This window comes from Neoarius graeffei, chromosome 18, assembly GCF_027579695.1.
Source record: "Neoarius graeffei isolate fNeoGra1 chromosome 18, fNeoGra1.pri, whole genome shotgun sequence".
Taxonomy (NCBI): domain Eukaryota; kingdom Metazoa; phylum Chordata; class Actinopteri; order Siluriformes; family Ariidae; genus Neoarius; species Neoarius graeffei.
Genome location: NC_083586.1, coordinates 20,566,887 through 20,638,975, shown reverse-complemented (window position 1 = coordinate 20,638,975; position 72,089 = coordinate 20,566,887). Strand labels below are relative to the sequence as shown.

The window sequence follows — 72,089 nt, the reverse complement described above, 5'->3', positions numbered from 1 at the left end:
AGTGTATCAGATCACGTGACACCGTTCCACAATTATCGACATCCAGATGATTATTTATTTTAAGAAAATCAATATGTGGTATTAAGTTAACAAAACATAGTTTTATTTCAAATTTGTTTTTCATAGACTTATATTTAGTACAAAATATAAATATATGGATGTCGGTGCTTACGTAAATGAGGAAGTAATTCTAATGTTTGTAAACAAATTAACTGAATTTTTTATTGAACTTATGATTATTTTGTTAATTATTCATTGTTTCTATTAATTTCTAGTTTTATAGTTTACCAATAAATGTCAACAGGCAATTGACATTGTAACCACAAGAAAATCCAGGTCAAAGGTTGCATGTCATTCCTCGAACCAAAAGTTTATATTTTTACATCTACAAATATAAAATGTCTACTATTATTGTAATATATGGTAGATATTTACAACAAACTGCAAAAAAAAAAAAATCTGAATGGAATACAAAAATGTGAATATTTCAAGCATGTAATTTTTTATATGCTAGGAATTTGATTCTGGTCTAATTCTATTTATTGCAATAGGATTCCAAATACTTTATAAGCATTCCATTCTGTTATGAATCAGAAAAAAATATATAAAATCACAGCACTTTAATTTTTTTAAAGTACTTTATCGACTTCAACAATGTTACACAAAAATCGATCCATAACAGTTGTAAATGTCACTTAATTCCACAGGGTGCTGATCATGGTGGACACCGGTGAAAGTGATGTTTCACTTTACTTTCATTTTCACTTTGATCACGTGGCTTCTCAAACTCGTGTTTTGATAGAAAATGGCGACTGTCAAATGAAAGAACAAGAAACAAAGTAGGGTTCGACAAGAATATGATGAAATATTGGTGAATTTGATAAGTAAAAACATGTCCATGATCTTTCCACCATGCTTACCTGCGATGATAATGTCTGGGTTTTCCTCAAATTGCTGATCGTGCAAAGACAAATTCCATCTCAGGTAATAAGTTGCGTTTTGTGCTGATGTACCCTGTTCACAAACGACTGTGTCGCTTCCCACAAGGAAAACATCATCCTGAAGTTCGCAGACGACACTGCAGTGATGGGATGCATCACTGGCGGAGACGATGCAGCCTACATGAAAGAGGTGGCTAGTCTGGTGTCATGGTGTGAAGACAACAACCTTACCTTGAACACAGACAAGATGAAGGAGATGATAGTGGACATGAGGAAGGAGAGGAGACCTCATCAGCCACTGTTCATCCAGGAGCTTGAGGTGGAGAGGGTGAGCAACTTCAAATATCTGGGTGTTCACATCAGGGAGGACCTCATGTGGACACCTAACAACACACAGCTGGTTAGGAAGGCTCAACAGTGGCTGTACTTTCTGAGGAGGCTGAGGAAGTTTGGTATATTGCCCAAGATCCTCAGAAACTTCTAAAGCTGCGCGATTAAGAGCATTCTGACCAACTGCATCACTGTGTGGTACGGCAGTGCTATGGCTATGGACAACAAATGCCTGCAAAGAGTGGTGAAGACTGCTGAGAAGATTACCAGAACTCCACTGCCCTCTCTGCAGAGCATCTACCACCACAGAGTCCACAAGAGGGCTGCCTCCATCCTTAAAGACCCCACCCACCCCCAGCATGGACTGTTCACACTTCTATCGTCAGGCCAGAGGTACAGAAGTGTGAAATGCAGGACTGTCAGATTAGAGAACTCTTTCTTTCCCACCACCATCAGACTCCTGAACAGCTGACAGGAGTCTATAACCATGGACTACCTCCTTGTAAACTGTCCTTGACTGTTTCCATCTGTTCACATTTGTTTGCACATGTTTGCACACTACTGCCCTTTATCACTGCTACGTTCTATCATTCCCTTATTTTTGTATAATACTGCCTATTTTGCACTATATTACCTTCATTTTGTACTATATTATTTTTATTTTGTATTATGCTCCCTTTATTTTGCACTATATTGCTTTTACTTTGAATTATTTTTTCCACCTATTTACAGTATTGTTGTAATTTGGCATTCATGGTGGATGGCAAACTAAGAATTTCATTGTGCAGGAGGACATGTTCCTTCCTGTGTGTATGACAATAAACACTTTGAAAGCTCTTTCCTGCAGATGACTCTTCCTGTGCCTTCATGACAATTTTTCCTTTGAATACGCTCATCACAGAGTTTATAAAGCAGGATTTCCCAGCTCCGACAGGTCCATGAAGCAGTATTCTAAAATGGCTGATTTCTGGATGATTCAACTGGAATTGACGTAACTCAGATTTCAAGTGTTCTTTTCTGCTGTTTAGGGCAAATCAGTTGACAGTTTAAAATGAAATACAAGCAAAATATAACTTTCAGAGAGCCTTTGAGGGGGGCGGCACGGTGGTGTAGTGGTTAGCGCTGTCGTCTCTCAGCAAGAAGGTCCTGGGTTCGAGCCCCGGGGCCGGCGAGGGCCTTTCTGTGTGGAGTTTGCATGTTCTCCCCGTGTCCGTGTGGGTTTCCTCTGGGTGCTCTGGTTTCCCCCACAGTCCAAAGACATGCAGGTTAGATTAACTGGTGACTCTAAATTGACCGTAGGTGTGATTGTGAGTGTGAATGGTTGTCTGTGTCTATGTGTTAGCCCTGTGATGACCTGGTGACTTGTCCAGGGTGTACCCCGCCTTTCGCCCGTAGTCAGCTGGGATAGGCTCCAGCTTGCCTGCAACCCTGTAGAAGGATAAAGTGGCTAGAGATAATGAGATGAGATATCTACAGTGGGGCAAAAAAGTATTTAGTCAGCCACCAATTGTGCAAGTTCTCCCACTTAAAAAGATGAGAGAGGCCTGTAATTTTCATCATAGGTACACTTCAACTATAAGAGACAGAATGGGGGGAAAGAATCCAGGAAATCACATTGTAGGATTTTTAATGAATTAATTGGTAAATTCCTCGGTAAAATAAGTATTTGGTCACCTACAAACAAGCAAGATTTCTGGCTCTCACAGACCTGTAACTTCTTCTTTAAGAGGCTCCTCTGTCCTCCACTTGTTACCTGTATTAATGGCACCTGTTTGAACTCATTATCAGTATAAAAGACACCTGTCCACAACCTCAAACAGTCACACTCCAAACTCCACTATGGCCAAGACCAAAGAGTTGTCAAAGGACACCAGAAACAAAATTGTAGACCTGCACCAGGCTGGGAAGACTGAATCTGCAATAGGTAAGAAGCTTGGTGTGAAGAAATCAACTGTGGGAGCAATTATTAGAAAATGGAAGACATACAAGACCACTGATAATCTCCCTCGATCTGGGGCTCCACGCAAGATCTCACCCCGTGGGGTCAAAATGATTACAAGAACGGTGAGCAAAAATCCCAGAACCACACGGGGGGACCTAGTGAATGACCTGCAGAGAGCTGGGACCAAAGTAACAAAGGCTACCATCAGTAACACACTACGCCGCCAGGGACTCAAATCCTGCAGTGTCAGACGTGTCCCCCTGCTTAAGCCAGTACATGTCCAGGCCCATCTAAAGTTTGCTAGAGAGCATTTGGATGATCCAGAAGAGGACTGGGAGAATGTCATATGGTCAGATGAAACCAAAATAGAACTTTTTGGTAAAAACTCAACTTGTTGTGTTTGGAGGAGAAAGAATGCTGAGTTGCATCCAAAGAACACCATACCTACTGTGAAGCATGGGGGTGGAAACATCATGCTTTGGGGCTGTTTTTCTGCAAAGGGACCAGGACGACTGATCCGTGTAAAGGAAAGAATGAATGGGGCCATGTATTGTGAGATTTTGAGTGAAAACCTCCTTCCATCAGCAAGCCCATTGAAGATGAAACGTGGCTGGATCTTTCAGCATGACAATGATCCCAAACACACCGCCCGGGCAACAAAGGAGTGGCTTCGTAAGAAGCATTTCAAGGTCCTGGAGTGGCCTAGCCAGTCTCCAGATCTCAACCCCATAGAAAATCTTTGGAGGGAGTTGAAAGTCCGTGTTGCCCAGTGACAGCCCCAAAACATCACTGCTCTAGAGGAGATCTGCATGGAGGAATGGGCCAAAATACCAGCATCAGTGTGTGTAAACCTTGTGAAGACTTACAGAAAACGTTTGACCTTTGTCATTGCCAACAAAGGGTATATAACAAAGTATTGAGATGAACTTTTGTTCTTGACCAAATACTTATTTTCCACCATAATTTGCAAATAAATTCTTTAAAAATCAGACAATGTGATTTTCTGGATTTTTTTTCTCATTTTGTCTCTCATAGTTGAGGTATGCCTATGATGAAAATTACAGGCCTCTCTCATCTTTTTAAGTGGGAGAACTTGCACAATTGGTGACTGACTAAATACTTTTTTGCCCCACTGTAGCTTTTCAGCCTCGCACACACACATGCATTCTGGTCAGGAGCCTCTGCTCTCCCCCTCCTTTTATGCTCCATCCCTGTAACAAACACACACAAACACATTAATTAACAGCAGGTGGAATGACTTAGCCACTTACCTTCCCCGACCCTGCCCTCCATTCACAGACTGCTGCTTGGCCACGTCACCGCTGCCACATACGCCCACTGCCCAACTCAGGCCGGGGAGCTGTCCAGCCTGAAGCTGACTCCCCCCCCAATGGGACAGGAAGTCCACCACCACCATCTGTGCCCCCAGCCTGTGGATCACCTCGAAATTAAATGGCTAGAGGACGAGATACTAACGGGTGATTCGCACATTGGCATCCTTCATGCGGTGGAGCCACTGGCGGGGCGTGTGGTCCAAACAAAGAGTTAAAGGGCGCCCCAGCAGGTAGTACCGGAGGGCAAGGACTGCCCACTTGATGGCAAGACACTCCTTCTCTATCATGCTGTATTCGCTCCTAGCCCTCCACCTTCTGGGACAAAATGTTCCCCAGCCCTCTGTCCGATGCATCAGTCTGCAAAATAAAGGGGAGAGAAAAGTCAGGGGAGTGTAAAAGTGGACCCCACACAGTGCAGCTTTTACCTCAGAGAAAGCCTGTTGGCACTGCTCCATCCACTGGACCGGATCTGGAGGCCCCTTTTTAGAGAGATCGGTTAGCAGGCTGGTGACGTCCGAATAATTAGGTATAAACCTACGATAATAGCTTGCCAGCCCCAGGAACTGTCTCACCTCCTTTTTGGTCTTGGGCCTCAGGCAGGCCGCAATCACTGCAGTCTTGTTAATTTGGGGGTGCACCTGCCCATGACCCAAGTGGAACCCAAGATACCGTACTTCCACACACCCAATTGCACACTTTTTCAGGTTAGTTGTGAGGCCCGCACACCTCAGCGACTTTAGAACGGGCCCTCAGGTGTTCCAAGTGCCACGGCCAATCATGGCTGTAGATTATTATACAGTACCATCCAGATATGTGGCCACATAGGCAGCGTGAGGGTGGAAGACCCTGTCCATAAGCCGCTGGAATGTAGCGGGCGCCCCAAATAACCCAAAAGGGAGCGTGAACAAATTGGTGTAATCCAAATGGTGTGGAAAAGGCCATTTTCTCTCGGGATAGAGGAGTCAAGGGGATCTGCCAATATCCCTTTGTTAGATCCAGTGTCGAGTAAAAGCAAGCAGCACCTAACTGATCATGCAACACATCAATGCGAGGCACTGGGTATGCGTCGAATTTAAACACCGCATTGACCTTTCTATAGTCCACACAGAACCGGACTGACCCGTCAGTCTTGGGAACCAGGACCTGTGAGGGAAATTTAATGGACGAACATTATTATTCTCTGTGTTTCTGTATGTTGAGTTAAAGTAGCTTAGCGTACTGAGAAAGATGTTTTTCCCATGTTGTAATCACCTTTCTGTGGCCTTGGCTGGTGATAAGCAGGGTGCCTGAGTTCTCCATAACTATGCATCTGCCTGCACATACCAGAGCACCCCAGGTGCACGCTTTAACAAAGCTTCATAGAAAATCTTGAGCCAATCATGTGAAGATGCAAGCAGTAAGCAAATGCCTTTAGAGTATAATAGATAACAGCCACTAAAACACAACTCAGAGTGCGCGTACTCTCGGCATCGTCAGAAGTGGTGTCTTCTTCTATTCTTCTCTTTCCTTTCCTATTTTATATATCTGTTATATGATCTACTATAATAAATAACTGAAAAGACGACTGTTAAGCATTTTGAAGTGTTTATAAGAAGTTTCCATTACAATTTGGCATCCCCTGGGTGGGCCCGATGCATCTGATCCTCGGACGATGGAACACTCCCAAGGCTACGGTGCAGAGCTGAGAACTTGGATGAGAGACCAGACCATCAGGGCTCACTGAACCAGTAAGTGATAACTTTGCATTCTTGTGTAAAGAAATTAGTGGAAACAGTATTTAAAGAATGATACAAGAAATGGACAGAGATTTGTCCTAGTATTTAAAGAATGATATAAGAGACGGACAGAGATTTGTCCTAGTCAATGAAGATTGACATAAGAGATGGACAGAGATTGTCCCAGTCAAGGAAGACTGATATAAGAGATGGACAGAAGTTTGTCCGAGCTCAGGAGGACTGCTAAGCTGTGGTACCATCAATATGTTTGCCGAAACGGATAAAACACAATTTTGAGACAATAAACCGCGAGTAGTTTATTGGGTTGTGTAAGAGAATTATCCGCCTAAGTGACGACTGGGTAATTGCTCACCTACTTGAGGAGGGGAAGTACGGGTGCGTGTTTTGACGGATTCACGTTCAGCGATTCGTAGGAATTGAATCTTGCTCCCTTTGTTCTGTATGAACAACTGTCCCGTCGGAGGAACGGGATAGAGAGGTTCGATCACGAAAACGCAAAGACACACTGGTGTGCACGCAAAATATTGATGAATTAACAGAGTACTGTCCTCTTCCAAATTCTGAAACAGAGAAATAGATTTTGTACACATGCGTGAGTTGTCTTTGAGGTTGTTGTGCTAAATGATACCTACTTTTAGCTTAAGGTAAATCTCATCTCATCATCTCTAGCCGCTTTATCCTGTTCTACAGGGTCGCAGGCAAGCTGGAGCCTATCCCAGCTGACTACGGGCGAAAGGCGGGGTACACCCTGGACAAGTCGCCAGGTCATCACAGGGCTGACACATAGACACAGACAACCATTCACACTCACATTCACACCTACGCTCAATTTAGAGTCACCAGTTAACCTAACCTGCATGTCTTTGGACTGTGGGGGAAACCGGAGCACCCGGAGGAAACCCACGCAGACCATGCAAACTCCACACAGAAAAGCCCTCGTTGGCCATGGGGCTTGAACCCAGGACCTTCTTGCTGTGAGGCGACAGCACTAACCACTACACCACCATGCCGCCCAGCTTAAGGTAAATGCCAGATAAATTATTTACTAATAAAAACATACCTAAAGGATTATTGTTGCATTTTTGGACATAATCCAACTTGTTCTTCTTGTGATCCAAATAAAAAACTCAGCCATTGTTGTCATAACCTATTGATATAACAGTGTACAATGAGGAACAGAAACAGTAAGTTAGGGAAAGAAAAGAAAAAGCAAGTAAGCCTGAGGCTACATGTGCTATAATAAGAATTGGATATTCCTATGACAGCCCAAACATCCAATTTATGAAAACCTCGTTTGGCATATGGGTAAAGCACAGTTTGGCATATGGGTAAAGGACTTCGGATTCCCTGAGAAGGACAGTTTTAGTCCCAGGCAGATAGAATGGTTAGAAGAAAAGTTGAAACAGAAGGGAAAAGAAGAGTCTGCAGATAATGTTAAGTTTTTAGGGGACTGGAGGGCGTTTTCTGCATGGAAAGAAGAAACACTTAAGAGAGAGTACAAAAGAGAGAAACAACAGGCAGGGCTCTCACCCTCTTCTCAGTGTTTGAAATTTCAGATGGACCCTGACTTGGAGTCTGCCCCACCACCTCAACACACACTGCCTCCTCAGCAAGGCGGAGCATCACTCCCACAAGCGCTTCACCCACAGAAAGGGGGAGAAGTCGAGACAAAAAAAAAACTGAGCCTCTGGAATCTCTCCCAGCCTACCAGCCGCCTCCAGCGTCAGCGCCTCCCCTCGCTTCTCCATCACACACGAGAACCGGTCTTGCATATGGCGATGGAAGAGACACCCTTCTGGACCTGACCACGTGCTCACCAGTGGATCCACAAGGCTGTAACCTAGAGTCTGAAGTCCTTCATCTTCCAATGATGGAAGTGGCTGGAGCTGATGGCGTACTTTTAGTCCACAGACCCTGGATGACAGCTGACATGAAGGAAAGCATGGCTTCTCTTCCCAATGTGAGAGAGATAGAAGGAAAAAAATTTGGTAATGAGCTGTTGATATTTTGCAGAGAATTCCGACCAACCACCCATGAACTTCGCCGCCTACTCATGACCAAGATGGGTATAGATTGGAACAAAGTTTCCAAAGAGTGGCTGAAAGCTGACAAACGAGCAACTACACCAGACTGGAGCGTGGCTGGCAATGGTGAGTATAGAGATACCATCACTGCTCTCTGTGCTCATCTGGACAGTGCTTTTCCCTTGAACATAGACATGACTAAGATCAGTATGTGTAAGCAAGAAGATGGAGAAGGTGTGTCAGCGTTTCTCACCCGTCTCACCGCCGTGCATGAGAAACACAGTGGCCTGACCAGACCTGCGACCCTGGCTGGAGTGGAAGGCACTCCTGAGGTCTGGGAAGCGCACCTGCGGAACAGTTTCATGAACAGTATGAATCCAGCAGTGGCCAAGTTAGTAAAGCAGCTCTGTCTCCTGTGGGAAACCACCAGTCTCACCAAGATCGAGTAGTGGGAATATGTGACGGTATGTCACAGTTCTACTCTCTGTCTAGTTCTACTCTCTGTCTCTGCGGAGCATTCTGTCACTCCACAGGGGAGCGCAGGGGAGAGGACGCTGGCGTTGTCTGTTCGCCGCTTCTCCGCCTGAGATTTTTTTTTTTGGAATAGCCTGCTCGCACAGTTTTTAAAAAAACAAAAAAAACCAAAACGCTTTGATGACAATCCAGCGATCTATCTGTGCTGTTTTTAAGCTTGAGCTATTTTTGACGTTTATGCTTTCTACGAGCCTAAAGCACCAATTTTTCGGGACCCTGAAGCATACGTTTTCACCCTCTCTTTGACCAGTGGGGAAGCCAGGTGGCTAAGCACCTACCTGTTTCAGACGACTTCCAGCTGTCAACTTGTTCCGATTGGAAAAGGGTTCCTTTTGACTCGTAGGATCCAGCTATCCTTCTGCTATCCAGCTATCCAGCGTAGGATCCAGCTATCCTTTTGCTGACGGCGGGCGGCTGCCAAGCTGTTTCTGGGTTCGTAGATCCAACAACCAAACAACCAAACGCCATAACGCCTTGGCGGACGACTTTCTACCTGCCGCCACCGATCCAGCACACGACGCCAACGTCGGCAGGCTAGCGCCTCTCCTGGGTCAGCATGGCGCTTAGCTATTCCAGCTCACAACTTCTGCAACTTCGGCCCAAAGTTACGCCTGGACTTAACATCCCCATCATCAACGAGCTTGGACTCCTTCGTCGCCCTCGCTACACCCATAGGGGCTCCAGTCGAAAGTTTGTTTTCCACAAACAGTCAAGCAGCTCTGCAACAAACATTCCAGCTCTCTGGTCTTCTGGCGCACGTCTAACGCGTCATCAGAGCACTGTTGCCTCAGCTGTAAATAACAATGGGAATATCGCGAGATCTCTGCATTCCAGCTTGGGATATTCCAGATCTCGTGGAGTGGATTTTAGTGTCCTGCGACCTGTTCAGAGAGTCATTCCACAGTCTCTGGTTAAAATCGAACTTTTTAACAGTCAATCCATAAAGAATAAATCCTCATTGATTGAAGAACATGTCAGGGAGAGATGACTTGACTTCATGTGCCTAACAGAAACCTGGCACCAGCCAGAGGACTACTCTGCCCTCAATGAAGCCTGTCCCCCGGGCTACAGTTATCTGGAGGCAGCTCGCAGCACCGGCCGTGGTGGTGGCCTTGTTGTCATTTTCCGACAGGGCTTGGAATTGACCCCCATCACACTGCCTGTAACATCCTCTTGTGAGTGTCTTGCATTTAAATGTAAGCCACCATTTCCCATGACTGTTCTCCTTATTTACCGGCCCCCAAAACCAAACTCTGCCTTCATTCCAGAAATGTCTGATCTCCTTACAACATTCTGCACTACGTCTGCAAATATGATAATTCTGGGAGATATAAACATACATGTTGATGTTCCTTCTCGTCAACCTGCAGCCGATTTCCTTCAGCTGCTTGACTCATTGAACTTACATCAGCATGTTGATGTCCCCACACACTCCAGAGGGCACACACTTGATTTGGTTATCTCAAACTCTGCTCCTATCAGTAACCTACAGGTTTATGATCTTGGTGTATCAGATCATATGGTTATATCAATGGAGCTGTCTTTCCCCTCTCCTCACACCAAATCAAAGCGGCAGATGCAGTTCAGAAAACTGAAAGGCATTAACCAGGATGCCCTGGCCTTGGATCTTCAACGTGTCTCTTCTAGCTTCACTGTCTCCACCTCTGTTGTTGACTCTGTGGATTTTTACAACCAGTCCTTGAGCAGCCTCCTGGACCTCCATTCACCTCTAACATCCAGGTCAGTCTCCTTCACGCGCTCAGCCCCTTGGTACAATGGTGAGTTGCGAAAAATGAAGACGGCTGGGCGTGCTCTTGAGCGACAGCTCAAAGCCTCTGGACTGACTGTCCACAAACAGGCATACAGGGAACACAGGAGGGCATACACAGAAGCTTTGAGGGATGCACGGTCCAAGTTCTACTCCTCCATCATCAATAACAGCCCTGGTAATTCCAAACAACTTTTCTCAACAATAAATTACCTTCTCAAGCCCCCCTCATTCTCCCATTCTGAGACCACTGAGGAGAGGTGCAACATGCACATGAACTTCTTCAGGCAAAAAGTTCACAACATTCGGTTACACCTCTCTGCCACTGTTGTCCTACCCCTGCAAACTGATGACTTCTTGCCGACAACTGTCCAGCCCCTCTGCTCATTCTCAGAAGCCACACAGGAAGAAGTGGAGCGCATCATCACAAAAATGAAGCCATCCACCTGTGCTCTGGACCCCTTCCCCTCAGCTCTGCTGAAGGCCAACATCTTTGCCGTGTCCCCTCTCATCACTAACATCATAAACCACTCCCTCCTGGATGGCCATGTCCCTCCTGCACTAAAAACTGCTGTCATCAGACCCCTGTTGAAAAAAACCACCCTCGATCCAGATGTCCTTTCCCACTACCGGCCGATCTCCAATCTTCCATTCCTGTCAAAAGTGCTGGAAAAAACAGTTGCAGCTCAACTTCATAATCACCTCAAACACAATAACCTGTTCGAGAAGTTTCAGTCTGGCTTCCGCCCTGGCCATAGCACAGAGACAGCTCTGGTCAGGGTCACAAATGACCTTTTGATGACGGCAGACGCTGGCTTCACTTCCCTACTCATCCTCCTGGACCTGACAGCTGCTTTTGACACTGTCGACCACAACATTCTCCTTCACCGCCTGCAACACATCATTGGACTCTCGGACACTGTACTCACCTGGTTTACCTCTTATCTGACAGACAGAACTGAACACGTAGCACTGGGCAGGGCAAAATCACAATCGCACACAGTCACTTGTGGTGTCCCCCAGGGTTCGGTGTTGGGCCCCACACTCTTCACCATCTACATGCTCCCCCTTGGACATATCATCACCAGACATGGTATCTCCTTCCATTGCTACGCCAACGATACCCAGCTCTACCTCAGGACAACCCCCACCTCATCTGTTCCCCAGCCAACATCCAATCTGGCCACCTGTCTGGAGGAGATTGAGGCGTGGATGAGACACAACTTTCTACAACTAAACAGCTCCAAAACAGAAGCAATACTGGTTGGCACTCCTCATCAGCTTCGCTCTTCCACTATCACCAGCATCTCCTTCTCTGGCCAAAACATTCCCCTATCCACAGCTGTCACTAACCTGGGTGTTAAAATGGACTCACACCTCACCTTTGACACCCACATCAAACATCTCTGTAAGACAGCCTTCTATCATCTCAGAAACATAGCCAAACTCCATCCTTTACTCAGCCTGGGAGATGCAGAGAAGCTCGTCCACGCCTTTGTCTCCTCCAGACTAGACTACTGTAATGCACTCCTCATCGGGATACCTGGCAAGAACATCCAGAGGCTTCAATACATCCAGAACTCTGCTGCCAGGATCCTGATGAGGGTGCGCAAACATGAACACATTACCCCCATTCTAAAAAACCTTCACTGGCTCCCGGTCCATTTCAGAATCCAGTACAAGGTCTCACTTCTCACCCACCAGTGCATAAATGGAAATGCCCCTCACTACCTACAAGAACTCCTCACCCCCCAGGTCAACATACGCTCCCTCCGGTCCACAAACACAAATACCCTCCACGTACCCAGAACCAAACTACACAGCATGGGTGACAGGGCCTTTTCCTGTGCTGCTCCAAGGCTGTGGAACGCCCTCACTGACCATCTGAGGGCCCCACAGCCTACAGAAACTTTTAAAAGACACTTAAAAACACATCTTTTTAAATTGGCCTACTGTTAATCCTGTTCTTTCTTTTCATTTTTATTTTATTTGCTTCTGCTTCTTTTCATTTTTTATTTTATTGCCTCTGCTTTTTTAGTGCAACACTTTTTTATTGCAACTCCTTTTTTAACTTCCTTTTTTATCTATTTTTTTGTAGCACTTTGAGATTTTAACAATAGAAAGTGCATTATAAATAAAATTTATTATTATTATTATTATTAGTACGCTGTGCATGCAGAAAAGCTGCTGAAAGAGAAGGAGAAGACAAAGTCGGCACAAAGAGACCAAGACCTACACGCTGCCACTCTCACTCTTTTCCAGACTGTTCAGCCTGGACAAGGAGGAAGAGGTCGAGGTAGGGGCCGAGGCAGGATGACCTGGGGTGACCCGTCCTGGATAAAAGGCGCAACCTGCTACAACTGCAATCGGAAGGGACACATGGCTCGAGATTGTCTCCACAGTAACAGGCAGAAGCCCCATGAGGAGTACAGCAAAGCAGACTGACAGGCGGACTCCAGGAACGGGTCCCACACAGAGAACAGGGGAGGTAACACACATACACACCCCTGATGATACACATACACATAGACAGGAGCATTCACATAACGTTGAACACATTAGTAGTAGCACCTGCATGCAACAGCAAGACTACACAGAAACACCCGATACACCAGTCCACACCTGAAGTTGCATTAAGTTTGTTAAAATACACAACTACTCCCTTCTCCATACTCCCTTGTATGTCCCTCACTGTGTGTGGGCATGTGTTAACCTTTTTAGTAGATTCTGGAGCAGGACACTCAGTGATACAACATGGGGTACTTCCAGTAGACCCACCGCTCAGTTCAAATTCTATTCAGACGATGGGCATCTCAGGATGACCTGTAACCGAAACTTTCTCAGTCAACCTCCCGTGTAAAAGCGAGGGAGGAATAGTTACATCCCACTCATTTCTCATCTCACATACATGTCCAGTAAATATGTTAGCATGTGATTTAATGTGCAAATTAGGAGTAAATTTCACGTCCACTCCAGATGGACTAACTATTGAAGTAAGTGAAATGTGCAGTGTGCAGTATGGGTTTGGAAGCCCCCTGTATGTGTATGTCTGGTGGCTCTGCTCAGATCAACTCACACCTTGTACACCTTGTACAGCTCGCACACTTGAACACCTCATCAGTTGACACAGATTATATGAAAGAGGAAGATTTACATTGCACAGCACATGTTCACCAAGGTCAAGATGGAGAGTTTGAAAAGACTTGGTTTGCAGACCCCCATGCACGTGAAAGATTGACCCTCAAACTATGTATTGGTCTAAACATTATTGCACTGTGCAGGTCCACTTTACTCGTTGTCCAAACAGCTGCATCATTGTTCATCGCAGTGTTCTCAAAACATGTTATACACGGCCTCGTGTCAGAGGACTCTGAGGTCGGCTGCTGCCAACATGATTTCTTTGACATCATTAATTCTATATCCCATGTTTCATTAGCAAGGCCACGAGCTGCCCATTGGAAAGACGTGGGGAAATGGGTCAAGAAGTGTGCAGTCAATGGCAATGAATGGTCCCAAACAGAGGACCCTGGTGTGTTGTTTTGTCAAAGCTTGGAGTCTACAAACAAAGTCATGCTATGTGTGTGTATGTTAAGCGCAGCGTAATATTAGCCACCGATGACCGGGATCCTGGGGATCCCGGCCATAGTGGCCTGTTTGTCTCTGTTTCCACAGGCATAACTCCAGCAGAGCTGCACCCCAAATTGGCGGGAGTTCCAAATTCCGTTTGAGCAAAGAGTAAACATGATGTAGGCCTAATAAAGAATGCTGAACCAGTGGTGATCACTCCCAAATCAGATTTCAGGCTTAGACAGACCCAGTACCCACTCAAACCAGAAGCAATCGCAGGTATAAGACCAGTCTTTGATTCGTTGCTGAAGGCAGATGTAATTGTCCCTTGCCAGGACTCTCCAGTGTGCACTCCTATTTTTTCCAGTTAAGAAGGCAAGAAAACCGTCCCAGCCCAATGAGTGGAGTTTTGTCCAAGATCTGCAAAGCAGTCAATGCTGCAGCTGTCCGGCACGTGCCTGACGTCCCTAAAGAGCGCTCTGCAGACCACACCCACGCTGGGACTGCCTGACCCCAATAAACCATTTGTTCAAACTGTAGATGAAAAGAAGGGTTTATGACCTCTGTTCTTTTGCAGAACATGGGGATAGATTGAGACCTGTAGCCTACTTCTCCAGCAGGCTGGATCCAGTGGCGGCTGGACTTCCTGTTTGCCTGTGTGCAGTTGCTGCAGCTGAAAAGGCGGTAACTGCCTCCAGAAATATTGTGGGGTATTCTAACCTCACCCTTTTGGTCCCACATGCTGTCTCCCTGCTTCTGTTGGAGAAAAAGATGTCACATTTGTCAGCACAGAGATGGTTGAAGTATAACACTGTCATACTTGATGTGCCTAACATCATTGTGAAACATTGTACTGTTCTGAATCCTGCCTCTCTTCTCCCTACAGAGGACAGTGGAGAGCCACATGACTGTGTTGCTCTCACTAACGATTTTTGTTCCCCCAGGGCAGACTTAAAGAGCAACCCTTTGGAAAATCCAGACATGGTCCTCTATGTGGATGGTTCAGCTCCAGAGACCCAGAGACGGGAAAGAACAAAGTAGGTTTTGCCGTAGTCTCAGATCACGAGATTCTCAAGGCGTCGTGTCTGCCCTCAAACCTGTTGGCGCAGGCCGCAGAGCTCTGTGCCCTTATTGAGGCATGCAAATTGGCTGCAGGGCAATCTGTCAATATTTTTACGGACAGCAGGTACACATTTGGCATTGTGCACGATTTTGGCACCATTTGGAAACACAGAAATTCTCACTAGCACAGGATCTCCCACTGCACATCATAAACTGGTCTCTGAGTTGTTGGATGCTATTCTACTCCCTAGAGCCATTGCTGTGTGCAAGTGTGCTGCCCATACTAACAATACTGAATCTTGTGTCTCAAGGAAATGCCAGGGCGGACGCGGCAGCTAAGTGTGCAGCCTCAGCTTCCAGTTCACCCTCTAACCTTGCTTTTCCTCAGGTTTCTACCCCCTGTTTACAGCTAGTGGACCTGCAGAGCACTGCCACCCAGGACAAGAGACGAGTCTGGAAACAGGCAGGCTGTATCTTTGCAAACTTGGTCTGGGTTTGTTCCTTGGGCCGTCCCTGTCTACCAAAATACATGTTCTCTTTCTATGCAAAATTGGCACATGGGCTCACCAAAGGGGGGATGGTAGCAGAAGTAACAAAGAGATGGTTCACAAATGGGTTTTCAAATTATGCTGTGAAATTTTGCAAGCAATGCTTGATATGCGCACAAAATAATGCAGGTCATGGTATAAACTAACTCAAGCAGCACACCCAATACCAGACAAACCATTTGATCATCTCCAAATGGACTTCATTGAACTGACACCTAGTGAAGGGAAAAGATATTACCTGGTAATAGTTGACATGTTTTCAAAATGGGTTGAAGTATTTCCCACAGCTAAACAAGACTCAGAGGCAGCAGTCAAAGCACTCCTGAGAGATATAATTCCTAGGTGGGGTATACCTAGCAAAATCTCAAGTGACAATGGAGGGATGATTTCAATAATTTGAAAATTTCACAGCATAATTTGAAACCCCCCCCCTTTGTTAATGCAGCCCTAAAGAAAATAGGAGCATTCCTAGGGATAGACCTGAAACAACATTGTGCCTACCATCCTGCCAGTGTGGGAGCAGTAGAGAGGGAAAATGGGTCACTTAAAAATAAACTAAGCAAAGCTTGTGCAGAAACAGGGCTAGGATGGACAAAGGTCCTCCCTGTAGTACTCACACAAATGAGGATGTAAATTAGACCTAAGCATGGGTTAAGCCCATTTGAAATTCTGTTTGGACGAGTACCCAACATGGGGATAGGGCCAGCCCAAGGAACACTGCCGAACAGCAGACTGTGTGATGATGCAATGTTGAATTACTGTGCAATGTTGTCCTCTGCTTTGAAATCTATCCACAAACAGGTAAAAGAAGCACTTCCCAAACCTGCTGAGGGACCTCTGCACAATCTACAACCAGGGGACTGGATAGTGGTGAAGGACTGCCGAAGAACCAAGTGAAACAAGCCACGGTGGAATAGCCCATTCCAGGTCCTGCTCACGACCCCAACGGCAGTGAAGGTCACAGGCAGAGTGATGTGGATCCATGCTAGCCACTGCAGGAGGGTTCCTGAACAGGCTGAGCAGGAGGAAAAGGAAGGCCTAAGTGACCCGGATGCTGGTAAAGCTCATGAGGAAGAAAGGCATCACTACATGCTTGAAGATTCTTGAAGACGTTTCACCTCTCATCCGAAAGGCTTCTTCAGTTCTGTCTGACTGGTAGGGAACATCAAGTATTTATCCTCTCATGGATGAAAACCTCATCTAAGGTGTCATTGAGTCATCCTGTTGGTGTGGGTCAACTGGGGGCTGGTTGTGAATGGCCTCGAGAGTCGTTAGGATGATCAATGGATTGCCCATTAGGATGATCAATGGAATGCTGATTCTCTCTGTCCTCCTGTGAGTCACTGAAAACAGCTGGGTTTTGGTGTGCATTCAGTTGTCTGGGAAGTGTGCCAAGGACTGCATTGTAGGTGGCTGATAAATGATGTCTTAGACCCCCACCTCTGTTCAGTGATGGCCGTTCCAGGTTGACAAAAATGGCTTCTTTAACTCCTCGCTCATACCAACGATCCTCTCTGGCTAAAATGTGTACATTGCAATCCTGAAATGAGTGTCCTTTGTTGTTAAGATGAAGGTAGACAGCAGAGTCCTGGCCTGAGGAACTGGCTCTCCTGTGTTGAGCCATGCGCCTGTGAAGCGGTTGCTTTGTCTCCCCAATATATGAGTCCGTGCATTCCTCACTGCACTGAATGGCATACACTACGTTGTCCTCTTTGTGTCTGGGTATTCTGTCCTTAGGGTGGACCAGTTTCTGCTTCAGAGTGTTACTGGGTCTGAAATGTACCGGAAAGTTGTGTTTGTAGAAGATCCTCCTGAGTTTCTCAGATAGACCAGAAACATAGGGAATGACAATGTTCTTGCGTTTGTTCCTGTTATCCTCCTTGCCTGTTCTGTTCCTTTTTCTGCTCTTGAGGAAAGACCAGTTGGGATACCTGCAGTTCTGAAGTGCTTTCTTGATGTGATTCTGCTCCTTCTCTTTTCCCTCTATCGTTGTAGGGATATTCTGAGCCCTGTGTTGCAAGGTCCTAATGACCCCCAATTTATGTTCCAGTGGGTGGTGAGAGTCAAAGAGTAGGTACTGGTCTGTGTGTGTGGGTTTCCGATAGACCTCGATGCTCAGGCTTCTGTCTTGTCTAATGTGTACATCACAATCCAAGAAGGCTAGATTATTCCCACTGATGTCCTCCCGAGTGAAGTTGATGTTAATATCCACTGCATTGATGTGCTTAGAGAAGGCTTCCACCTCATGGGTTTTGATTTTAACCCAGGTGTCATCCACATATCTGAACCAGTGGCTGGGAGCAACTCCTGAAAAAGTGGTCAAAGCTTTATGTTCCACTTCCTCCATGTAAAGATTGGCCACAATAGGGGATACCGGTGAGCCCATGGTGCATCCATGCTTCTGTCTGTAGAAACTTTCATTAAACTGGAAATAAGTGGTAGTCAGGCAGAGGTCAGGCAGGGTGCAAATCTGGTCCGTGGTGAGGTTCGTTCTATCCAATAAGGTGCTGTCTCGAAGGAGTCGTTTTCTAACAGATTCAACTGCTTCTGTGATGGGAATGCAGGCGAATAGAGAAGTGACGTCGTAGGAAACCGTGGTTTCATCTGCGTCTAGTTTGAGGTCTGCAACTTTAGTAGCAAAATCTTGGGAGTTTTTGACGTGATGTGGCATATTCCCAACAAGAGGAGCCAGGATGGTGGCCAGGTGTTTGGCAATGTTGTAAGTAACAGAGTTTATACTGCTGATGATGGGTCTGAGTGGAGCTCCTTCATTGTGAAACTTGGGAAATCCGCATATGAGAGGAACGGCTTCCCCAGGGTACAATCTGTAGTACAGAGATCGGTTGATGGCTTGGTCCTTTTCTAGTTGTTGCAGGCAGCTAACAACTTTCTTTTTGTAACAACTTGTGGGGTCCCGCCTCAAGGTTTCATAGGTGTTAATGTCACTGAGGAGACTGGTCATCCTGGAGTGGTAGAGACTCAGAGACTCTTCCAAAACTTCACTGGGAAGAAGTAATGTCAATTCTTCAAACATCAGTTCAGTTTTGTTCTGGAGAGCATCGATGGTGAAATGTACTTGTCTCACTCTCTCATTGAGAAGCTGCTTCTGGGCTTTCTGGAGGATTATTTCAGCTGACAAAGGGAGATGCACAGTGTTGCAAAACACAGTGGACTACCAATTTCAAGTCCTGGTGAGGTGGGACGAGGGCTGATAGGGCATGCCCGCCCTCTGAGCACCAATACACGTCAAGAAGGGCAAGGGTTAACTCCGTAACATCAATGAGGCACTGAACAAGATGCGCAAGGTTGCTGAACAATTACGAGCAGATGAACATGGAGGAGTTGAAGACAGCTGATGGCGTTGGTTTAGTGGATGAAAGACTCTGATTCTATCCACCATACTGATCCTGGGCTTAGTGATTGTGATGCTATGTTTGCTCCCTGTTTTCTGTCAATGTTGTATGTCTGTGTTTCAGAGGCAGCTGACAAATATTGGTTACCAGATGGTGAAAATAGACCCCGACGACTTGTCTGACTGGCCTCCAAAACCCACACGAAGACCACAACCCACAGTTCGATGACATCAGCACAGTTGACATGAAATTAGCCTGAACTTAAAACATTTTCATTTGTGGTTGTTTCCTGATCTATGTATGTAGCTTGCTAGCGTTAACTTAAGATGTCTATGTCTTATAAAAACAGCCTTAGCATTATCCCTGTACACTCAATGACGTGTTAAGTTGAATCTCTCTGGGAACTCTTAGCAGTGAAATTGTGTACACTTATTTTCTTTTAGCAATTATTATCCTGTAGGATAAAAAGGGGGGAAATGTGAGGGAAATTTAATGGATGAACATTATTATTCTCTGTGTTTCTGTATTTTGAGTTAAAGTAGCTTAGTGTACTGAGAAAGATGTTTTTCCCATGTTGTAATCGCCTTTCTGTGGCCTTGGCTGGTGATAAGCAGGGTGCCTGAGTTTTCCATAACTACGCATCCGCCTGCACATACCAGAGCACGCCAGGTGCACGCTTTAACAAAGCTTCATAGAAAATCTTGAGCCAATCACGTGAAGATGCAGGCAGTAAGTGAATGCCTTTAGAGTATGATAGATAACAGCCACTAAAACACAACTCAGAGTGCATGTACTCTCGGCATCATCAGAAGTGGTGTCTTCTTCTATTCTTCTCTTTCCTTTCCTATTTTATATATCTGTTATATGATCTAATACAGTGGTTCCCAAACTTTTTTGGCCATGCACCCCCTTGATCTAATATAATAAATAACTGAAAAGACGACTGCTAAGCGTTTTGAAGTGTTTATTAGAAGTTTCCATTACAGGACCACTGGGCTGCTCCAGTCATTGTGGGACTCCTCAATTATGCACATTTCGAGCATGGCCTTGAGTTCATCCCGAACCACTTTTTTCTTGTGTTTGGGCAAGCGGTAAGGGCGGCTATGCACTACCACCCCCAGGGGTGTTTCGATGTGGCGTTCAATGAGATGGGTATGACCAGGAAGGGGCGAGAACATGTCGGAAAATTCATTTTGCAACTTGGCCACCTCTGTGAGTTGGGCCGGTGAGAGGTGGTCTCCACAAGGGACCTGAGTGGTCTGAGATGTTATCTTTTTCACCTCCGGCCCCAGCGCTGCCTTCTCTGGGACTACCAACACCAACGCCATGACTAATTTGGAGCTCGACATGGGGAATAATATGAGCACTTTGTCTCCTGGCGTGAACTCTCTAAGGTGCATGCCCTGTCATACAGCCAGCTTTGACATTCTTGTGCCTGCTGCAAATTCTCCTGGGTTAGGTTCGTGAGGGTGTGGAGTTTTGCACGCAGGTCAAGAATGTACTGGATTTCGTTTTTGATAGGCGAAGGTCCCTCCTCCCAATTTTCCTGTAGCACGTCCAGAATGCTATGCAGCTTACGCTTGTATAATAATTCAAAGGGAGAAAACCCCATGGAGGCTTGCAGGACTTCTCGTACTGCGAATAACAAGGGCTCGAGCCACTTATCCCAATTACATGCATCATCACTTATGAATTTCCGAATTATGTTCTTGAGTGTTTGGTTAATTCACTCTACTAAGCCATTTGTTTGTGGGTGATAGCCACTGGTGCGGATAGACTTGATCCCTAACCCATACAGCTCGTGCAGTGTGCATGACATAAATGAAGTGCCTTGGTCTGTCAGGATTTCTTTCGGAATCCCGACCCGGGAGATAAAGCGGAAGAGTGCTTCCGCAATACTGTGTGCTGAGATATTGTGGAGAGGCACTGCTTCCGGATACCGCGTTGCATAGTCCACCATAACTAGAATAAAGCGATACCCTTGTGCCAACTGATCTAATGGCCCGACGAGATCCATCCCAATTCGCTCAAATGGGGTCTCGATTAGAGGAAGAGGGCACAAAGGCGCTTTTGGAGTGGCCGCGGGATTTACTAATTAGCACTCATGGAATGCCGCACACCACCGACGGACATCCCCGCGAATCCCTGGCCAATAGAACCGGGCCATTATTTGGGCTAGTGTTTTATCTTGCCCTAAGTGTCCAGCCATGGGATTAAAGTGAGCTGCATGGAATACAAATTACCTGCAGCTCTTTTGGATGAACAACTGGGTTATTCGTTCACTCGTTTGAGTGTCCTGCATCACTCGGTACAATCTATCTTTAATAATAGCAAAATAAGGGAAGGTCGGTACCACGCTTGGCTGAAGAGTTTGAATATTGATTACTCTCATTTGGTCAAACACATGCCACAGAGTCTCGTCTTGCAACTGCTCGAATGGGAAGTCCCTAAGGGAACCCCCTTAGAGAGGGAGGAGGAGCGGGCTACTCCTCACTCTGATGCAGTGCTGACGTAGATGGCTCTGTGACAGCTTCTCCAGTCAATGCCACACTGGGATCTTCCTGTGATCTACGAGTGCAGGACCCATTACATGTTAAATATTTCATCAGCTTTTCAAACCCTGGCCAATCAGTACCCAAAATCAACGAGTGGGTGAGATGAGGACTAACCGCTGCCTTTACTCTATGCATTTGGCCACGGAACAGAATATGGACAGACACTAAGGGATAATTGTGAACATCCCCATGCACACACAACACTTTCACTGCTTGTGCTGTCCCCGATGCCTCACCTTGCACCAAGTGTTGGTGAATTGAGGTCTGATTACAACTGGAATCCACCAAAGCATGATATGTATCCCCTTGAACACTTACCAGTATGTGATACATCGGGGGCGGTTTCTGGCGCGTCAGGGATCCGGATCACGGCTTCCACCTCCCTTGCGGAACGCTGATTCTGGAGATGCCCCGGCTCCCTGCTGTGGCAGCGTACCATCCCAGACTTTCCCTCTGCACCGATGTTAAGTGTGTCACTCACCTGAAGGGGGAATGGCACAGACATGGAAAAGGGAGACGGTAGGACACCACGGGTGCGACAGGCTGGCTGGGGGGGAGTCAGCCCTCGCCTCCTCAGTGGGGGAATGGGGTGAGAGGGAGAGAGAAAGAGAGAGGGGGAGAGAGAGAAGAGAAACAAGGAGAAGTGCCTTTGCCTCGTCCGCCTGTCATTGGAACCGCCACCAGATGGTCTTCCACCAACTCGATGGCTCGCTGGAGTGATGCTGGGCAGTGACACTGGACCCATTCTGCTGTTCCTTCCAGAAGCCAGGAGATGAACTGTTCCAGTGCCACCAGGTCGATGATCCTGTTGGCGTCACAGTCTTCCACCCTCAGCCACCACTGGCAGGTGCCCCAGAGTTGTTGGCCAAATGCGAATGGTCGGCCGACCTCCTCCAGGGCCAGCTTCCAGAGCTGCTGGCGATGTTGCTCCGGGGAGCGGCCGACCCGCTGCAAAATGGCCCTCTTGAGGTCGGCATAGTTGAGACGGCTGTCGGCAGGGAGCTGCTGCGTCACAAGCTGCGCCTCGCCTGTCAAGAGTGGGAGCAGCTGTGCGTTGCTCGATTGGCCACCCTCACGCGTGGGCCGCTTGCTCAAAGAGAGTGATGAAGGCTTCAGGCTCGTCATGCAGGCCCATCTTCATGAGGGTGACATGAGGGGAGTCCAAGGTGGTAATGTTGGATGCCCCTGCTGATGCCAGCAGATACCGGAACGCCTGGCGATCTTCCTGCTGGACCAGCACCAAGGCTTCCAAGCGTTGTTCCTGGTCTTTCTGGAGAGTGGTCAACGCTTGATGCTGGTTCTACTGGGCAGCAGCAAGGGCGTGGACGAGCTCCATAATTGGCGGCACCCCTGTAGCAAATCCCTGATGTGGGTGGAGTACAGAAGCATGACAGGCAGGACCTGAGGTTCTTACAAACTTTTATTTTTTAAAGAGAGATATCTAGGTTTTCAGTCTCACATACGTGCGCACACACATGCATTCTGGTCGGGAGCCTCTTTTCTCTGCTCTCCCCCTCCTTTTATGCTCCATCCCTGTAACAAACACACACACATTAATTAACAGCAGGTGGAATGACTTAGCCACTTACCTTCCCCGACCCCAGCCTCCATTCATAGACTGCTGCTTGGCCATGCCCCTGCTGCCACAAACTGTTATAACTGAAAGTCATCTTTGTAAAATTGTCTTTTATTGGTAAATCTGAAAAGGTGTAGATAATTATGGACTGTCAATAATTGTAGCCACCACCCTAGAATGTGAAACTTATTTTACTCAATTATGGATTGAATGTCACCTTGGCTCCAGAAGTACCAAAGAACAGGTGACAGGACTAGCCAACCTTAGATTCTTTCCAGGTTTGCCAAGAAAGGTGTCCAAATAAGGAGAGATCAGTAAACAAATAACTATTCTTTTGAAAGATCAACAATATTCCAACCATACTTGTTTAAGCATGGCCACCAAAGACTACAACTCCCAAGCGTTACAGGGCCCTCCCTCTCCTGGGTACTGATTGGGATTACACCTGTTCCTTATTCCAACAACCTATATATGCATGCCAAACACTCCAGCTCATTGTGAAGTATCATTCTGTGTACCTGATCTTACTAAGCCATTGTTGTTTTGGCCTGACTCTTCATGTTTCTGAACCCCGCTACATTATTCTCTCAAACCTGAGACTGTTGTTTACCTCTGACATCCTCTGACTGACCACTAGCATGAACTTGACTCTGATTCCCGTCTCAAGATTTGGATTTGTTTACCAGCTTGCGACACCCCCATTCCCCCCTGCATTTGCGTCCGTACGTGCCTGTACCCTGACAGCAAGCAAGTAATTGCTAATATTATATTCTTTCATAGGTCCAACATTTCTAGTGGCTCCCTGTGGCATGGTACTGTAGCTCATACAAATAAATTAAAACCAAACCCAGACAAGTTAAATGCACAGCATTTTATTCAAGCTGCAATACTAAAACAATGCAGTGTTATGTTCCTGCCATGTAACTTTGAAAAACTACAGTAAACTGATCCCTTCTACCCGTAATAGTAACTGGAGGGAAGTTAATCTACAACTCATCAAAAGAAAAGGGAACAGCAAGTAAGCATGGGGGAAAGATCATGGACATGGTTTTACTGAACAAATTCACTGGTATTTCATGATATCCTTGTTGAAACCTACTTTGTTTCTTACTCTTTCATTTGACAGTCACCATTTTGTATCTTAACGAGCCTTTGAGAAGTCACATGAGGTGTCGATAATTGTGATCACCTTCACCGATGTCCACCAATATCAACACCCTGTGGAATTAAGTAGCATTTACAACGGTTATGAATCAATCTTTGTGTAACATTGTTGAAGTACAACCCCGATTCCAAAAAAGTTGGGACAAAGGACAAATTGTAAATAAAAACAGATTGCAATAATTTACAAATCTCAAAAACTGATATTGTATTCACAATAGAACATAGACAACATATCAAATGTCGAAAGTGAGACATTTTGAAATTTCATACCAAATATTGGCTCATTTGAAATTTCATGACAGCAACACATCTCAAAAAAGTTGGGACAGGGGCAATAAGAGGCTGGAAAAGTTAAAGGTACAAAAAAGGAACAGCTGGAGGACCAAATTGCAACTCATTAGGTCAATTGGCAATAGGTCATTAACATGACTGGGTATAAAAAGAGCATCTTGGAGTGGCAGCAGCTCTCAGAAGTAAAGATGGGAAGAGGATCACCAATCCCCCTAATTCTGCGCCAACAAATAGTGGAGCAATATCAGAAAGGAGTTTGACAGTGTAAAATTGCAAAGAGTTTGAACATATCATCATCTACAGTGCATAATATCATCAAAAGATTCAGAGAATCTGGAAGAATCTCTGTGCGTAAGGGTCAAGGCCGGAAAACCATACTGGGTGCCTGTGATCTTCGGGCCCTTAGACGGCACTGCATCACATACAGGCATGCTTCTGTATTGGAAATCACAAAATGGGCTCAGGAATATTTCCAGAGAACATTATCTGTGAACACAATTCACCGTGCCATCCGCCGTTGCCAGCTAAAACTCTATAGTTCAAAGAAGAAGCCGTATCTAAACATGATCCAGAAGCGCAGACATCTTCTCTGGGCCAAGGCTCATTTAAAATGGACTGTGGCAAAGTGGAAAACTGTTCTGTGGTCAGACGAATCAAAATTTGAAGTTCTTTATGGAAATCAGGGACGCCGTGTCATTTGGACTAAAGAGGAGAAGGACGACCCAAGTTGTTATCAGCGCTCAGTTCAGAAGCCTGCATCTCTGATGGTATGGGGTTGCATTAGTGCGTGTGGCATGGGCAGCTTACACATCTGGAAAGACACCATCAATGTTGAAAGGTATATCCAGGTTCTAGAGCAACGTATGCTCCCATCCAGACGACGTCTCTTTCAGGGAAGACCTTGCATTTTCCAATATGACAATGCCAAACCACATACTGCATCAATTACAGCATCATGGCTGCGTAGAAGAAGGGTCTGGGTACTCAACTGACCAACCTGCAGTCCAGATCTTTCACCCATAGAAAACATTTGACGCATCATAAAACAGAAGATACAACAAAAAAAGACCCAAGACAGTTGAGCAACTAGAATCCTACATTAGACAAGAATGGGTTAACATTCCTATCCCTAAACTTGAGCAACTTGTCTCCTCAGTCCCCAGATGCTTACAGACTGTTGTAAAGAGAAAAGGGGGTGTCTCACAGCGGTAAACATGGCCTTGTCCCAACTTTTTTGAGATGTGTTGTTGTCATGAAATTTAAAATCACCTAATTTTTCTCTTTAAATGATACATTTTCTCAGTTTAAACATTTGATTTGTCATCTATGTTCTATTTTGAATAAAATATGGAATTTTGAAACTTCCACATCGCTGCATTCCATTTTTATTTACAATTTGTACTTTGTCCCAACTTTTTTGGAATCAGGGTTGTAATAAATTATTTATTTCAACAACACGGGTTCGGTTAATAATTCATGTTTTATTGGCTGACATTCCAACTGCATGTGTAGGCTGTTAGTTACACTAGAATGTTATTATTTTGGATTATTTTATGCCATACATTCAGTTTCATAGCCCTGTGATGACCTGGCGACTTGTCCAGAGTGTACCCCGCCTTTCGCCCGTAGTCAGCTGGGATAGGCTCCAGCTTGCCTGCGACCCTGTAGAACAGGATAAAGCGGCTAGAGATAATGAGATGAGATGAGATTCAGTTTCATGCACAAACTGATAAACACCCATAAAATAGCAATAAAATTGGTCATTATCAGCAGTGAAAATGGGTCCTAGAATGTACCAAAGAGCATCTAAAAATTGAAAATTTTCTGGGGGGAGGCTCCACACCCCCTCCTGCACTCTCCCTCGCTGTGCTGGGCACGGGTATCACACTCATTGCTCCACCCCCTATATTGGAGATATTGTAATTTAAAGGTCTAGACTATCCTAGTACTCAACCCAGCAGTGAAAATAAAAGGTTTTGCTGTGTGGACTGACTGCCATTCACAACCATACATAAAATCACATTCTAGGTGCTGTTCACTAGATGGTGCTGTTGCATAATTTGACCTTGATTCTGTTCCAGGCATCCTGGAACTAGAAAATGAAGAGGCATGCTACAGAGTGTTTTCATTTCAGATCTAATTTTTCCCTGTAAATTTTTCCCCTTTCATATTTGACAAGGTAAAAAAAAACCCAGCAAATTTAATGATGTTGAATTGTGCCTAAGTCAGCCATAGATGACACCAGAATGTACCATTTGAAGTCTCTAATTTCAAAATTTTTCAGGGGAGCATGGATTTAATGGTGCTCCCTGGGATATGCAAAGTTTGGGATATTTTTTATAACCCAACCCTGATATATACTTCTTCACAACTTTGTCTCTGACCTGTTTGGAGTGCTCCTTGGTTTTCATGTTGCTTACTTAGTAATGTTGCAGATTCAGGGTCCTTCCAGAACAGGCTGATTTATACAGACATCATGTGACAGATCATGTGACACTTTGATTGCACACAGGTGGATCTTAATCAACTAATTATGTGACTTATGAAGTGCATTGTTTGGACCAGTTCTTATTTAGGGGTTTCATATGAAAGGGGGTGAATATTTATGCATACTCCAGATTTCTGTTTTTTGTCCATCTTATTTATTATTTGTGTCAAAATAAATAAATAAAATTGCACCTTTAAAGTGGTACACATGTTGTGTAATGCAAATGGTGCTAACCCCCCAACAATCAATTTTAAGTCCAGCTTGTAATGCAACTAAACAGGACAAATATCAAGGGGGATGAATACTTTTGCAAGACACTGTAAGTGTAACAATTCATAATGAAATTTTTACTGGTAAATATACAATGTTTGCTTGTCAGAATCCATCTTAAGGATGATAAAAGTTGCCATTTTGAACCTGATTCCTCTCACGGTTTCTTCCTCATATCTTCTCAGGGAGTTTCTCCTTGCCACTGTTGCCTCTGGTTTCCTCATTAAGGGAGAAAATAAGCTTAAATTTAAAGTAAGTAACTTTATATCCAGAGTTCTGGAAAGACAATATCCATGACTCTTCGGGTAATTTATGAAGCTGTACACTGAATTTGAAAGTAATTTCTTCTGCAACAAATTCATTGTGCAACAAATCTAGTACATCATGATAATGGTATGTGTGTTTGTGTGTGAGAGAGAAGAAGATAAAGGAAGGGGAGGGCTGGCTGTGAAGTGAAAGTGAAAGCACAGAATTCTTCAGTATTTTTGTGAAGGTTAGTCTGAGTTCTTATTTGGTAAGTATCATTTTATTTTTGCTCTATCAAGGAGAAAATTAAGTGCCCCACATCTTGTCTTCATATAATGTCTATTCTGATACAAAATACTTCTCAAAGTAACATCTTTTATGATTAAGAACAGGACATACTGTATGTTAAGTCATGCTGGGTGTCACCCACATGATCCACTACACCATGTTGGATTTATGTTACTGGTTTAAAATTGTGTTGATGTACTTAGGCTGTGAAGAAGATCAGCTTCAACGGAAGACAATCGACCAAAATGGGTTTTATGAAATCAAAACCAGCACCTCCAAAAGGTTAGATCACTTTGTTGGAATAATTTAACAGAGATACACTGAAATAAACTTAGCTCTTTGTATTAAGCTGTTAAATTACTGTACATGTGTGTGCAGTCTTAACAAGAAAGTTGCTGAAACAGAAAACTAAAACATAACACTAGGGGTGCAAAGTAATGGCACGATCTGTATCTGTTTAGCACTGAAAAAATTCTGGAAGTGAATCCTCCCATTAGATCACTGAAAAAAGCTTGAAAGCACTGAAAATAACCTCAGGCCTACAGAAAAAAAAAATATTGCAACAGCAAATAATAACTCTTTAACCTGTACAGTCTTGGTCTCATCAAGATGCCCTGTGGGACTTTCTGATAAGTTTTCTCGCTGATAGCTCCTTGGCTTATCAGTCATATGTTTTAAAACAGCCATGTTTCCAAATTAGCTAGCTATTGACACATTATTGTTGATATCAGTTTTTGTTTGGATCTTCCTGCAATATTTTCGAATGAGTTTAGTTGGTTTGATTTCCCAAATGAAAAACATATTAGTAGGCTACAAGCTAGAAGTCTAATTTGAACGACAGTAACCCTGACCAAGTCATTATTAAGTAGAACTTCACGTTGATGAACATGATCTTTCTTTATTCTGTGAACTTTATACTTGTTTTTGGGAGATGCGAGGAAACCCATACAGACACAGGGGAAATATGTGAAACACCACACAGATATTAACCCAAGCTCAGGGTCAAACTTTAGAGCTGTCAGGATGCAACATTGCACTCTGCAACAGGGGACACTAACAAGGGTCCTTATATTGAATTCTGTCTTATCTTTTTATTTGTAGACTTTGAGGAACCATGGAGAAATGTGGACTGGAAGTAAGTAATTGATTTTAGTAATGCTTTTTTTTTTAAATCAGGTTTTGTGGAGGAAAATCTGCATTATTTGTAAGAATATTTACAACAGTAACAAATAAATAAAAAAGTTGTGATTGTGTACATCAAACTTGTTGGTGTAAACCCCTAGATTAGTAACATATATAACAATATAACAGTTGTTCCACGAAATCGAGTTGTACATAAGCTGACAGCCGACAAGGCATGCAACACTGAGTTGGCTAAGCCATGTACGACAAGATTGAGTGGAATAACTGTTTTATTCTATCCACATTCACTGGATTTTGAGAAGCAGAGCATTTTTATTTTTTGCAAATTTGATGAATAAAAACTTTAAACAAAACATACAACAATATAATTTCCGCTTAGAACATAAACAAACCGGTGAAATGACAGTAGTAATTTGTGAAAAATGCAAAAAATAATCATTCTTGAAAAATAAAAAAAAAGATACATTCTTACCAAGGGCAGCATGGTGGTATAGTGGTTAGCGCTGTCGCCTCACAGCAAGAAGGTCTGGTTTCGAGCCCCGTGGCCGGCGAGGGCCCTTCTGTGCGGAGTTTGTATGTTCTCCTCATGTCTGCGTGGGTTTCCTCCGGGTGCTCCGGTTTCCCCCACAGTCCAAAGACATAAAGGTTAGGTTAACTGGTGACTCTAAATTGACTGTAGGTGTGAATGGTTGTCTGTCTATGTGTCAGCCCTGTGATGACCTGGCGACTTGTCCAGGGTGTACCCTGCCTTTGGTCAGCTGGGATAGGCTCCAGCTTGCCTGCAACCCTGTAGAACAGGATAAAGTGGCTAGAGATAATGAGATGAGATGAGACATTCTTACCATAAAATACTTTTATTCCATATTTTGTTGGGATTTTATTTTTGAGTAGGGTTTTTATTTTGTTCTCTGTTGGTTCAGTAACATGGTCCACCATTTTGTTTTTCTCAACTCATGGTATATGAGTTGATATCCTAGTAGTAGCGTAGCCAATCAGAGCATATGATTGCTCATATCCAGTGAACGTGGAGATAGATAGATAGATAGATAGATAGATAGATAGATAGATAGATAGATAGATAGAATTACACACACGTACATACATACACACTCACTGGCCACTTTATTAGATACACCCACACACCTGCTGTTTTTTCCTGTTTCCAACACATCAACTTTGAAAATTGACTGCTCTCTTGCTGCCTAATATATCCCTGAAAGATGCAATTGTGACAACATAATCAGTGTAATTCACTTTACCTGTCAGCGTTTTTAATTTTATGGCTAGTAGGTGTGTGTGTGTGTGTGTGTTATTATATATATATCCCTGGGAGGCCAAGAGTTTATGAGAAAGCCATCATGTGATGCCATGACATGGCTTGGTGTCATGTCACCCTTACTGTAGAATGGCAGATATCCTGTTTAAAATAGTGAACTCCGAATGGACTGTTCAAAGACTGTTTTAACCAGATAACAGCTTGATGTTACTTGTACATCTCAAACAAACAGAATATCTTGAAAAGTATTTTTTTCATAATTTAACTAAAAAAACAAACTTTCAATTATTCTATATTCATTACATGTAAAGTGAAATATTTCAAGCCTTTTTTTGTTTTTATTTTGATGATTATGCCTTATAGCTCATGAAAAACAGAAATCCAGTATATCAGATTATTAGAATATTTCCCAAGATCAAAAAAGGATTTACAATACAGAAATGTCCAACTTCTGAAAAAGTGATTTGGCTGGCCAGTCAAGCACAGTAATATCATGGCCAGCAAACCATTTGGTAGTAGTTTTGGCACAGTGGGCAGGTGGAAAAGGAAATAAGCACTTCCATAAAGCTTGTTATCAGATGGAAGCATGAAGTGTTCTAAAATCTGTTACATGTTGCATTGACTCTGGACTTGATAAAACACAGTGGATCATCACCAGCAAATGACATCCCAAATCATTACAGCCTGCGGAAACTTCACACTGGACTTCAAACACCTTAGATTCTGTGCCTCTCTAGTCTTCCTCCAGACTCTAGGTCCTTGATTTCTGAATGAAATGCAAAATTTACTTTCATCTGAAAAGAGGACTTTGGACCACTGAGCAAGAGTCTGTCAGTCAGGTGAGGTATTCTGTCACTAAGGCAAAGTATACGGGGATGCAGGTTAATGGTAGTGGAGACGGATGTATTTGCAGAAGAGAGTCTTTATTATAAAAGAAATAGTAAACAGGCATACAATCCAAATGGTAGGCTGCAATCGTAACTGAAGAACAGGCAAAGGATCGGGTGAGGTTAACAGGTTAAACAAGGCTAGACAATATCAGAATTAATAACACAGAACAGGAATCAGGAAACCAGGAAAACTACAAGATAACAAGGCTGAGTAATGTGTGACTAGCAACACAGTACTTCGCGAAGTGAATGATTATTGAGCATCCTTATATAAGGACTGTGCTTATATAAGGATTGTGCCTAAATCCGAGGCAGGTGTCAGTCATTAGCAATGTGTGCTGTTCAGGGTATGCATGAGAGTCAGTTCGTTGTACACGCTGTCCAGAGCATACATGGGAGAAAGTCTGTTGTGTGCACCAATGTGTGCGGGTGTGACAGCCCAGTTCTTTCTCTCCTTAACCCAGGTAAGAAGCTTCTGACATCGTCTCTGGTTCAGGAGTGGCTTGATATTAGGAATGCAACAGTTGTAGCCACTTTCCTGAAGACGTCTGTGTGTGGTGGCTCTTGATGCACTGACACCAGCCTCAGGCCACTCCTTGTGAAGCTCTCCTAAGTTCTTGCATCAACTTTTCTTGACAGTCCACTCAAGGCTGCAGTCATCTCTGTTGCTTGTGCACCTTTTCCAGCCAGCCTTTTCAACAATGACCTTCTGTGACTTACCCTCCTTTTGGAGAGTGTTGATGATTGTCTTCTGGACAACTGTCAAGTTAGCAGTAATCCCCATGATTGTGGTTGCATGTACTGAACTAAACCTAGAGATACATGATATTTATACTGTTTTACCCAAACTCGAAATGAAATACTCTAAACTTTTGAGATTTTTTTTTTAATTTGTGCTGTAGGCCATCATTATCAAAATTAAAACAGAAAAATGCTGGAAACATTTTAGTTGACATGTAAATTTTCACTTTCTTAAATAACATGGAAAATATTGAACCTCTTCACAATATTCTAATTGTTTGAGATGCACTAGTATAATAAGTACAAAATAATTTTGATTTGTTTTATACTTTTCTTGGAAAATGTATAAGGCCATACATATTATTTCATAGTGTAAATGTCTTCATTACTATTATAAACTGATAAAAAATAGAAAAATGAGTATGATGTACAAACATTTGACTGGTTGTGGATATCATTTCATCTTTTAATTAATATAAATTCCCTCAAAGGCTCATCTCATCTCATCTCATCTCATTATCTCTAGCCGCTTTATCCTGTTCTACAGGGTCACAGGCAAGCTGGAGCCTATCCCAGCTGACTACGGGCGAAAGGCAGGGTACACCCTGGACAAGTCGCCAGGTCATCACAGGGCTGACACATAGACACAGACAACCATTCACACCTACGGTCAATTTAGAGTCACCAGTTAACCTAACCTGCATGTCTTTGGACTGTGGGGGAAACCGGAGCACCCGGAGGAGATCCACGCAGACACGGGGAGAACATGCAAACTCCACACAGAAAGGCCCCCGCCAGACACGGGGCTTGAACCCGGACCTTCTTGCTGTGAGGCGACAGCAGTAACCACTACACCACCGTGCCGCCCCCCTCAAAGGCTCTCTGAAAGTTATATTTTGCTTGTATTTCATTTTAAACTGTCAACTGATTTGCCCTAAACAGCAGAAAAGAACTCTTGAAATCTGAGTTACGTCAATTCCAGTTGAATCATCCAGAAATCAGCCATTTTAGAATACTGCTTCATGGACCTGTCGGAGCTGGGAAATCCTGCTTTATAAACTCTGTGATGAGTGTATTCAAAGGAAAAATTGTCATCAAGGCACAGGAAGAGTCATCTGCAGGAAAGAGCTGCACAAAAACAGTAAGACCTGTTATACTTCTTCTTCTGGCTGCTCCCAATTAGGGGTCGCCACAGCGGATCTTTCGTCTCCATTGCTCCCTGTCTTCTGCATCCTTCTCTACCACACCTGCCACTTTCATGTCCTCTCTCACCACATCCATGTATCTCCTCTTTGGCCTTCCTCGTTTTTGTTTGCCTGGCAGCTCCATCCTCAACATTCTCCTTCCAACATGCTCTGCATCTCTTCTCAGGATGTGCCCATACCATCTCAGTCTCATCTCTCTTAGCTTAATTCCCAAGCTCTCCACATGTGCTGTCCCTCTGATGTGCTCGTTCCTTATACTGTCCAATCTTGTCACTCCCATCACAAACCTGAACATCCTTAACTCCGCCACCTCCAACTTTGCCTCCTGTCTCTTCATTAAGGGTACGGTCTCCAATCCATACATCACAGCTGGACTTACCTTTCACTTTTGCTGGAACTTTCTGATCACAAATGACTCCCGAAATCTTTTTCCAACTGCTCCACCCTGCCTGCATTCTCTTTCTCACCGCACTATCGCAGCCCCCATTTTCCTGCACAGTTGACCCCAGGTACTTGAATTCACCAACTTTCTTTACGTCTACTCCTTGCATCTTCACCACTCTCATACCCATTCTCATTGATGCACATGTATTCTGTTTTGCTGCTGCTCACCTTCATTCCTCTTCATTCCGATCCATACCTCCATCTCTCCGAACCCAACTCAACCTCCTTTCTACTTTCACCACATATCACAATATCATCCGCAAACATCATGTTCCATGGTGACTCTTGCCTCACTTCATCCGTCAAGCTATCCATCACTATGGCAAACAAGAAAGGACTCAAAGCAGATCCTTGATGGAGTCCCACCTTCACCTTGAACCATTCAGTTGTTCCAACTGCACACCTCACTGCTGTTTCACTGTTCTCATACATGTCTTGCACCACTCTAATATACTTCTCATTCACTCCACTCTTTCTCATACAATACCATAACTCATCTCTTGGCACTCTATCGTATGCCTTCTCCAGGTCTACAAACACACAATGTAGCTTTCTCTGGCCTTATCTGTACTTCTCCATTAACATTCTTAAAGCAAAAATTGCATCCAACGTGCTCTTCCTTGGCATAAACCCATACTGCTGTTCACAGATTGCTACCTCTCTTCTCAATCTCGCCTCCAATACCCTTTCCCATAACTTCATGGTGTGGCTCATCAATTTTATTCCTTTGTAATTACTGCAGCTCTGTACATCTCCCTTATTCTTGTATATTGGGACTAGCACACTCTCCATTCATTTGGCATTTTCTCATTCTCTAGGATCTTATTAAACAATCTCATTAGGAACTCCACAGCCATCTCACCCAAACATCTCTCAATCGGGACACCATCTGGTGTGACTGCTTTCCCAGTCTTCAGTCTTTTCATGGCTGCCCTGACCTCATCCTTACTAACCAACTCTGCTTCCTGATTTTCTGTCTCCAATGAATCTGACCTTTTCTCTCTTGGATTCTCCTCATTTAATAAATCCTCAAAGTACTCTTTCCACCTTTTTAATACACTCTCTTTGTTTGTCAGCAATTTCCATTTACATCTTTCATCACTCTTACCTGCTGTACATCCCTCGCTTCCCTTTTTCTCTGCCTAGCTAGTCTGTACAGGTATTTCTCTCCTTCTTTGGTCTCCAGTCTTTCATACAACTCCTGGTATGCATCTGCTTTTGCCACCACTCTTTTTGCCTTCTGTCTCATCTCTCTGTATAACTGCCTGCTTTCCTCGTCTCTCTGATCATCCCAGTTCTTCTTTGCTAGCCTCTTCTCTTTTATAATTTCCTGCACTTCTTTGTTCCACCACCATGTCTCCTTGTCTTCCTTCCTCCTTCCCAATGACCACCCTAGCACCTTTCTTGCTGCCTCTCTTACTAGTACAGCAGTAGTATTCCAATCTTCTGGCAGACTTCCATGACCACTCAATGCTTGTCTCATTTCTTCCCTAAACTCCTTCTGATGTTCTCCCTCTTTTAGTTTCCACCACTTAATCTTCAGCTCCACTATTTCACGCTTCCTCTTTTTCACTTTCAAGCTCATCCTGCACACGACCACTTGATGTTGCCTAGCTACACTCTCCCCTGCCATCACTTTACAGTCTCCAATCTCCTTCAGGTTACCCCTTCTGCAGAGTATGTAGTCCACCTGTGTAGATCTTCCTCCACTCTTAAACATCACCCTGTGCTGCTCTTTCTTCTCGAAGTATGTATTGACTATTGCCAAATTCATCCTCCTTGAAAAATCAACCACCATTTGCCCTTCCACACTTCTCTCTCTTACACCATATATGCCCATCATGTCCTCATCTCCTCTGTTTCCCTCACCAACATGTCCATTGAAATCTGTTCCTATCAGCATGCGCTCCTCCCTTGGTATACTTTCTACCACTTCATACATCTTTTTCCAGAAAGCCTCTCACTCTTCATTCTCACATCCAACCTGTGGGGCATACGCACACACAACATTGATTACTACTCCTTGAATCTCCAACTTCATGCCAATCACTCTATCTGACACCCTCTTCACATCAATCACACTGTTGACCAACTATCCCCTCAAAACAATACCAACACCATTTCTCTTTCCATCAACTCCATAATAAAACAACTTGCATCCATCTCCAATGTTCTTGGCCTTGCTTCCTTTCCACCTCATCTCCTGCACACACAAAATGTCCAACTTCCTTCTTTCCATCATACCTGCTAACTCTCTCGCTTTGCCAGTCAATGTTCCCACATTCAGTGTTCCTACCCTCAATTCTTGTTAGGACTAGGACTGTTTTGGCCTCTAGAGGCCGCTGTTATTTCCTTTTCGTGTCATGTTTATTTTGGCCTCTAGAGGCCGCCACTGTTCCTGTGTTTTGTGTTTGTGTTAATTGCCTGTTTAGTCCTGATTATCTTCACCTGTGTTCAATTTAGTTTGTGTATTTATACCCCCTGAGTTGAGTCCTCTTGTCACGGAGTCTTTGTGCTGTTATGCTTATCTCCAGTTTCCTCTGTACCGTGTTCTTTGTTTTGCACTTTACTTTTCTTTTGGACCTAGTAGTTACTGTGTTTTTGGATCTTCTGAGCTTTGGTATTTTTGCCTTTTCTTTTCTGGTTTTTTGGCTTTTGTTTTGTACTTTTGGATTTTTTATTTTTTCCCATATATCTTCTGAGCGTTTGGATTATTACTTTTTGGATTTTTTGTGTATATATTGTAAATAAAACCTTTTGATACTTTTTTCTACTTCTGCCTCATGCCTCTGCATTTGAGTCATCCCCCTGGTGGCCTAGTGGGGGTTTGCTGGATTATCACACCAATGAACCAGGTTCGAATCCCAGCAAAACCCTAACAGAAAGACTCCATCATGACCGACTCAGCAGAGGCTGCTTGAACTGTCTACCTGGCCAACCTTCAGGGAATTATGGCAGCTCTGACACGCTTCGGAGCGACCATGGACGCTCATGGACGTACGCTCATCAGCCAACGTGAGGCCCTTGCTCGCCATGAGGAACTGCTTCAGCAAATTGGGAAAACCCTGGCACAGCTGACATGTCTGCCTGCATCTCCTCATCCTGATCCAGCTCCTGCTCCAGTGCCTCCTGCCATGCTGCCTTCTTCACCTCGCGAACCCAGCCTTCCTGCACCACAGAGGTATGATGGCAAGCACAGTGAGTGCCGAGAGTTCCTTACCCAGTGTCAACTCACCTTTGAGCTTCAGCCTACCACCTACACTACGGATCGCCGCAAGATTGCCTTTGTGATAACCTTATTAGCTGGTAAGGCGCGAGCCTGGGCTACTGCTATCTGGCAGAGACAGGGACCTGAGTGCCTTGATTTCCAGCTGTTTTCTGAAGAGATGCTTCGGGTCTTCGATCAGGCAAACATCAGTACCGACGCAGCCCAAAAGCTCATGTCCATCCAGCAAGGAGGAAGCGTCGCAGATTACGCCATCTCGTTCCAGACGTTCGCAGCAGTAAGTGGATGGAACGAGACTGCCCTGGTGTCAGCCTTCCACCATGGTCTGTCTGACCCCATCAAGGACGGTCTGGCCTCTATTGGATGCCCAAGTGACCCGAAACCCTCATCTCACATGCTATTTGTCTGGACAACAGGATGAGAGAACGCCACCAAGCCTTGAGCCCCCCCAGCTTCCCTACCTCTACCTGGAGACCGTCTACCTCCTTCAGTGACTGTCCAGAACCCATGCAAGTGGGCCGTACTCGCCTCTCCGCATCTGAGAGGGAGCGCAGAAGGAGGGACAAGTGCTGCATCTACTGTGGCAAGCCTGGTCACTTCCGAGCATCATGTCCCGAACTCTTGGGAAAAGGACCGCCCCGTTCAGCCGATGGAGGGTTGTGATGGGGCCTACCCTCTCTCCCGGACTCCCTGGCCAAGGAATCTACATCCCGGTCTCCATCTCCTGGGGTGAGTCTGTCCACTCTTGTCAAGCTTTGTTAGACTCAGGGGCGGCTGGGAACTTTATGGATATTCACTTCACCCAAAGCATCAATATTCCGACTGCACCTCTTGAAGTCCCACTGTCTGTGTCTGCCCTCAATGGCCAAGCGTTAGGTGATGGAAGAGTCACCCAAGTTACTTCTCCAGTCTTCCTCCAGTCTCAAGGTCACAAGGAAGAAATATCCCTGCACCTGATTCCTTCACCTGAGTTCCCAGTTATTCTAGGCCTCCCTTGGCTTACTCGCCACAACCCTCGCATAGACTGGGTAACAAGCCAGGTTGTGGAATGGGGCCCTGCATGCCATGCCTCTTGTCTGCTCTCTAGCTCTCCTGTGTCTCCTGCCGAGCCCCCTGATCTCACCGAGTTATCTCAAGTTCCCACAGAGTACTGGGATCTCAAGGAGGTATTCAGCAAGAGCAGGGCCGCCATTCTTCCTCCGCACTGTGCCTACGACTGTGCCATCGACTTGCTCCCTGGGACTACCCCTCCTCATGGCAGACTGTTTTCCCTCTCTCAGCCAGAACGCAAGGCCATGGAGGAATACCTCAAAGAAACCCTGGTCTCTGGGTTCATTCGACCCTCCACCTCACCTGCTGGTGCCGGCTTCTTCTTTGTCGGCAAGAAGGATGGGGGGCTCCGACCATGTATTGACTACAGGGGCCTGAACAATATCACTGTGCGCAACTGATATCCCCTTCTGCTGATGTCCACTGCTTTCAACCTGCTCCAAGGCGCCACCGTCTTCACCAAGTTGGACCTACGGAACGCATACCACCTCATCCGTATCCGACAGGGAGACGAGTGGAAGACTGCCTTTAACACCCCGTCTGGGCACTACGAATACCAGGTGATGCCCTTCGGACTCACCAACGCACCAGCTGTTTTTCAGGGCCTAATCAACGACGTCTTAAGGGACATGATTAACCTGTATGTTTTTGTTTACCTCGACGACATCCTTATCTTTTCCAAGACCGTGAAGGAGCACTGCCACCATGTCCGCCAGGTTCTCCAGAGGCTGCTACAGAACAATCTGTTGGCCAAGGCCCAGAAATGCGAATTTCATGTTCCTGAGGTCTCCTTTCTGGGATTTATTGTACGGACAGGCCAACTCCAAATGGACCCTGCCAAGACCCTGGCCGTCCGGGACTGGCCTACTCCCAAGTCCGTTAAGGAGGTTCAGCGGTTCTTAGGATTCGCTAACTTCTACCGCAAGTTCATCAGGAACTTCAGTTCTGTAGCAGCACCCATGTCGGACCTCACCAAAGGGACAGGTGGATCTTATGTCTGGTCTCCTCAGGTGGAAAAGGCGTTCAAAGACCTCAAGGACCGCTTCTGCACGGCACCCATTCTGGTCCTCCTGGACACCTCCCAACCATTCATCGTGGAGGTGGACGCCTCGGACAGTGGTGTCGGCGTGGTGCTCTCTCAACGTTCGGAAGGAAAGCTGCACCCCTGCGCTTACTTCTCCCACCGCCTAAGTCCTGTGGAGTCCCGGTACGATGTGGGGGCTCGAGAACTGCTAGCGGTCAAACTGGCCCTTGAGGAGTGGAGGCACTGGCTGGAGGGAGCGCAACATCCATTCCTGGTTTGGACTGACCACAAGAACCTGGAGTACCTCCAGCAAGCCAAGAGACTGAACCCTCGACAGGCTAGGTGGGCCCTTTTTTTCAGTCGGTTTGACTTCACCCTCTCGTACCGCCCCGGCTCCAAGAACACCAAACCTGATGCACTGTCCAGGCTGTTCTCTGCCACTAACAGGGAGAATGAAGTCGGGCCTATTATCCCTGTGTCCCGGATTGTGGTCCCTGTCCGCTGGGGTATTGAGGCTGTCCGACGAGCCCAATGCCAGGACCCCGGTCCTGGGACGGGGCCACCGGGCCTCTTGTACGTCCCACATCAAGCCCGGGCCAAGGTTCTCCAGTGGGGTCACTCTTTCCCTCTCACCGCCCACCCGGGAGCTCAGAGGACCCTGGACTTCCTGAAAAGACGCTTCTGGTGGCCTAACATGGAGAAGGAAGTAAGGTCATTTGTCCTGTCCTGTGAGGTTTGCACCAGAACCAAGAACCCATGACAGCATCCCCAGGGTCTCCTGCATCCTCTGACCATTCCCCGGCGTCCCTGGTCCCACGTGGCAGTCGACTTCATCATGGGTCTCCCTGAGTCACAAGGTAACACGGTCATTTTGGTCATAGTTGACAGATTCTCCAAGGCCTGCCGTTTCATATCACTGTGCAAACTCCCCTCTGCTCTTGAAACAGCGAAACTTATGTTTAATCATGTCTTCTGAGTCTTTGGTCTTCCACAGGACATTGTCTCAGACCGAGGGCCCCAGTTCTCCTCCCGAGTGTGGCACGGGTTCTGCAAGGTCATCGGAGCCACTGCCAGCCTCTCCTCTGGGTTTCACCCACAGTCCAATGGTCAGACGGAGAGGCTCAACCAGGACCTGGAAACCACCCTGCGAGGCCTGGCTATGGATAACCCGACATCATGGAGCACCTGGCTGCCATGGGCTGAGTACGCCCACAACACCCTGCAGTCATCGGCCACCAAGCTGTCGCCATTCCAGTGCCAATTCGGGTTCCAGCCACCTGTTCCCGGACCAGGAGGAGGACACGGGGGTGCCCTCAGTCAACCAATATGTGAGACGGTGTCGCAAGACCTGGAGCAAGGTCAGGAAGACCCTCATACAGACCTCCAGAACCAACCAGACTCAGGCCAACCACCATAGAAGACCTGCACATGCTTTCCGCCCTGGGCAGCGGGTTTGGCTGTCCACTAAGGACCTTCCGCTGCGGGTGGAGAACCGCAAGCTTGCTCCTCGCTACATTGGCCCCTTCAAGGTGGTGCGCAGGGTGAACCCTGTCTCCTACCGGCTCCAGTTGCCCCGGACTCTGAGGATCAACCCCACTTTCCATGTTTCCCTGTTGTGGCCCGTACTGACGTCTACGTATGCCCCTGCCCCTAGGAACCCCCCACCCCCCGCATCTTCCAGGGTCAGACTGTGTTCACTGTGCATCGCCTGCTTGACTCCCGCCGGGTCCGCAGCGGGTTGCAATATCTGGTGGACTGGGAGGGCTATGGTCCTGAGGAGCACTGCTGGGTTCCTGCTCGGGATGTCCTAGATAAAGAACTGTGTCGGGACTTCCATTCGGCCCATCCGGATTGCCCTGGGAACGTCAGGAGACGCTCCTGGGGGGGGGGTCCTGTTAGGACTAGGACTGTTTTGGCCTCTAGAGGCCGCTGTTATTTCCTTTTCGTGTCATGTTTATTTTGGCCTCTAGAGGTCGCCACTGTTCCTGTGTTTTGTGTTTGTGTTAATTGCCTGTTTAGTCCTGATTATCTTCACCTGTGTTCAATTTAGTTTGTGTATTTATACCCCCTGAGTTGAGTCCTCTTGTCACGGAGTCTTTGTGCTGTTATGCTTATCTCCAGTTTCCTCTGTACCGTGTTCTTTGTTTTGCACTTTGCTTTTCTTTTGGACCTAGTAGTTACTGTGTTTTTGGATCTTCTGAGCTTTGGTATTTTTGCCTTTTCTTTTCTGGTTTTTTGGCTTTTGTTTTGTACTTTTGGATTTTTTATTTTTTCCCATATATCTTCTGAGCGTTTGGATTATTACTTTTTGGATTTTTTGTGTATATATTGTAAATAAAACCTTTTGATACTTTTTTTCTACTTCTGCCTCACACCTCTGCATTTGAGTCATCCCCCTGGTGGCCTAGTGGGGGTTTGCTGGATTATCACACCAACGAACCAGGTTCGAGTCCCAGCAAAACCCTAACAATTCTAAGCTCCTTCCCTTCCATCTTTCACGCTCTCTCCTAACACGCCTTCTCCTTCTCCATTTTTGGCACAACAGTAGCACACTTTCCACCGACACCCTGTTGACCAACAGTACCGGAGGCGGTCGTTGTTAACCCGGGCCCCGACCGATCCGGTATGGTATTTCTCTTTTCTTTCTGCATGTTAGATTTGGTGCAGTTTTACACCGGATGCCCTTCCTGATGCAATCCTCTCCAATTTATCTGGGCTTGGGACCGGCACCAAGAGTACGCTTATGCACCCCCAGTGGCTGGATTAGTATTCTGGAATAATGAGGAGAATGACAAAGAAAATCTACCGGTATCTTTCAAGTCTCAAATGCTGAGGCCATGCCCCAAATTGTCAAGATAGTAGATAGATGTAATGCAGAAGTAGTTTTATTAAGAAAAGCATGACAATCAGGTAAGCAATTCAATTCTGCAGGCAAGATCATAAAGGTTAAACAAGCACAGGGTCAGGCGAGGCACAGAGTATACTAGGCACAGGCAAAATGGAAACAAGGAACAGGAACAGGGATTGAAAAACCAGGAGACCAAATACGAAAACATGGCTCGGTAAAGTGTCACAAGGAACTCAATACTTTGCACTGAACATGCATTTTCAGTGTCTTTATATAGGCATGCTGATGCGCCTTAATCATGTGCAGATGAGCCTTGTTAACAGTGAGCGTGCGAGAGTTTCTCTGGTGCACATGCAGTCCAGAGTGCGCCAGAGAGACCTTCTGGTGTGCACACCAAAGTGCATGGGGCTGACAGACCCCCCCCAAAGAGCTCCCTCTGGCAGCAAAAATCCATCTTTCCTCACCTCGGGGATGAGGGCCTGATGCTGGAAGCCATGCCATCTGCGCATCACTCTGAGCTGACGTGGCACCGCATCCTTGGCTCAGGTGGGGGCTTGGGCTCAGGCTCAGGACAGGACTTGGACTCTGGACTAAAAGTGGGCTTGAGCTCTGGAGATGACTTGGACTCTGGCATGGGCTCGAGCTCTGAATATGGCTTGGACTCTGGACTGGACTTGGGCTCGAGCTCTGAACATGGCTTGGACTCTGGACTGGACTTGGGCTCGAGCTCTGAACATGGCTTGGACTCTGGCATGGGCTTGAGCTCTGAACTGGACTCAGACTCAAGCTCTGAACATGACTTGGACTCTGGTGTGGGCTCGAGCTCTGAACATGGCTTGGACTCTGGACTGGACTCAGGCATGGGCTCGAGCTCTGGATTGGACCTTGGACTGGATGTGAGCTTGAGCTCTGGATCTGACTTGGACTCTGCACTGGACTCAGGCATGGGCTCGAGCTCTGTTTGTGCATCATTCTGGTCCTGGTCAGGACTTAGTGATGGGACGACAACAGCTTCATAGCCAGGCAGCGGCCGGGTGACGACATCTTCATAGCTGGGTGGCAGCAAGATGACGATGTCTTCATAGCCAGCTGAGGCAGAGGCCACTCTGTCATCCTCTGGCACTGGTTGTGGAACTTCCTCAGGTTCTGGCATGCGCTCTTGTGCTGAAGCTGGCACTGGCTCTGACTCTGGCACTAGCACTGGCACTGGAGCTGACATGGTCACTGGCTCTGACTCTTGTGCTGGTGCTGGCACTGGTTCTGGAGCTGACACTGGCACTGGAGCTGACACTGGCACTGGCTCAGGTTCAGGCACTGGCTTTTGCTCTGGCTCTGGTTCAGGCTTGTGCTCTGGTTCAGGTGCTGGCTCTGACTCCTGCACAAGCTCTGGTTCTGGTTCAGGTGCTGGCTCTAACGCAGGCTCTGGCTCTTGCACTGATTCTGGTTCTAGCTCTGGTTCAGGTACTGGCACTGATGCAGGCTCCAGCTCTTGCACTGGTTCTGGTTCTATCCCTGGTTCTGGTTCAGGTGCTGGCTCTGGGATTGACTGTGGATCAGGCTGTGGGACTGGTTCTTGAACGATGGCTTCTAGGAGGGACTCTGGAACAACGGCCTCCTCTGCTGCTGTGTCGACCTCAGATGGGGTAGTCCCCTCCCAAAATATTTCATGGGGGTCATCCTTTTCTAATGATTCATAGATGAACCAGAGCATGTCTAGAAAAGTCTGTGAGCTCCAAAGACAAGGTTGCTCTACTTGGATCAGGTACTCCACCCATCAGCATGCTCGTCCAGAAATCAAAGTGAACATAAAGCTTACTCAGATAAGTTCTGGTGGCTTGGGTTCTTCTAGGTTTGCATAGAAAATATCACATTGCAGACCGAATCCCCGAGGATGATCTATTCCCTCATAAGGTGCCGGGGGGCTCATTCCAAAATGCCGCTGGAAATAAAAGGCTAAGGGCTGAGACATGGAAATCCGGAAGCGGCGTGGAATGGCGTACTGGAAGAATTCTGCTACATCCATTGTTTGGCAAAGTATTCTGGCAGGGAATGGTAGTAGACAGGTGTAAGTGCAGAAATAGTTTTATTGAGAAAAGTGTGACAATCAGGCAAACAATCCAATTCACCAGACAAGATCATAAATGTTACACAAGCACAGGGTCAGGTGAGGCACAAACAGAGTATACTAGACACAGACAAAATGAAAACAAGGAACAGGGATCGGAAAACCAGGAGCCCAAATATGAAAACACAGCTTGATAAAGTGTCACAAGGTACTCAATACTTTGCACTGAACATGTGTTTTCAGTGTCTTTATACAGGCACGCTGATGGACCTTAATCGTGTGCAGGTGAGCCTTGTTAACGGTGCGCATGCGAGAGTCCGCTTGGCGCACACGCAGTCCGGAGCGTGCCTGAGAGTCCTTCTGGTGTGCATGCCAAAGCACGTGGGGCTGACACAAATATCATACCACCATAGTATATTAGCACTGTATCATAATCATTGACATGTTTTTATGAGTTTTAATCAAAATATTTGGATCAGTATATTTGCTGAAGGCATATCAGTTCCTGACTTTTCAAACACCACTTAATTATCAAAAAGAAAGTATTTTTGCAACCAGAGAATGTCCACAAACATCAAATCAGTTTTAGTTTATTTTGTTAAAGGGGACATACCATACACTTTCAATTATTTTATATTATTCCCAAAATGCATTTGTAAAGTTTCTGAGGTTGTTTATTAAAACAAACAAACAAACAAACAAACAAACAAAGCCTTGGTTCTTTTTTCTCAATGCTGTTTTAGCATGGTATGAAAAGCCTATAGGATACAACAGGCAGATTTTGCAGCTGTGCATTTAAATATTAAATATGTAATTTGCTTTCTTCTGATTGGCTAATATCTTTAAAGGAGAACTCTAACATCCACACCCATAGAATTGTTTTGCTACAGTCTTTACGTTGTTATTTTTATGATAACATCCAGATGTTTGTGCACATGTGAAACAAATATTCCAGAATATATTGACATATAATACAATATTTACATAGCTTGTGCACCTCATCACATCCCTAACATTTATCTAGGAGTATGATTCTACTTGGGCTGCGAGAAGTTCTGAATTCAAATCCCAGATGAGCCCCCCAATATTGATGTCAATTGAGGGTATGAAGGACACAGGGTGAATGAGGAGACTAGGGAAAACACAAAGGACTCCTACAACAGATTTCCTTCAAATAATTGTATTCACAGCAATGATATAATAAATAATACATTTACCATATGACAAACCACCAAGGCAACACCCAGGCCATTTCTGCAGGGGTAAGTAAATGGCAAAATAATAAACAAAACCCACCACTAAGCTCAATCCCAAAATGTACAAATCCATAAACAAAGCAAAACAAATACAACAAAAATATAATTTACTTCCCTGTCTCCCTACCTAATCCAAAAGCAAGAGAAAAATCCACAATAACTTACATCTTTCCAGCCAGGGTAACAAACATCCAAACAAGACTTTTCAACATATTATGACCAAATTCATCTCTCAAACAATTTAGGTAACAACTTTTACATAAGGGAATATTGCCCAGACCAATATACAAACAAGTGTGGCACATGGCATGCAACATGAAGTTAAGGTTGATGAGAAGTTTCCTTTATATACCCCCTCCAGCACTACCAAAATGGAACCTGTTCCAACTAAGAACAGGAAGGAGAAACACACACACACACACACACACACACACAAGTCAATGCAGGACACCCCATAAACTAATGGAGGGGATAAAGTAACCCCGTACTAGTAAGCTACCTTGCCAAGTTAACCTGAACTAGCAACAGCTAACTGCCTGAAGTGGTGAAAAAGAAGCCTTTGTAACATTACGAGAGCTCATCTCAGTGCATGGTGTCTAACAAATTTACCAAAATCACACAACAGGGAGTTGCTTCTTATTCCAAACCACATATGTCAAACTACATGTTTTATCAAATTTAGCAGCATGGAAAGAATGTTAATGTTAGCTGACTGAGTAATGTTACCTGAAGGCTTTGCCTATGCGAGCAAACTAAGGTTCAGTTCAAAAGGAGAAATCTATAACAATATACAATAGAGCTTTTAATATTTTATTTTTTAAATTTATTTATTTATTTCACATTTTAAACATTTTACTTGTGGTTAGTGGACTGGCAATTGACTCCAACAGAACTGGTACAGCTCCATTTCTTGATTGAGATTGCTATGGGTGATCATATGTTAATGGAGGTTGGTATCATAAAAAATGAGAGGAGATTCTATGTAAGAAGCATGCACTTTTGTTATTGACCTATTCTCTCTGCCTGTTTTCTGTCTATTGCTGGACTGAGAAGACCGGGAATTTAACAGTTCACTCTGAAAGGCCCAGTACATCCCAAAATTACATCAACATATTTCAAAAACAACAAGGAAAAATGGTTTTCCATGGCATGTCCCATTTAAGAAAATTCTAAAAATATTATGATGTGATTACCCTTAGTTGGATCTCAGACTACAGTATGTCATTATTCATCAGCCTTCTATTACACTTTGGTTTTCTTTTCACAGTACAAAACCTACAAAATCACTGATGCAAATTCTCAGACTTTGCCATTTGTCCTCAATGACGTTATGGGTCTGGAAAATCATGAGGAAGATGGAGTTCATCCTCGTGATATTATTCATGCACTGCATGGCCATGTAAAAGAAGACTATAAGGTAGAAAAAGAATGAACATATTTTAATTCCAGTTAATCGTTAATATGTGCTTTACAATGTTTACACAGACCAGATCATTGGCAGAAAATATAAAACATATAAAAAATGTATTTTATACAACTACAGACATCAAGAAAAGATGCAATATTTTATACTCTCCAGTATATCCTTTCATTTTTCTTTTCTTTGTCCTCAGTTTAATCCTGCTTCTCCACTGAGTCATGCAGACCCAGACTTCATAAATGACCCCAATCCAAATGACAAAGTGCACTGTTTGGTGAGTGTAGTGCCTGCAGATAGCATCACCCTAATGCCAAATGAGGTCATTCAGAAGATGAAAAATGTCAGGAAGGAAGCACTCAGCTTGGGTGAGTGACTAAAAGATGCAATATATAATAATGTTACATGAATTACCTTATTATATTGGTTGTTTTATATTTGTTGATTTGCATGTAACATTTAGTATTCATTTTTGTACATTCATTTGTAGATGAATTTGTAGATGTTTTATTAATAATGTGTTTGAATTAAGGGCAATTTAGGAATGGTCAACTTTCATTCATTCATTCATTCATTCATGAAGTAATGTCCCTGTTTAGTTGCAATGAAAATCCTCTGGTGACACTGGCACTAAACTAAATGAGTGAAGCAAAGGTTTTATTTATTTATTTATTTATTTATTGTCTGTGAAAAACCCAAAATAGTGTGAAAAATCCCAAACAGTTTTACTGATGCTACATTCCATCCATGTCTTGGGAATGATCTTGACAGATCATGTTGGGTACAAAGCCAGCACATAAAGAGTTTTCCCAAGCCAACACCCTTTTTTTCCCTTCTAACCTTAAAACCTTATATAAAACAGTTAGTTCTGGTCCACTAATTTGATCAGTAGAGCAGCATTCCAAGAGTGCTGATATTTCCCATAACAACACTGGGATATTTCATTGTGTGTATCACTCCACTCATGTGTGTCCTTTATGTAAAATTCCACTTACTAGTTTGAAATAGTCTTGAAATCATTAACAACCATACAGTTTCAATCAGAGACAGCATATCAAATGTTGAAACTGATACATTTTATGTTTTTTTTTGAAAAATACATGCTCAGGAATGTCTCTCAGAGCAATTTCTAAACAGCTGCAGATGCTAAGATCATCAGTTCAACAACTGTATACACAACCCCAATTCCAAAAAAGTTGGGATGCTGTGTAAACTGTAAATAAAAATAGAATGTGCTAATTTGCAAATCATGGAAACCCTATATTTCATTGAAAATAGTACAAAGACAGCATATCAAATGTTGAAACTGATACATTTTATGTTTTTCTGAAAAATATATGCTCATTTTAAATTTGATGTCAGTAACACGCTTCAAAAAAGTTGGGATGGGGCATGTTTACCACTGTTGCATCACCTCTACTTTTAACAACACTCTGTAAATGTTTGGAAACTGAGGAGACCAACTGCTGTAGCTTTGAAAGAGAAATGTTGTCCCATTCTTGCCTGATATATAATTTTAGTTGCTTAACAGTTCGGGGTCTCCTTTGTTGTATTTCATGCTTCATAATGCGCCATGTTTTAAATGAGAGCCAGGTCTGGACTGCAGGCAGGCCAGTGTAGCACCCAGACTCTTTTACTATGGAGCCATGCAGTTTTAATATGTGCAGAAAGCAGTTTGGCGTTGTCTTGCTGAAAGAAGAAAGGCCTTCCCTGAAAAAGATTTTGTCTGTATGGCAGTATATTGCTCTGAAACATGTATTTATCATTCAGCATCACTGAACCCTTCCCAGATGTACAAGCTACCCATGTCATGTGCACTAATGCACCCTCATACCATCACAGATGCTGGCGTTTGAATTGTGCACTGATAACAAGCCAGATGGTCCCTCTCCTCTTTAGCCTAGAGGACATGATGCCAATGATTTCTGAAAATTTTTTAAAATTTTTATTCATCAGACACCGGGACAATTTTCCACTTTGTCTCAGTCCACCGTAAAAGAGCTCAAGCCCTGAGAAGGTGGCAGTGTTTCTGGATATTGTTTATATCTGGTTTTAACTTGCATTTGTGGATGCAGCAATGAACTGTTTTCACAGACAATGGTTTTCTGAAGTGTTCCTGAGCCCATACAGTGATTTCCACTACAGACACTTGTCTGCTTTTAATGCAGTGTCTCCTGAGGGCCTGAAGATCACAGCCATGCAATAACAGTTTTCAGCCTTGTCTCTTGCATACAGAGATTTCCCCAGATTCTCTGAATCTTTTAATGATCTTATGTACCATTGATGATGCGATCCCCACATTCTTTGCAATTTTACATTGAGGAATGTTATTCTTAAATTGTTGCACTGTTTGCCCATGCAGTCTTTCACAGATTGGTGAACCCCTCCCCATTTTTACTTCTGTGGGACTCTGCCTCTCTGGGATGCTCTTTTTATATCCAATCATCTTACCGACTTGTTGCCAGTTAACCTAATTAGTTTTTTTTTTTAGCATTGCACAACTTTCAGTCTTTTGTTGCCTCTGTCCCAACCTTTTTGAAATGTGTTACTGACATCAAATTCAAAATAAGTATACATTTTTCAAAAAGCAATACAATTTCTTAGTTTCAACATTTGATATATTGTCTTTGTACTATTTTCAATGAAATATTGGGTTTCTATGATTTGCAAATTATCGGATTCTGTTTTTATTTACAGCTTACACAGTGTCTCAACCTTTTTGGAATTGGAGATTGTAAGTATGTAAGTTATTGGGAGGTTTAGCCATTTTGCCAAGCCACTTTACTGGAAGAAGACCCAACTGTTCCCCTCAGCCGAGAGGAAATTGGTTCAGATGGTTAGAAACCACCAAGGCACAGGCCTGCCATGAAGCTGCTGGAACACTGTCAACAGTATGAGTTTAACATTGTCACAGACTGAGAGGCTGCTGTCCAAGAAAGAAGCTCCTGCTCCAAAATCAACACCTTCAAGGTTGACTAAAGTTTGGAGGTGACCACATGGACAAAGAAAAAAAAAACTTCTGGAGGAAAATTTTATGGTCAGACGAGACTGACTGTTTGTTCCACAATGACCATACCATAAGTACAAGGAAGCATGATGGTGGTAGCATCATGCTCTGGGGCTGTTTTGCTGCCAGTGGAACTGGTGCATTGCTCATAGTGGATTCTGCAGGAAGCTTTTTGATGGCTACCAAAAGTATCTGATGAAGATGAAACTTGCTAAGGGACATTTAGCCAAATATTACGTGTGCTATATGTAAATTCTTGACCTGGTATGCATCATTTTGACCCAGTGTTGATTTAAGAAAAAAAAATAAATTGAAAATTGTGCACCAAACTCTTGTTTTTTTTTTCTCTGATTAAAGATGTATGTTGTACAATCAATCTGCCACAGAAAAAGAACAGCTCAGAGGTCGCTGAAAGCCCAATATTGCCATTACATTCATGTCCCTGTGTGCAAACTTCTGACTTCAACTGCAGCAAATGATATTTTTCAGGAATATAACTTTTGATTTAAATATGTAATCTCATAAAATGAAAATGAAAAGGAAGAAGGGACACCAGTTTAACCTGAAGCACCTTTAATGTGAATGTGCAAATGAATGTGAGCTACCGAGTCAGCATGCTATAAAATGATTGTGGCTTCTTCAGGATCTATTTCCACTAGTAGAGCAAAAATAACAGAACTTTGACCATATTGTGTCCAAAATATCACATATTTATATATCAACAGGGTTCCTACACTTGCTAGAAGCAAGTGTCAGTGACTGTGCGAGTTTGTGGCTGCCTTCAAGCATGGCCGCCACAGACTACAACTCCCAAGCATCACAGCGCCCTCCCTCTCCTGGGCACTGATTGGGATTACACCTGTTCCTTATTCCAACAACCTATATAAGCACGCCAAACACTCCAGCTCATTGCGAAGTATCATTCTGCAGACCTGATCATACTAAGCTATTGTTGTTTTGGCCTGATTCTTTGTGTTTCTGAACCCCCGCTACATTATTCTCTCAAACCTGAGACTGTTATTTACCTCTGACATCCTCTGACTGACCCCTAGCATGAACTTGACTCTGATTCTCGTCTCAAGATTTGGATTTGTTTACCAGCTTGCGACACACCCGTTCCCCCCTGCATTTGCGTCCGTAAGTGCCTGTACCCTGACAGCAAGCAAGTAATTGCTGATATTATATTCTTTCATAGGTCCAAAATTTCTAGTGGCTCCCTGTGGCATGGTACTGTAGCTCATACAAATAAATTAAAACCAAACCCAGACAAGTTAAATGCACAGCATTTTATTCAAGTTGCAATACTAAAACAATGCAGTGTTATTCTGTTCCTGCCATGTAACTTTGAAAAACTAAACTGATCCCTTCTACCCGTAATCATAACAGGAGGGAGGTTAATGTACAACTCATCAAAAGAAAAGGGAACAGCAAGTAAGCATGGTGGAAAGATCAGGGACATGGTTTTACTGATCAAATTCCCTGATATTTCATGATATCCTTGTTGAAACCTACTTTGTTTCTTACTCTTTCATTTGACAGTCGCCATTTTGTATCTAAATGTGCCTTTGAGAAGTCGCATGAGGTGTCGATAGTAGCGATCACTTTCACCGGTGTCCACCATTATCAACACCCTGTGGAATTAAGTCACATTTACAACTGTTATGGATTGATCTTTGTATAACATTGTTGAAGTAGATAAAGTACTTAAAAAAAAGTGCTGTGATTTATATATTTTTTCTGACTCATAACAGAATGGAATGCTTATAGAGTATTTGGAATCCTATTGCTATAAATAGAATTAGACCAGAATTAAATTCCTAGCATATTAAAAAAATTACATGCTTGAACTATTCATATTTTTCTATTCCATTCAGAATTTTTTTTTTTTGCAGTTTGTTGTAAATCTCTACCACATATTACAATATCAGTAGACATTATATATTTTGGTTCAAGGAATGACATGCGACCTTTGACCTGGATTTTCATGTGTTTACAATGTCAGTTGCCTGTTGACATTTATTAGTAAACTACAAAACTTGAAATTAATACAAACAACAATTAATGATTAACAAAATGTGATCTACAAAAATACTTAGAAAGTGGAACAAAAAGATTTTCTGATTCGGGTTAAACATTATCAGTTCATTTGTTGACAAACATTAGAATTACTTCCTCATTTATGTAAGCACCAACATTAATATATTTATATAAAAGATATTTTGTCCTAAATATAAGTCTATGTAAAACAAATTTGAAATAAAAACTATGTTTTGTTAACTTAATACCACAAAACGATTATTATAATTATTATTTTTAAATAAATAATCATCTGGCTGTCAATAATTGTGGAACGGTGTCAATAACTGTGTCCAAAGGTGTCAATACTTGTGAAATGGTGTCATGTGATCTGATACGCAAAGTAATCAGGAATCAACTCTTTTTCTTTTTTTTTTCCAGTGGAAGTTTGAGTAATTATTCATGCACAATTTATGGATTGAAAATCTTTTCTACTTTTGTGATGGCCAAAAGATCATTAAGGTGTCGATAATTGTAGCCGCTGCTCTATATTGTAGGCAGCAATTTTCAGTTTTCTTTGGTAGTTTGTATAAACATCATAAATGTCTAAAAGGCTTTGATGAAAATTTATGTTTTCACAGACTTTCCCCATAGATTAAGGAAGCGTATTGCTTCCACTCCAGAAAAAGAAAAACAGATCAGTGTCATGTTATAACGTTAAAAGTTTGTTATAGCAAGATGTTTTTCATGTTTGAAGAAGATATTTTCACATTATACAAACTTATCACGTACTGTCAGGGAAGGGTTGGAGACAGATATAAGTGTAGAAGCGTTTTAATTACTGAAAGTGACACTGGGCAAACAATCCAAATCGGCGAGCATAAATCATAAACGGAAAAGAACTAAAAGGTCAGGTGAGGCACAAATAGATTATCCAAGGCACAGATGAAAGCATAATCAGAAAACAGGAATCAGGAAATCAGGAGCTCAATACAGGAAAATAAGGCTCGGTAATGTGTGCGTAAAGTAGCACAATACTTCGCACTGAGCGCGTGTTTTCAGAGTCTTTATGTAGGTGTGCTGATACACCTTAATCCTGTGCAGGTGTGCATAGTTAAAGGCACGCGCCCAAGAGTCTGACTGATGTACGCGCCAAGGCATGCAGGTGTGACACGTACAACTTATGTTGTTGTAATGTGATAAGTTAATAATACAAACTTATCACCTTTTAATTCAAGACCACCACCATAGTGCCCCTCCCAAAGAAAAACAATATAACATGCCTGAATGACTATCGCCCAATTGCACTCACTTCAGTTGTAATGAAGTGTTTTGAGAGGATAGTCATGTCATCCATCAAAAAGGGCATCCCAGACACAATAGACCCCCTTCAATTTGCATATCGTCAGAACTGTTCAACTGATGATGCCGTCAATGCAGCCATCCACACAGCCTTGTCACACCTGGAACACAGGGACACCTATGTTCGAATGCTGTTTGTGGACTACAGTTCAGCCTTCAACACTGTCATCCCCAGCAGACTGACAGAGAAGCTCTCCACCCTTGGACTGACATCCTCCCTCTGCTGCTGGGTCCTGGACTTTCTCACAAACAGACCCCAGGCTGTCAGAGTCAGTACCAGAACATCCAGCACCAAGACAGTGAGCACAGGGACCCCCCAAGGCTGTGTGCTCAGTCCACTCCTGTACACTCTCTTCACCCCCACCCAGAGTAACACTTCCATCATCAAGTTCACTGACGACACCACTGTCATTGGGCTGATCACTGGTGGAGATGAGAGAGCCTACAGGGAGGAGGTGGCTCAGCTGGTCTCCTGGTGCCAGGAAAATAACCTCTCCTTGAATGATGAGAAGACCAAGGAGATGATTATTGACCCGAGGAAGAGGAGGAGAGACCAGCACGCCTCGCTGCACATCAACGGGACACAGGTGGAGAGGGTGAAAACATTTAAATTCCTTGGAACTCACATCAGTGAGGATCTCACCTGGACACACAACACACAGCAGACCATCAAGAAGGCTCAACAGAGACTCTTCTTCCTGAGGAAGCTGAGGAAATTTGGACTGTCCACCAAACTCCTCAGCAACTTCTACAGGTGCACAGTGGAGAGTGTCCTGACAAATTCCATCGCTGTGTGGTATGGGAACTGCACAACTCAGGACAGAAAGGCTCTCCAGCGTGTCATTAAAATGGTACAGTTCATCTGTGGAGCTGTCCTCCCCCCACTACAGGACATTTATAACACCCAGGTCACAAAAAGGGCACAGAGCATCATCAGGGACCAAACACACCCACAACACAGACTATTCACGCTCCTACCATCTGGCAGACGCTACAGGAGTGTGAAAGCAAGGACTACTAGACTGACAAACAGTTTTTACCCCCAGGCCATCAGGCTTTTGAACCATGGATTATAATCACCATCTACCTCTATATTTCCATCAGGCTTTTGAACCACGGATTATAATCACCATCTACCTCTATATTTCCATCAGGCTTTGAACCACGGATTATACTGTATTAGCAATTTTGCACAAGACATTGCACAGTATATCTACCTATGTTTGCACATTGTTTGTTTGCCTTTCCTTTTTTTTTAAATGTTTTCATTTTTCATTCTACTTTTATATTTTGCATTCCATATGCACTTTATATTTTATATTTCATATTTTATATATATTTCTTTTTATATTGGTAAGCATAGTTTGGTCGGGCAGTTGCAAAATAAGAATTTCATTACCCAATAATAAACCGCTGTGTCTGTTATTGTGTATATGACAAATAAACATATTGAATCTTAATAAGGAGCTTTTGTTATTATAAGAATTACTATTTAGCTTGTAATTATGTGATAAAATTGTTATAACATGAAACATTTGTATGAGTTTGTCTGAAAAAATAACAAATATCTTGTGATAACGTGAAAATATCTTGTTATAATGTGGAAAAAACATATCACAATAGTTTTTATGTTATAACCTGATGCTCATTCATTTTTCTTTTTCTGGCATGGTAGCAATACATTGCCATCATGAAGTGGCTTAAAAGAATATATTTTATTTTACCATTCAGTAATATTCTGATGGTCACAGCAAGGTCATATGTCTGAAATAGTTCCTTCCTATTTGAAATATATTTTAAGTACATTTCAGACATATGATGTAGAAGCAAGAAGGACTAGACTGATTGATGGAGACATCTGTGTCCACAGCACTGGCTGACTGATGAATAACAATTCTTATTGTTTCTCTGTGCTTTTTTTATTATTATAATTTTGTAAATCTTCACTTTTACTATAAAAACTAGAGAGCTGTGCAGGTCTGAGCTCAGCCTTTGTCTGATTGGGAGATGGAAGCTACGGTACATAAATAGAAAAAATAGCCCGCTCAGAAATACGTCGACACCAGGATTTGAATTGACATTGCAAACTCTGTTTCTTTCCGGGACCGCTCCAGTCACGGAAGATTACATCGCGAACTGAGGTTATGTAACATGGCACTTACATAGTCAGTATGCAGTGGTGCCACACCGCAACTGTGGAATTACTACCTGAGCCTGGCACACCAATTACATTCACGCTCAAACTTGGTTAAACATACACAGAGACAGGTGACTCTATAGGCTTCAGCCAAAGTCTGAGCCAATGACACAGAATAACAGAAAAATGCCTTTATTTATATTTAACTGGTTTGTTTTTTTAATTATCTGTGTATGCCAGGCATCCCTCATGTAGTTCTGATGACGAAGATAGATGCTCTTTGCCCACTGGCTAAGAAGGATCTAACCGAGGTTTACAAAAGCAAGAAAATCAAAGATACGGTTTGTTGAACATACGTTTGATATCCATCTTACAGACATTGTCCTATTATGTGGCTCATTTTTTCTAATAATTAATACAAATTTGCTCCTGCTTCTAGCTTTCATGTGCAAATTACAATCCACTTTTTCTGTACAGTTTTTATGAAGTATTTTTCCATGACGACTTATATTTTCTGTATGTCTAGATGGAGAAATGCAGCCACAGACTTGGTCCACCAGTGAAATGCATCTTCCCAGTGAGCAACTATTATGAGGAATGTGAACCAAATAATGCAAAAGATGTACTTATTCTGATGGCATTTAAGGCGATTGCTGAATTTATTAAAGATTACATCGAAGATGATAACATCTGAGTTATCTGCGAAAGCATCCATTTGAAAAAGGGATTACAACCTAGTTCATTTTTATCATCGAATTTATGTAAGTCAAATATTAAATATGAGCATCAGTGACCAACTAATGGTATGTTTTATTAAAAATACACTTTCTGCTCTTTACACACACATTCCTTATTAATCTTTCTGAATCAGCCAAATTAAATCTCTGCTGTGTAGCAGTTACTACAAACATTGGGCTATATTCAGAGGCCACTTAACTTGAGACCAAAGGTTACATCAACATTTCTGCAGAAAGAGTTTGTTGTAGCCAGAGTCGGGTTATGCAGCTGGAAAAGATGATTTTCTGGATTATGTAAATTACCTTTGTGTAGTTCATGCCCTCTGAGGGTTTCATATGAGGTAAGCTTTCGCATCAATAGCATCTAGACCGCTGCCTTTAATAAAATGAGGCTAACAGCATCCATCTGTTATCCATAACCACTTATCCTGTGCTGGGTCGCGGGCAAGCTGGAGCCTATCCCAGCTGACTATGTGCAAGAGGCAGGGTACACCCTGGACAAGTCACCAAATCATCACAGGGCTGACACAGTGAGACAAACAACAATTCACACTCACATTCACACCTACAGTCAATTTAGTCACCAATTAGCCTAACCTGCATGTCTTTGAACTGTGGAGGAAACCAGAACACCCCCACGCAAACATGGGGAGAACATGCAAACTCCACATAGAAAGGCCCTCATTGGCCACTGGGCTCGAACCCAAAACCTTCTTGCTGTGAGGCAACAGTGCTAACCACTACATCACCGTGGCACCCAGGCTAACAGCAGTCAGCTAAAACTAATATGATATATAAATGAGCAGGAATTGCACTAAAGACAAATATAACTGCCTAATATATTGCAGGATATTAGTTAAATAATCACTGGTTTATCAGTACAGCTTATACACTCATTATTCAGCAGAGCATAAAATAGCACTTGATCCAGCACATGCTTTTATTATTATTATTATACTCTACTAACATGAGGTCATAAAATTGTAATGTGTGCCTGTGATGTTGTTTAAATTATAGCTAATTATTTGACTATTATTAGAAATGATATATCTTGTTATGTAGATTATAAATCATTTGCTATGCTAGCGCTCACATCTTCATAATTGTATTCATAAATAAGTTTTGTGTGTGAGAAAAGCAATGTCTCCGATCGAGATACTGCCTCATATCCCTTCTATCACTGCGTCCTGCATGATAAATATCTTTTTGTGGACTTTAAAGTGATTATATTAATAATGAACGAATGAGTTAGCATTATATTTGGCTTTGATTAGCCCTTCATGTTCTTGTTTTATTGTATTTACAATAAAAACATTTTTTTTTCAGGCTGATTGATTCTGGTATCATGTTATTTTTTTATTTTCTTTTTCATTGTTACACCTTGTACAATTCAGCAGTGTCTTATGTAATTTGATATTTTGTTTATTCTTCTGTGAGCTGGAATTATTACATCAAAACATTTTTATAGATTTTTTTTACTCTTTTAAATTTATTTTATACTAAATATGCAACATTTATAGTGCATCTGTAAAAGCTGAACTGTTTTTGTTTGTTGTGGTAATAGTATATATCACCATTAACATGTAACATGGAGGTTGTTAGTATATCACCACCACGGGCGATTGCTCTAAGACAACGAGGGAGGCTCAGCCTCCTCTAAAAATTCTGGATCTGAAATAGCAATGTTATAAGTTATAACATTGCTATTTCAGATCCAGAATCATAGAAATATATGTGCTCAACCCAACTACACTGCGAAATCATTCCGTTATAACTTTCCCCAGTTCGCCTAATGTGTGCGTGAGTTTTTCTCCCTCGTGACAGTGCGATGCAGCCCAGCCTCAGTGGACTTCAATGGCATTTGGGAGCTACAGTATGCGCTTTTCAATCTCAAAATGCAAGACGATTATTGGACAAATACTGTGAAAACGCCCGCCCACCGGACTCCCAGCCTCAGTGGACTTCAATGGCATTTGGGAGCTCTGCGCTTTTCAATATCAAAATGCAAGACGGTTATTGGACAAATACTGCGAAAATGCCCGCCCACGGACTCCAAGCCTCACAGTGGGAGGGACATGGCAGTTTCCGCGAGGAGACTGGTGATTGGTGAAAGCGGCCGGATATTTTCTTTGATTGACAGCTCGTTTCAAATGTAGACAGGCAGCGGTGAATTTCAGTTCAGTCCCATGCGGATTCGCAAGTGCTGTGGTGTATTGTAAGAGATCAGCTTACATTTCAATTTCATTCATTACATACGGTTTCTACCAGCTTTTTTAGTTTGTATATATTTTCATTGTAAATAAAGTATAAATATAGTGTTGTCAAGTTTGCTATCTTAGTTCCAGAAATTTCGTTTATTTGAGTGACTGAAATTGAACTTGAGGGGGCTAGTCAGCTAGCAAGAAAGCTGCACACGGATACCAAGCATTGATGATTTAATTTTGGCGAAGCCATTTGCCAGTCTTCCTTTCGAGGAAAAAAATAAAATTAAAGAGCAGGGTAGATCAACGCCTCAAATTGACTTGGTGAAAAAGGTAGGGAATAATACTCGTTCCTTTCAGCTCTCCTGGTACGAGAAAGTGAATTGGCTAACAGCAAGTGACCCACATCAACAACAGTAAATAGGCTACTTTAGTAATATGTCATGGATGGACCAAAAATATAGAATCTATTTAAAATGTTTATGCTGAGTATATTATATTGGAATATATATTTCTCTGGATATGAATTAAACACAGCTACAATTTGGAAAACATTTTTAAACAAAAACACAGCCGAGAACATTTCACACTACAGACCTGGATTAAAAGTGAAGGGTTATCAAAATTGTCAATAAAACATTTCTCAGGCAAACTAAGTAAAATATAGGGAAAGTGTCATTGAATGAAATGTGTGGCACCCAGCTCTATGTTTGGCTCCCCAAGGTCAGTGCTTGTGCCTATTCCAGAACACTCTGCTGTTACTGCTGAGGTTCCTGACAAAGAGCTGCTTTCAATAATGATCAATTTTTAAACAACATGCCACAATTTTAAAATATAAAATGTTAAAATATACCCCTCCCCCCCAACACCACCATCATGTATATTGGACAGTAGGCTAATGGGCCAAAAGAACCTGTTATTTCACAGTTTGTGACCCTGCCAACAATCAGCCAGATCAGAGGCAAGAGTATGGGCAAAATTGGAGGTTGTTAGTATATCACCACCAATATGTAACATGGAGGTTGTTAGTATATCACCACCAATATATAACATGGAGGTTGTTAGTATATCACCACCAATATATAACATGGAGGTTGTTAGTATATCACCACCAATATGCAATGTGGAGTTTGTTCTAAGAGAGAAAAGAGGAGAGTTGGTTAGCAATAGCATGTTCAAGCATCTTGGATAGATGACAGAGGGGTGAAAGGTGTTTTTTTTTCAGCAGTGGGGTGATGTGGGTCCATTTAAAGCTGGAGGGAAAGTATCCGGAGGACAAGGAGGAGTTGACAAATCAGCATTTTTTTTTCATATCATTGTGTTATGAATGATAGAGTTCTTGAGTGATAGTTATAATCAGGCATATAGGTGTACATTTAACATTTGTCTCTGAAACTTAAAGTCTTCTGTGAAGATACTTTGTGACAATGTCCCTTGTCAAATGCACAAATAAAATAAAATTGAGGTGTCCACATACAGTTAGGTCCATATATATTTGGACACTGACATAAATTTTGTTTTTTTACCTGTTTACTGAAACACATTCAGGTTGTAGTTATATAATGGACATGGACATAAAGTCCAGACTTTCAGCTTTCATTTGAGGGTATCCACATTAAAATTCGATGAAGGGTTTAGGAGTTTCAGCTCCTTAACATGTGTCACCCTGTTTTTAAAGGGACCAAAAGTAATTGGACAATTGACTCAAAGGCTATTTCATGGGCAGGTGTGGGCAATTCCTTCGTTATGTCATTCTCAATTAAGCAGATAAAAGGCCTGGAGTTGATTTGAGGTGTGGTCCTTGCATTTGGGAGATTTTGCTGTGAAGAAAACATGCGGTCAAAGGAGCTCTCCATGCAGGTGAAACAAGCCATCCTTAAGCTGTGAAAACAGAAAAAAAAAAACCCCATCTGAGAAATTGCTACAATATTAGGGGTGGCAAAATCTACAGTTCGGTACATCCTGAGAAAGAAAGAAAGAAAGAAAGAAAGAAAGAAAGAAAGAAAGAAAGAAAGAAACTGGTGAACTCATCAATGCAAAAAGACCTGCAGCCAGTTTCACTAAAGTAGTTTAGACTAGTCTATGGGTTAAGATTGGTCTTAAGTTTCTTTATAGACCAGTCAAATGCAAGTAAGACAGTTTCACAAAAGTTAAGACTTATTTTTTAAGTTTAATTTTAGACTTAAAAAATAAGACACCCTCCCCCCCAGTCTAACATAGGTCTAAGGGCTATATCACCATGGTAATAACACAGAAATAACAGACAAAATAGCAACAAGGGAGAAATGGCACAAAATGTGTGGCTTGCTGTATTGATGGAAAGAGCAGTGAGACGGGAAAGAGTTATCAGGGACCAGACTAACCCACTGGAGGTTTATAATGATGATGAAATAATTTCTCGGTTTAGATTGACTAGAGAAGCCATCCTTAGGCTGACGGATGAATTGGGATAAGTGCTAGGGCCTACAACAGCAAGAAGCCACAGCATTCCAGCTCTGCTGCAGGTTTGCACCGCATTAAGATTTTATGCCACAGGCAGCTTTTTAAATACTGTTGGAGACACACTGGGCCTTAGTAAAGCCTCTGTCTCCCGGGTGGTGTACAGAGTGTCGGGGCACTCTCAGAAAGGCTTCCCCAATTCCCTACCGAACCCGCTGAGTTATCCCGTCTCAAAAGGGGTTTTTACAACATCTCAAGGTTCCCCAACGTTGTGGGAGCCATCGATGGGACACATGTGAAAGTACAGGCGCCATCTGCAAATGAACATTTGTTCGTTAACAGAAAAGGCTACCACAGTCTCAACATTCAGGCTGTGTGACCACAATTTAAAGTTTTTAAATTGTGTGGCCTGCTGGCCAGGATCGGTTCATGACTCGAGGATCCTCCAAAATTCTCAACTGTGCGAGGCATTTGAGGAGGGCATCATTGATGGCATCTTGTTGGGCGATTCTGGGTACCCTCTGAAGCCATGGCTCCTGACTCCCTTCTTGAACCCCACCACCCCTGCACAGAGGAAATACAATGCAGCACACTGCTCAACAAGAAACACAATTGAGAGGGCCTTTGGAGTCCTGAAATGGAGGTTCTACTGTCTGCATGGAGAGCTGAGGATGATCCCTGAGAGAGTGTGCAACATTGTGTGTGCAACTGTTGTTCTGCACAACATGGCAAGGTAAGCCTGCCTGTCCAAAATAAATAAAGACCTTTATGATATGGTTTAAGGACATATGTCATTTACTGACACATGATACTTATACGCATCTTTCCTTTTCAAATTGTAATTCATAAGGGACCTTCAGCTACCTGACCCAGAAGAAGAGGAGGGAGTTGTCCATCACAATGTAGAAGACAGAGAGGATGAAGAGGACCAGCAAGGAGCTGGTCGATTTGTACGTCAAATGTATGTGGAGAGAATCTTCAATGCACAAGACTGACCCATCTACTAAAAGAAACTAAAGACCACTTGAAACACGTCATTATTACTATAGTGTTGTTCTTGTTGTTATTATTATTATTATTACTACTGTTATCGTATGCTCTTATATTTTTACTGAAGTTAAATTTAAAAACATATTCAAGTCATAAGTGCCATGAATGTCAATAACTAAGAGTAACTTTTAAATGTTAAGGCAGTGAAGTACATTGCACGTGTTCAATACATAAATTTAGGTTATTAATACCCAATTATAAAGTATGAAATAAAGTATGAAATAAAGAAGAAACAGTGTAATGACAGCTCATTCATTTTATTACATTTAATTATATTGTTTATAGCAATTAATTTACAAAAATAATTAAGTCATCACCCATTCCTCTCTCTCTCACACACACACATGCACGCACACATGCATGCACGCACGCGCACACACACACACACACACACACACACTACTGCTTTACTCCTCCATCTGTCTCTTCATTTTAAGCTGGAGTCTTTGTTTTTGGAGCTGTAGGACTTCAATCTCCAAAAGGAGTTTTTTCTCTTCCAAATTTAGATTGGTATACTGCTTCTCAAGCACCATAGCCATGGTGGGGGTTCTAGTGGTGGTGGTGGTGCTGGGGGTTCTAGTGGTGGTGGTGGTGGGAGCAGCTGTCACAGTCTGGGAGTCCTCAGGCACCAAGATAACTTAAAAAAAAAACAGACCAAGCAAAGTGTTCGTTAGATACTGTAGCCTATTCACAGCACAACGTAGTATAGGTTAGCTTGTTCCAAACGTCTTTCTATATGTGTACAACCTACTGTAGTAGCACCATTCAAATCCATGTTGGTCAACCCTATGTTCTCACAGGTTAGTGTTAGGGATGGGTTTGGTCTGGGCACAGCTTAGCATTCGTTCGTTTAGTACACAGACCTTGGTATCAACCCAGTGGGAAATTTTGGCAGCAAGCTAGCTTAGCACAGTGCTGTGGGAGCATACAGCTGGGGGAGCATATAGGTACGCTCACCTACTGTTTATGCTGAAATGACGATAAAACCCACTTGACTTAACGACGTTTATAAATAAAACAATTTCATTACCTGTAATTTCCTCCTGGTCGGCAGGCTCTTCTTCTTCGGGTACTGGTAGTATAACATCCACACAGGCACTGGGTCATGACAACTGGGAAGGTGAAGGAGCGTCCTCAGTTTCCCCGTTGCTAGGGGAGTTGTTGCTGGGTCTGGTAACTCCGCTCTCCTTTTCCCCTTTCACTCCCCAAAATAACGGCAACTCGCCTCCGTAGATCTCTATCACCATTTCGGTGGTGACTTTTAGTTTCTTCGCTTTCCCTCCTCCCGTTGGGGGTCCCGTTTTCTGCTTGTATATTTCCTTTTTTGCCTCTTGCACCATATTTTTAAACCTCTTCTGCACAGCTGACACGTCTCGTACCGCAGCGGGGTTAACGCTGTTCACCGCATCGGTGATTTTTTTTCCACACCTCATGTTTCTTTTTGTTGGTGCACTCCTCATTGAATTTTCCCAACAAAACCCCTTTGTAGGAATTAAATTCTTCAAGAATGGCTAAATTCTCTGAGTGCGTGAACGGCACTGACCGGTTGCTGTCTGCCATTTTTTTTGTTTTGAAAAGAGTCTTAAATTACCAACAATCCTTTGCGGCATAGTACGACTTAAGATAGTCAGAGTCTTAACTGCTTTGTGCAACAGTTTTTGTTAGATGTCTATGCTAAGTCCGACTATACCCTCTGTCTAAGTTATAGTCATAGTCTATCTTAGTGAAACCGGCTCCTGGACGCCCACAGAAGACAACAGTGGTGGATGATCGCAGAATAATTTCCATGGTGAAGAGAAACCCCTTCACAACAGCCAACCAAGTGAACAACACTCTCCAGGAGGTAGGCCTATCAATATCCAAATCTACCATAAAGAGAAGACTGCATGAAAGTAAATACAGAGGGTTCACTGCACGGTGCAAGCCACTCATAAGCCTCAAGAATAAAAAGGCTAGATTGGACTTTGCTAAAAAACTTCTAAAAAAGCCAGCACAGTTCTGGAAGAACATTCTTTGGACAGATGAAACCAAGATCAACCTCTACCAGAATGATGGAAAGAAAAAAGTATGGTGAAGGCGTGGTACAGCTCATGATCCAAAGCATACCACATTATCTGTAAAACATGGAAGAGGCAGTGTAATGGCTTGGGCATGCATGGCTGCCAGTGGCACTGGGTCACTAGTGTTTATTGATGATGTGACACAGGACAGAAGCAGCCGGATGAATTCTGAGGTATTCAGAGACATGCTGTGTGCTCAAATCCAGCCAAATGCAGCCAAACTGATGGACAGATGGACAATGACCCAAAACATAAAGCCAAAGCAACCCAGGAGTTTATAAAAGCAAAGAAATGGAATATTCTTGAATGGCCAAGTCAGTCACCTGATCTCAACCCAATTGAGCATGCATTTCACTTGTTAAAGACTAAACTTCAGACAGAAAGGCCCACAAACAGACAGCAACTGAAAACTGCTGCAGTAAAGGCCTGGCACAGCATTAAAAAGGAGGAAACACAGCATCTGGTGATGTCCATGAGTTCAAGACTTCGGGCAGTCATTGCCAACAAAGGGTTTTCAACCAAGTATTAGAAATGAACATTTTATTTACAATTATTTAATTTGTCCAACTACTTTTGAGCCCCTGAAATGAAGGGATTGTGTTTAAAAAATGCTTTAGTTCCTCACATTTTTATGCAATCATTTTGTTCAACCCACTGAATTAAAGCTGAAAGTCTGAACTTCAACTGCATCTGAATTGTTTTGTTCAAAATTCATTGTGGTAATGTACAGAACCAAAATTAGAAAAATGTTGTCTCTGTCCAAATATTTATGGACCTAACTGTACTTTTGGCCACATAGTGAAGCTGCCTGTGGTCCTACTACAAGTACTACTTCGGTCTTCTTAGAATTAAGTGAGATAAATGTACTCAGCATTCGGTGTCTAAGTGTCTAATGTCCTTACACATTCCTCAACATTATTAACACTAGGACAGAGGCTTTTCACCGTCACGTCACCCCTATAGCAATGGTAACTATGCCACCATGACAGGATGCATACTTGTAGTGCTTCATTCAGACGAGTTAGTTGTTATTGATCAGTATGGGAAGGTTTTGCTGCATTTTTGGATGTACAAGTTGTTTTGAACGAAACAAAGCCATCAGATTTTTAATTTACCAAAAGGAATTGATCGTTGGGGAAAAAAGCTAGAGAGATTTCTAAACACAGAAGGAAAAAAATGGGAAAAAGCATTCAGTGGGACTCTGTGTGGAATAGAGAGGTCAAATACCCAATGGTATGCTCAATTTATTTCCACGAAGGTAAAAATAAAAATAATAATAATAATTTCACAACTGCAGCAAGGTGCTCATTCTTATACAGTGAAGTGAGCATGAGCCTAAACACAGCAGCTCAGCAGAGCCTCACCTCCACCGAGATTTAAAGTGCATTTCCATTTGGGGATCCTTCGGAGCACGTTGTGCATGTGCTTGGGACCCAGTCGTTATGGGAAACACTGATGCTGATTTTAGCACAATCAGCACGCACATATAAGGACGCGATTTTCACAGAAACTTTGCAAGTATTGTGTCAGGTATGCAGCAGTAGACAGATCTAAATGCAGGAAGCATGTTTTTTTAGCAGGCATGATATTTGCAAAAACAAAACACAAACGAAACTGAAAGCAGAGTCATAAACATGGCTCGAAACAAATGTGACAGTGGTAATGATAATACTTTGAAAAGCCTCTGTTTTCTTTCTATGTGCATGCTGACTGCTCTCAAATCATCATCAGGTGTTTCCCAGAATGACTGGGTCTCAAACATGTGCACAACACACTCTGAAGGATCCCTGAATGTAAATGTACTTTTTAAGTCTCTGTGAAGGTGAGGCTCTGCTGAGCCCCTGTGTTGCTCCTGTTCACTTCACTGTATAAGAATGAGCACATTGCTGTAGTTGAGAAATTATTATTTTTTTTATTCTTACCTTCATGGAAATGAAAAAGAAGAACAACAACAACTTCATTCATCACATGCTTGTGAAATTCCTCTCTGCATTTAACCCATCTGAAGCAGTGAACACACACATGTGCACACACACACGTGAACAATGAGCACACACACACACACACACACACACACACACACACACACACACACACACACAGAGCAGTGGGCAGCCATGCTAACAGCACCTGGGGAGCAGTTGAGAGTTAGGTGCCTTGCTCATGGGCACCTCAGCCATGTTAACCTAACCACATGTCTTTGAACTGTGGGGGAAACTGGAGCACCTGGAAGAAACCCACGCAGACACGGGAAGAACATGCAAACTCCATACAGAGTGGCCCCCACCGGCCGCTGGGCTCAAACCCAGATGTAACCCATGTTAAAATATGACACAAATAAGAATAAATAGTTTAAAAGCTGCATAAATAAGTTAAAAGTGATCCATTTAATGTAAATTAATTCATCATAGTTAATTAAAAATGTTAATACAACAATAATTTAATGTTTAAGATTAAGGGTGTTTTCACACCTGGTCCCCTTTAAAGGAACCAGACTCAGTCCTCTTGAAGTGGACCAAAAAGTGGACCAACAGAAAAAGAACTCAGTTCTTTTTGTGTTCACACTGTGAATTTATTACAAAGAGGACTGGGTTCTCTTTCTGGTCCAGTTAAGCTTTGATGGGGCCTCAGTCCTCTTTCTGTTCACACCAGGTCCTCTAGAGCCCTCAGACCCCCAGTGCACGGAATTCTGGGTAATTTTCTCTTGAATCAAAATGTCTGCTGCCATGCTTGCCCTGCTGTATTCTTTGATCAAAATAGTGCGGATTAAGGAAAATAAATTTATTATATATATATATATATATATATATATATATATATATATATATATATATATATATATATAAATAATATAGTTATATTATTGTGGCCGACTCATCAGTCAGTAAGTTCAGAGAACTGTAAAGCAGCTGTGGTGAGTTTCCCTGCTACAGTCACGTGACCAACTACGGCAAACGAAGAAGGTTAAACCTACAGTGAAAAAGGCGAAGTGAACCCGGTGCGCTTTTTGTTCACAATGCGCAGATTAGGCGAACCGTACCGTTGATTTTTAGTGAACCGTACTGAGACCACCTCCTGAGGTGGTCTCAGTTCGGTTTGCTTTAAAGGGGTCTGGGTGTTGGAGTGTTCACATATGCGCAAAAAATGCTGAGTCATCGATCTGAGTTCGGTTAGATGGCTGAAAGGGACCAAGTGTGAAAACACCCTAAAAGTATGCTGACAGAAAATTCATGTCGCGGCCCCTTTAAGGGACTTGTGGCGCTCGTCGTAGCATCTAAGTGACTACGTTTACATGCACATAGAGAGAACCGAATTTCTGCCGTTGCTCGACTGAAATCGAAGTTCAAAATGCCATGTATACACCTTAATTCGGCTGAAATTGAACCGAACTTGATTTCTTGGAATCGAGCTACACGACCTAGATTATGCGATTTCTGCCGAGCTACTTAGTGCATGTAAACCGTATTGAGCTACGTATTCGAGCTACTTACTTCAGCACTGCCCCTTCCGTTAGTGACAAGACCACAAGGGAAACACAACAGCCTCGGTCGGCATGACAACGAATCATGAATCTTTTCTTTTTGTGGCATTGTTTGCACTGTTAAAATTTAGCTCACTTACTGTATCACCAAATACATCTGTACAGCTGTTGCATAGCTGTGAATTGTGTCGAAAAAAAAAAACAGCCTCGGTCGGCATGACACTTCACCTTAGCCGCCCACTTTATTAGGAACACTTCTGTTCGTACATACAAACTACAAACACTCTTTTTAGAGTTTATTTTATTTTTAAGAGGGACAGTGTACAAATTAAACATTATCCTTGTGGTCAGGACAGATGTCTGTACCAGGTTATAGCAGTGCATGCTAATTTCCGCCTGTAGTCACTTTATTTTTTTTAGAGATAGGACAGTGTAGAGAGACAGGAAATGAGCGGGAGAGAGAGACGGAGAGGGATCGGGAAATGACCTCGGGTCGGAATCGAACCCGGGTCGCCGGATTTATGGTACAGTGCCTTAGCCATCTGAGCCATGACACCCCCAAGTCACTTTGTTTATACTCTTGAATAGCTCTTCTTCATGACGACAACCGGAAGTGTACCAACATGATGGGGCGTGTAGCGCCACCTGTGGCTCGGGTGCACAATGCACCTCATAATAATAGCTCGATTTAAACACTGCATGTAGGATTGGATTTCTCTGGCACCCCTGCTGGGACCTTCAGCTCGATTACCGACAGCAGCTCGATTTGGATGTGCATGTAAACGTAGTGACTGTCGCGAGACCTGAGGGAGAGAGCAGAGGAGAAAACGAAGGATGATTAATAAGCAGAAAAAGGAGTGAAAAGTTGATTTTGAGGTTGAAAAACATAACTTACCTAGTCGGGAACTGACGGGGATTTTATGAGAGTTAAGCCACACCAGTTTTGGTCAGTTTTTTTTTGCTTGGTTTGAAGTTCAGTCGGAGTGGGAATTGGTCTGCAGTGTGCGGGCGTGCACAGTAGGGTTATGACTGTGAAGGTGTTTTCAAAATTTCTACTTTCCTGATGTTGCATTTGGTGAACTTATACTCATATATTACTTTTTTGAAGTTATTTTTATTGGGTGATGCAAAAACCTCCCGCACCCAACATCACCTCACTTTTGATAAATACATGTATATTAAATAAATAAATCATGATAAAATAAATTCATTGAAAGATGTGTAAAGTACTTTTATATAACAATAAATTGCTTAAAAATTGTTGTAATAATTATAATTGTTAATTAATACAAATTTGTATTAATTAACAATTATAATTATTACAACAATTGTTAAGCAATTTATTGTTATGTAAAAGTACTTTACACATCTTTCAATGAATTTATTTTAATAATCATGATTTATTTATTTAATATACATGTATTTATCAAAAGTGAGGTGATGTTGGGTGCGGGAGGTTTTTGCATGACCCAATAAAAATAACTTCAAAAAAGTAATATATGAGTAAAAGTTCACCAAATGCAACATCAGGAAAGTAGAAATTTTGAAAACACTTTCACAGTCATAACCCTAGTGCACATGCACAGGCGGGATTCAAGATGGCGAGCCAGATCCAGACCTTCAACTCATCTTCTCCATCGCATTAGTGAAGGGATCTTCCGCCTATGGTGACTCGCTGCCAGAGTGGCAGGAGTATCAGGAGTTGAACTGAACTGAGAACTGATTGAATTATTTTTGGATTTAATTGAAATTAACACTTGAACTCACATTTGGACTTGAATTGAAAGTGTCATACTTTTATTTTCATATTGAGTTTATATTTGTGAATGTGATTTGAAATGATTGTGGTCCACTTTGATTTGATTGTGTAATTGAAGGTATTCTCTTACCAGTAAAAGAAAGAAAAAAGAGTTAACTCAGGAAGAAAAATAGGGATTCTAAAATAGGTGCAACCTAGGAAAAAGAGACTGGTCTAACTAACTTAGATTAGCTTTACTAAAATAAACTAGGTGAACTAAAGAACAAAAAGAAAGAGTGAAATACCTTTTTATTTATTGTACTTACCTCATTGGGAACCTGCAGGGTATTTTTTGTTTTGTGTACTGTACTTTATATGTGTGTTTTTGCATTCAGTAAATTGCCGGCCTTTTGTATTTAAAGCAACAGTCTCTGGTGTAATTATTTTTGCTCCTCACTCCTTAGAACCTAGAACTGGTCCAGTAAGTGGTGTGATCCCAGTGCTACACAGAACCTTCTTGCTGTGAGGCAACCGTGCTAACCACTTACATCACCATGCCGCAAAGTGGGTAAACCATAGGGCAGGGGTCTTCAATCCTATCTGCAAAGGGCCGGTGTAGCTGCAGGCTTTCATTACAGCCAAATTGGAGGCTCACTTGATTGTTGACTGGAGATGAGGGTGAAATGATTAAACAAGTGAAATCAGGTGTAGCTCCTGCTTGGTTGGAATGAAAGCCTGCAGCCACACTGGCCCTTTGTGGATAGGATTGAAGACCCCTGCCATAGGGTATGCTCTCCTTTCAACACCAAGTCCCACTGAATGTTTTTCTCATTTTTTTCCTTCTACTTTTAGAAAAGTCTCTAGTTTTTTTTTTCCACAATGATCAATTACTTTTGGTAAATTAACTCATCTGAATGAAGCACTACTGTTAGGGTTTTGCTGGGAATTGAACCCAGATCGCTGGTGTAGTGATCCAGCAAACCCCCACTAGGCCACCAGGGGAATGACTCAAGTACAGAGGCGTGTGGCGAAAGTAGAGTATCAAAAAACAGTTTATTTACAATATATACACTATATACAATCCAGGGCAAAAAACAAAAAGTATAATCCAAAGGTTCAAAGTTCAAAAAATGAGAAAAGAAGAGGCCAAATGCAAAACGCTCAGAAGATCCAAAAAGGTAGTACAAAGTCCAAAGAAAAGAAAAGGCAAAATGTAAAACGCTCAGAAGATCCAAAAGGGTAGAACAAATCCAAAGAAAACAAAATACCAAAAAATACAAGAGCATAAGCAGGGTACACGGGAAAGAGGAAACAAACCATAGGTAGCACAAAGACTCCGTGACTAGGGACCAAACTGAGGGGGTATATATACACAAAACTAAATGGGAAACAGGTGACACTAATGAGGACAAACAGGCAACCAACACAAACACAAAACACAGGAACAGTGGTGGCCTCTAGAGGCCAAAACAAACAAGACAAGATAAGGAAATAACAGCGGCCTCTAGAGGCCAAAACAGTCCCAGTCCTAACAGGACCCCCCCCTCAAGGAGCGTCTCCTGACGTTCCCAGGGCGATCCGGATGGGCCGAATGGAAGTCCTGACAAAGTTCCTTATATAATACATCCCGAGCGGGGACCCAGCAGTGCTCCTCAGGGCCATAGCCCTCCCAGTCCACTAAATATTGGAGCCCACCGTGGACCTGGCGGGAGTCAAGCAGGCGGCGCACAGTGAACACAGTCTGACCCTGGAGGATGCGGGGGGGCGGGGGATTCCTAGGGGCAGGGGCATACGTGGACGACAGTATGGGCCGCAACAAGGAAACATGGAATGTGGGGTTGATCCTTAGCGTCCGTGGTAACTGGAGCCGGTAGGAGACAGGGTTCACCCTGCGCACAACTTTGAAGGGACCAGCGTAGCGAGGAGCAAGCTTGCGATTCTCCACCCGCAGTGGAAGGTCCTTGGTGGACAGCCAAACCCGCTGCCCAGGGCGGAAAACGTGGGCAGGCCTTCTATGGCGGTTGGCCTGAGTCTGGTTTGACATGGAAGTCTGGATGAGGGTCCTCCTGACCTTGCTCCAGGTCTTGCGACACCGTCTCACATATTGGTTGACCGAGGGCACCCCAGCGTCCTCCTCCTGGTCCGGAAACAGAGGTGGCTGGAACCCGAATTGGCACTGGAACGGCGACAGCTTGGTGGCCGATGACTGCAGGGTGTTGTGGGCGTACTCTGCCCATGGCAGCCAGGTGCTCCATGCAAGGTCTTCGAAAATATTACGATGTCATCGAGGTAGACAAAAACATGCTGATTGATCATGTCCCTCAAGACGTCGTTGATGAGGGCCTGAAAAACAGCTGGTGCATTGGTGAGTCCGAAAGGCATCACCTGGTACTCGTAGTGCCCTGACGGGGTGTTAAAGGCAGTCTTCCACTCGTCTCCCTGTCGGATACGGATGAGGTGGTATGCGTTCCGTAAGTCCAACTTGGTGAAGACGGTGGCGCCTTGGAGCAGGTCGAATGCTGTGGACATCAGCGGAAGGGGATAGCGGTTGTGCACAGTGATCTTGTTCAGGCACCTGTAGTCAATACATGGTTGGAGCCCCCCATCCTTCTTGCTGACAAAGAAGAAGCCGGCACCAGCTGGTGAGGTGGAGGGTCGAATGAACCCAGAGACCAGGGCATCCTTGAGGTATTCCTCCATGGCCTTGCTGAGAGAGGGAGAACAGTCTGCCCCGAGGAGGGGTAGTCCCAGGGAGCAAGTCGATGGCACAGTAGTAGGCACGGTGCGGAGGAAGAACGGCGGCCCTGCTTTTGCTAAATACTTCTTTCAAATCCCAGTATTCTGTGGGAACTTGAGATAACTTGGTGAGATCAGGAGGCTCGACAGGAGACACAGGAGAGCTAGAGAGTAGACAAGAGGTATGGCATGCAGGACCCCATTCCACAACCTGGCTTGTTACCCAGTCTATACGAGGGTTGTGGCGGGTAAGCCAAGGAAGGCTTAGAATCACCGGGAACTCTGGTGAATGAATCAGATGCAGGGATATTTCTTCTTTGTGAGCTTGAGACTGGAGAAAGACTGGAGAAGTAACTTGGGTGACTCTTCCGTCACCTAAAGCTTGGCCATCGAGGGCAGACACAGACTGCGGGATTTCAAGAGGAGCAGTAGGGACATTGATACTTTGGGCGAAGTGGATATCCATAAAGTTTCCCGCCGCACTGGAGTCTAACAAGGCCTGACAAGAGTGGACGGACTCACC

The 72,089-nt window shown here is 43.5% G+C and overlaps 1 protein-coding gene across 2 annotated transcripts; it reads left to right on the top strand.

Annotated features, from left to right (window-relative positions):
* The first annotated feature begins 27,918 nt into the window (after positions 1-27,918).
* LOC132865991 (interferon-induced protein 44-like) lies at positions 27,919-57,173 on the top strand. Of its 2 annotated transcripts, none has more exons than XM_060898538.1 (8): positions 27,919-27,997; positions 28,221-28,299; positions 29,119-29,152; positions 33,010-33,208; positions 46,453-46,602; positions 46,799-46,970; positions 55,365-55,465; positions 55,651-57,173. In XM_060898538.1, exons 2-8 carry the CDS (start codon positions 28,263-28,265, stop codon positions 55,816-55,818), a joined length of 861 nt encoding a protein of 286 aa, XP_060754521.1. In that variant the 5' UTR covers positions 27,919-27,997; positions 28,221-28,262; the 3' UTR covers positions 55,819-57,173. The 2 variants fall into 2 exon arrangements, with proteins under 2 accessions (XP_060754521.1, XP_060754520.1); XM_060898537.1 differs by having other exon boundaries at positions 27,922-27,976.
* Positions 57,174-72,089: the final 14,916 nt, after the last annotated feature.

Bases quoted from the DNA above. Each gene is read 5' to 3' on its own strand.
- LOC132865991 (XM_060898538.1), top strand. From the start codon at position 28,263: ATGGGTTTTATGAAATCAAAACCAGCACCTCCAAAAG. The intron at 29,153-33,009 runs GTAAGTAATTGA...TGCCCTAAACAG, and splicing joins TGGAGAAATGTGGACTGGAA to CAGAAAAGAACTCTTGAAAT. The intron at 55,466-55,650 runs GTTTGTTGAACA...CTGTATGTCTAG, and splicing joins GCAAGAAAATCAAAGATACG to ATGGAGAAATGCAGCCACAG.